Here is a 51,702-nt window from a genome sequence, read left to right as displayed (position 1 = left end):
GTTCTTGAAATTATTAAACCTACACTCATATATTATGCTAATTTTGGAGTTATTTTAATCAGAATTACTTTTTTCTGAACGTGCCGATTTGTGGTTATGAACTTGAAAACTCTCGTATCGCAACGCAAATTCTATTTGCCATTAAAAAAATTGCTACAAAATAATTTGCCACTTTTGAAAAAAAATCCTTCTAAATAGAAGGATTTTTTTTCTTTCCTTCTAATAAAAGGATAGAATTTTAGTTGTAAATACAACTAAAATTTCGATAATTTTCATTGGTGAGAAGGCACTAGTTCCCTTAAGCTTTATTTTGAATCATATTGCATCCTATTGAAATCATACTGCATCTGTCTCGTCGAAATATTCATAATTAACCATCTTTGATAAATTTCATTAAATATTCCATAATTTCCATATTTTTTCATTCAATTTTTTACGTAACTCGAACTTAATGACTTCTTCATTAAAATATTTTAAAACAATTTTATTAGTCATGTAACTTATCATTTTAGAAGCCTTTTCACTACATTATGCATTTGTCTAATTTTCTGTCATCACCCCAAAAATTCGTAGTTTTATTTGAAATGAAAGTGATTAAATTTCAATTAATACAAAAATACTGTTACTAACAGTTTAGAAATTAGTTGTTGAACACCAATTAAAGTGAGTATCTTGCAAATATTAAGTATATTTGTTTTAAATACGACATATTAATAATATAGATATTTTAAAAGGTTACAAAAAATGTTCTCTTGCATTTATTTTTATCGCAAATATGTTTTATACTAATTTCATTTCATATAGATATGTGCTGAAGATATTATAGTTTTCTAAGTTGAATTTTTTACTTAATTAAAAAAATTTGTTACTAAAATTATTAAACTTAATTTTTTAATTTTAGTTTTTACTAAAGTTATGGTATAAAAATTTAATAACCCGATGGCATAAATAAAGATTTTAAAAAAAATATTTTCGAATAAATTTTTCTGGCCACAACTTATTTGAAATGAGAAATATCGCCTGTTGCTCTAAAATTCATTCTTTTTCTCAAATTGTCCCATGTACAAAAGCTGTAGATTGAAGATATGTTTTTGTGCTTTCCAAAAAGAAATATTTTTATTCCATAATTAAAAAATGTTTTGAAATGCATGGTATTCAAATTTCTAAGTGCAATATGAGCAAATAGCATGCGCATCGTGCATTAATTGGGGGGAAAAACTCGTCAATTATTACTTTTACAGAAGGAAAGAAGACTCAAAACGAATATCCGAAAGAAGTATGTAACATTTCAAATATTTCTAAAACGAAATGTCTGATTATCGTAGAAAACTTTCCAATTCAGAATCAGTTGCAAAGTTTTTTAAATACATTTATAACAGTAAGAAATAATATTGTATAATAAACAAATATTTACAGATTATAAAAAGCTAAAAATCATCAGATTTTATTGAAGCATGTTGTTCGATGTAGAACAGTTTGTAGAACCGTTTGAAATCTATTTAATAGAATATAAATGTAAATACATTGTGAACTTCTATGGAACATCGATTTATCTATAAGCCGACAATGATAGATCTATTAATTAAAGAAAGGCTTTCGTATTCATCAGCCTGATCAGGTACTTCAATAAATAGATAGGATAGTAGAATAGAAATAGGATACTATAGTACATGGCTGCTTTTATATCGTGTTTAATTTTGTTAAAGACTTCATTTCCTAATGCAGAAATAATTTGCTCTTTTGACCTATGTGCTAAATGATGCACAATTCTTTTTGCAGTATTTATTATTTTGTTTATCTGATCCATTAGCACAGGATCATATTTACTTAATAATTCGATTAAACTTAAAAAATTTCCATCATTGGACTTACCTATTATTTCGTGGTTTCCTCGAAGTGGAAGATTATTACACGCTAAAAATAGAATCACATCTACAATTCTTCGAAATAGTAATTTGAGTCGTGCCGGTTCCTGACTTATATTAACTTGATTTATTTTATCAATAATTGAACATAAATTTAGTCGTTTTAATAATTCTTTCCAAGCAATAAACGAATTAATATGACAACTAGAGCGTTCATGATCTTGGATCACATTTGACAGCTTTCTCCAATTGTTATAGCCACCTATAAATCGTGTAGTTTGGTCATTTCCTCTTCTCTTGGGAAAACAGTAAACAATAAAAACAAAATACGAAGTCATGCGTCTTTCAATAAATTAACCAGCTGCGAAGTTGAGTTTCACCATTTGGCTATTTTTAAAGTAGAATGTAGTGGAAAATGATCTATCTTCAGCATTTTTAGCAAAAACTCCTTTGTGTTGCACAGGTCCGATTTTAACGCAAAACATTCTAAATTTATCAGTTATAATATTTGGCCATAAACCAGGATCATTTATACTCTCTTGATCATATTTGTTACTGTCATTTTCGTCATTATTTTCTGATTCAGTCACATTTGTATAAACACACGTTTCTTCAAAAAATTTCCCCGTTTCAACATTTTAATTGTAGGACTGTGTACTTTGCGCTGAACTTTCTTTTCCAGTTGAAGTTTGAATAGTAATTTCTGAAATTGAAGCAATTTCTTTGCCAGAATTACTTCGTAGCCAAAAAACAGATCTACTTGTGACTCTGTGGTGGTAACATTATAAGCCAGTTAACAACTTCCGGAGAAGAGTGTACACTTTTGTCTAGTGGCTTTGTTACTCGGCTACGAACCCTAACGTTGCGAGTTCGAACCTTAACCCGCACAACTCCTTGAAGTTTAGCTTTTCTTCTTTTTTCTTTTCTGATAATTTTCTTTTTTCACACCAGAGGGATATTTCCTTGGCATGGACATGGTCATATCTAACAGCATATTAATCAGTTTATAGAATGAATTATCAAATTATTATACGCTATACTATAAGCTATTACCTAGTAGATGAGGTAAGAGATTGTTAATCTATTTAGCTTATATTAATATTTGCACACTTACACAAGACTATAATATATACTATGAACTTCGTATATATCCAAATCCGCCGACAGCTACATTTAAGCTTCTTCCTTAATTCTTTTCATTCCGGTCAAGGCCGGTGAAGCAGTAATGCAATGTGCATTGCTAGGAGTAGATCGTTTAATTTATCTTCGTTTTACTTTTTGTTTGAGCAACTTAATATAAACAAACATAATAGCACGCATAAAAAATATTACATTAGATGTAAAAAAAAGTATATAGCTGATGATTTACAAGTCCATTTGAACCCAGCTTCAGCCCCGACTTCTGGCCGCCTCTAGCGCTCAAAAAATCGCTCCTCTCTGTCTTAACAAATCTGAAGAGGATTTCTTTATTCTTAAATCAATGGCCGGTTCTGCGTTCTGAAGAAAGATGTAAGTTCGGACATTTTAAAATAAGTTTTTCATTTTAAACATATATTAAACAGCTCCAAAATAATTCTAAAAATACATGAACACTCTTTGCATCTTTTTGAAATGTAAGGTTTTGAAATCCTTTTTTCTATCAATCTTATGATTGTTTATTCATCAAATATGTTATCATAAATAACATCTACTAAAAATTATTGCATTTCATGATTACACAATAATTTATTTGATAGTGAAAATTGAAGATTTTGAAAAAAATCCAAGAATTGCAGAACTTCAATAAAGCTACACATGCTACCAGAATATATACATTGCTATTGATAAATAAAACTGGTGGCTATAATAATATTTTAATGCTTACGAAGCTCATTTAAAAGTGTAGCTTTTATTCACAGGTGTTTCTATTATTTTGATAACCACTTGTATATATATATATATATATATATATAAGTGTATGTGTGTGTATAATGATATTTTAAAGTTTAATTTAATCCTAATTGATTTCCAAAATTTCATCTTAATTCAGCCCAATTAACTTCATTCTAAAATATTATCTTACTTCCTGATCCCATTCCACTTTTTTTTTATTTAATTAATTCAACAGAAGCTTTGTAAACATGCTTAAGTCACCGGTTTCCACACTCCGAGCGAAGAGATAAAAAATTATCGATCTAAGGCATTCTTTTAAAAGATCCCTATAATAACCCTTACCTAAATCGACACGTATAAAGAAATCCCTATCAAAATCTCACAGCATATAATCATGGGGTTAAAAGCGGAATAAAAGCGAAAGGATGAATAAAAGCGAAATTTGAAATTGTCTTCTCTCTCTTCGGCCTCTGTTAAAAAAATTTGTTTATATATATATATATATATATATATATATATATATATATATATATATATATATATATATATATATATAATTGGAAGAAAATAGCCATGGTAGCCATTAAAATTATAAAAAATGCAGGTTCAATATAATTCTGAAATATAAATTATTCAATGATTATTATAAGAAGCACAGAAGGAGAACCACTATAACCATAAATTATATTCTGTCTAAAAATGTTAAATCCTTGGGAAATAAATAAATTTGTTCATATATAACGATTTTTTAGCCATTAAAAGTCGCAAGCTATTCTAATGGTTGTTTTAATAATTGCATTTATTAAATAGTTAGATAGCACATGGTATATCACATAAATAAATAACCAATTAATAGGCATAGATGTCTTAACTCTTATAATAAAACAAATTACCATATGCTTATAAAACGCCCAGTAAAAAATATCTACAACCTTTAGAACTTATGAAAAATGTCCTGAATAATTCATATTTTCTTAATAAACATCACTTGGTAGATCTAAATTTAGATTACGCAGATCACACAGAAAGAGAAAAGAAAATTTAATGTTCTTAAGCAATAATGTCGCTAATAACTTTTTCACTCGTTTAAAGCAAACAAGAATTCTTAATTGAAAAGTTATTTAAAAGTTACTGATTATTTAAGGTAGAGAGATATTTTTTAACTTATTCAAAACGATAAAAATTTTAAGAAACAATGAAATAAATCTGACTAAAATTTCAGCAATGAAAACTACATAGGAATATTTTTAGATCAATTGAATTTATTAGATCGATCTAACTAAATGATTAATATGTTTTAATCTGCAGTTAGATCATAATAGTTCAAAAATATTTTATGTATTATTATTTATATTCCTCCTCAACGCCATAAAGTTATAGAAAAGGGAATATAAAGATTGCAATTAAAACAAAAGAGAGAGGGGGCTGTTTTGGCATTCGTTCTAATGCCATTTTATATAGACAATCTACATTACAAACAATCTAGCAATAAACCAACGATATTTCTAAGACTCTACACTGTCACATAGCAATCTTAGCTGACCACAACACAGTTATGGTTAAAAACTTTAATCTGTTGCTATTGGCGATAAGCGAGGATCGAACTCGCAACCTTTGGGTTCGTAGCCGAGTAACAAGACTACTAGACAAAAGAAATTTCTCATGTCTCGTAGCTGTTATCTGGCTTATAAAGCGTCACCACATTACTCCCCCTTCAGTGCGTCGGAGGTGAGACGAACGATTTTTTGTCCTGTTTTTTTGTTGTTATTAGTGGCGATATTGGCTGTTGCGCCGTATCCATTTTTTTTTTATTGGCTGATTATTTATCAGCTTCATTTTTTTTTTTATTTATTGGCTGATTATTTATCAGCTTCATTTTTTTATTATTTATTGGCTGATTATTTATCAGCTTTGATTTTATTTATTTCTGGTAGAGGGCGCTACAACAGTTGTATGCAGGTGTTTTTTTTTTTTTTTTTTTTTTTTTTTTTGCGTATCACGTCATCGGGTCACCAATGTTGTGTTCGTGCATCAACAAAAATAAAATGCAGACAACGTACTATAAAAACTAAATATTACATATAGATAATATTATCAAATTTACATTAACTTATTTCATTCAACATTCTAGCATCGTTTTTTAAACAACAAGTTCCAAAAGTATTTCTGTTGCCAATCTGAATTTTACAACTATTTACAAAATAAAATTTATAATTATTAAAATAATCGTTAGCTACTTTTAAATAAAATATTTACGATTTATGCCGCAACATATACTCCCCTACCAGTAACGAACGTTACGTTAGAAAGTAGGAAGTAAATATTTTAGTAGTAGCATAAAGGAGGAAAAAAAGTCAACATTTAAATTTTGAATCTCAATGGCGTCTTAATGATTCTACCAGTTCGAGATTGTCTTAAGGCTGGTTTAAGATCAGGTTGAGATACAGTTTCCTTGGTTTGAATCTTAGCTGTTTGGGACGCAGGTGTAATCTTCACACAAGTTGGAGTTGCAAGCTGCTCTTCAGGATTTTCTTGTGGTAGTAGATACGCTGGCTTTAATCTGTCTATAGTTACATTTACTTCTTTATTCTTTATCCTCAGAGTAAAATATTTTGGTGTACGGCTGATAACAAAATATGGACCTTCATAAGGGGGTTCGAGTGGCTTTCGTACTCTATCAATGTGAAGGAAAACGTGAGAAGTTGATTCTAAATCTTTGTGCACAAATATTTTTGGATGACTTTTTTGTTGAGTTTCTTTTGGTCTCATCAATTCCATAACATTTTGTAAATCATTTACAAATGTTCCTGGTGACATATGTGGTATATTTGCATCAAAGAATTCTCCAGGAAGTTTGATATTCTCTCCATACACCATTTCTGCTATTGTATAATTAGTATCGTCGTGGATCGCAGTTCGTAAACCCAAAAGTACTGTTGGTAACGTTTCACTCCAAGATATATTATTGTGGGCTTTTAAAGCAGCCTTTATCGATCTATGTAGTCTTTCTACCTTTCCGTTACACTGCGGGTGATAGGCTGTAGTATGTGAAAGCTTAATGCCGCAGATTCTTGACAGATTTTGAAATATCTCGGATGAAAATTGGGTTCCACGATCAGTAATAAGCTTCCAAGGTACTCCAAATCTTGCTATCCAGTTGTTATAAAAAGCTTTTGATATTGTTTCCGCAGAGATGTTTTCCAGCGGAATAGCTTCCATCCAATTCGTGTATCTATCTATACATGTTAGACAGTAGGTGTTACCATTTGAAGGTGGTAGTGGACCTACAATATCGATATGTATTTCTCGAAATCTTCCTGATGGTTTTTGAAATTCACCCAATACTGATTTTGTATGGCGGGTTATTTTAGACTTTTGGCATGGAATACACGACTTCGCCCACTGCTGGACATCTTTCTTAATATTTGGCCATATAAATTTTGAAGAAATTAATTTTACTGTTGATTTAATTCCCGGATGGGACAATCCGTGAAATTGATGAAATATCTTCATGCGAAAATGTTTTGGTATATAAGGTCTAATATGCTGTGTTGAAGTATCACACCATAAATATTTTCCAGATGGAAGGGGATATTTTTTAAATGACAAACTTGTAGATTTTTGACAGGTTCGAAATTCATCATCTTGTACTTGTTCCTTGGCAATTAGTTCATAATCTATTAAGGCAATTTCCTCAATTCTTGATAAAGTATCCGCTACCACGTTACTTTCTCCTGTAATGCATTTAATTTCTGTTGTGAATTCTGAAATATATTGAAGTTGTCTAATTTGGCGTGGAGATGCTTTATCGGATTTTTGCAAAAATGCGTAGATTAATGGCTTGTGGTCAGTATACACTGTAAATTTTCTTCCCTCTAGAATATGTTTGAAATATTTAATGGATAAATAAATTCCGAGAAGTTCCCGATCGTATGCACTGTAATTTTGTTGTGCGTGGTTAAGCTTCTTGGAAAAAAATCCAATTGGTTTCCATGTACCATTTTCAAGTTGTTGTAGAACTGCACCCACTGCTGTATTGGAAGCATCTGTGCACAATGAAAGAGGTAATTCAGGATTTGGGTGAGATAGCACAGCAACATTTGCCAAATCTTTTTTACATTTTTCAAACTGCTCAATGGCTTCCTTGTTCCAAGTTATTTTCCGATTATCTTTTTTCTTTGCTCCTTTTAAGTATTCGTGTAAAATGGCTTGAGTACTAGCGGCGTTCTTCAAAAAACGACGGTAGAAATTAACCATTCCAAGGAAAGTCCGTAGTTGATGAATAGTTTCTGGCAGTTTAATATTGAGAATTGCTTTAACTTTTTCAAGAAGAGGTTTTGATCCTTCACTTGTAATTAAAAATCCTAAAAATTCCAGTTCTTTAACTCCAAAAATAGATTTAGAAATATTAAGTCTCAATCCATATTTTTGCAATCTATCAAAAACTAATTTTAAGTGTTTTACGTGTTCTTCTTCTGTAGTCGACGCAATTAAAACATCGTCTAAATATGGGAAAACAAAATTTAGTCCTCTAAATACCTCATTGATAAATCTTTGAAAGGTGGAAGGAGCATTACGCAAACCAAAACTCATTACATTAAATTCATACAAGCCGAAGGGTGTTATAATAGCAGTTTTTTTCTTATCAGCTTCATTAATCGGAATTTGGAAATATGCTTTATGCAAATCAATTTTAGAAAATATTTGAGTATTCTTTAAAATGTGGTTGAAATCTTCTAATCGAGGTATAGGATAACGATCTGGTATGGTTTGAGCGTTCAAACGTCGATAATCCCCACATGGTCGGAAGGAACCATCTTTCTTAGGCACCATGTGAAGAGGGCTGGACCATTGCGATTTAGATGGTCGAATAATATCATTTTCTAACATGTATTGAAATTCCTGTTTTGCTATATGTAATCGCTTGGAATCCAGTTGTCTAGCTTTGGAATAAGTAGGTTGTCCTTTTGTTGTGATAAAATGCTCAACATCATGTTCAAATTTAGATACTGTTAAATTAGGTTTAGTTAAATTTGGATATTGTTGTAACAAATTAGCATATTTAGAAGTTTTATCCAAAGTACTAATAACATCATCAACAGATATTGTTGTTACGTGGTGTCGAACGGACAGATTAGTTATTCCATCAATAAGTTGTTTGTTATGAATATCTATTAAAAGCTTAAATTTATTCAAAAAGTCAGCTCCTATTATTGCTTTATCAACTTTAGCTAATATAAAAGGAAATTTAAATTCTCTTCTAAGTCCTAAATTTAAGTTCAAAATTTTAATTCCATAAGTAGGAATTTCTGTTCCATTCGCCGCATATAGTTTAAAATCATCTGTTGTTTTATTTCGATGAGTTGCAGGAATAAGACTAACATCAGCTCCTGAATCCACTAAGAACCGCAGTCCTGTGTTTTTGTCCTTTACAAATAAACGAAACTTGCGGCTTTCATTAATATCAGCAACAGCGGTAGCCGCTAATCCTGTTGCATCTTGGAGTTTCCCGCCTTTTCGCTCCAAGCACATGGCGAGTAACATTTTTCAGGTCGGCAACGATCGCCAAATTTAAAATGATAAAAACAATATTTACCTTTCTGGTTAAATCGCTTAGTTGAACGACTGCGGCTTCGAGATATATTCCGGCGATGATTTATAAATTTGGATCTAGAACGGTCATTTATTTGCAGTGAATCAATTTTTTGTTCTAAAGCAGCTATTCTTGCAAATAAAGCATCAGTATAGTTAACATTTGGCGAAACAGCACAAACTTCCTTTTCCGATTTCATCTCATGAATTTTATCAGCCATCGTAGCCAGTTTGTTTAAACCTTCTTCACTTACAAGAAGAATATTTCGAATAAAATCAGGCATTTTATCCAGCCATAAAGATTTCAACACTTTTTCTGAAAAATCATCCGCTCCTAAATTTTTCATCTTCTGCAAAAGCTGACTTGGCTTGTTATCGCCAAGGTCTATTCCAGTAACTATGCGCTGAATTCTCTTGTTTTCACTTTCTTTGAACATATTTAAAAGTCTTTCTTTCGCCAGGGCATATTTATTAGGCTTAGTGTCCTTAATAATATCCCATATATGCTCAACATATTTCGGTTCAAGCTGGGAAACCAAATAGTTGAATTTAGTTTCTTCAGTAGAAATTTTATTTATTTCAAACTGAGCTTCAACTTGATAAAACCAAATGTCTGGTTTTTCACACCAAAATGGTGGAATTTTTATGCTTACTTTATTTGCTTCGGCATCCATAACAGTAGTTGTTTCAGTCGTAGAATGTTCGCTATCTGTTGTCATCGTAAAACCAGGGTCACCAATTGTTGCTATTGGCGATAAGCGAGGATCGAACTCGCAACCTTTGGGTTCGTAGCCGAGTAACAAGACTACTAGACAAAAGAAATTTCTCATGTCTCGTAGCTGTTATCTGGCTTATAAAGCGTCACCACAAATCCATTATTGACTATTAAAATACTACAAAATTAAGTTATAGTTCTAGATTCTTGACTGAAAAATAAAAATTAATCCAATGAAAATTGTTTGCCGTTTTCCCACACACACACACACACAAAAAAAAAAAAAACTGTGTTACCAACTGTGTAAACCAACATTAGATTAAATCCAAATGTTTCGCTAACCGATTCCCTGGATCTCTGAATACAAATGTCTGAGTTATTACTTAAATTAACCTTTGGTTCCCAAATCTAAATGATTACTAATAAAATCTAAGCGGCCATTATGCGTCTAAGTCAATTTATGGCTCGAAAGAGCAAACTAGAAATCAAACCCAAGCATTTGTTTTTTATAAATCTATCTTTCAGTCAATCACTCTCTGTAGCCTTTTATTTGGGATTCAGTTGCACCAGATAAAGGAAATTCTAAGTGTTTCAAATCCAGCAATTAATGTGCATCCTAAATACGTCAATTTCATTAAGATTTTCTGCTTATTTTCGTATTATCTCAGGCTCCCAAAAATGATCCCTTGTTCTTTTTTGGAACATTTATTCAGTCATTCTTCATCGGTTATAAAAAGATGTGTGGATTAGAATTTATTAATAGCGATTAATTGGAAATTTAAATGACCTTTTTTAATTTTTCTAAATTATTTCCAACATATTCAAAACGCGCTGCGTTGTACGAGTCGCGATCATTTATATGAACCCCAAATTGTTATTAATTGTCCATCAATTTTTTTTCTCAAATAAAAGAACGCTTTATTTTTATCATTGTGAAAGCAACTTCACCTTTTTAATTTTTTTTATAAATTAAAATTGAAATTCTTTCATTTTCAACTTAAATAAAAATAAAAGCTTTATTTAAATTCATCTGAATGAAGTAGGTTCTCAGTGAATGACCGTTACATCATAATTTTGACTCCATTCAGTAGCGGACTTTGACAATATAAGGTTATGGCCGCTGAATAATTTTAAGCCACTTTTAAGCAAACTATTTTAATAGCAATGAAATTACAAAGTAAACTTTTTTGTGCTTTTAACTTTTACTCTTTTTTGCTTATTTTAAGGCAAGTCCTACACTATTATTTTATGCATGTTATTTCAATTCATTTGTACAGAGAAATATATCTTTGCTGCCCTTTATTTTTTATCTTTTATTAAAAAATATTTTTAATAATATAAAAAATTAATATGACAGTGATTTCATTTTGTCTCTGGGTCAATCTAAATCAGATGGATATAATGATGTTCAAGCAATCAAATTTTATAATAAACAATAAAAAAATTCTTAATGAATTTATTATTGTTGTTTTTCATTAAGTTAAGGAAGGAAACTTATACAATCAAATCAGTAGGAAGTGTCTCTTCGAAATCTCAAATAAATGTTCTTTACTCTCTTCCACTACAAATTTCTGACGCTCGGGCAATTCCATGATCAGAATTTTATTTTCAGATATCGGCTAATGAGAGTTCTGTGCTTGTACTATAGTAAAAAGCAATGCAGTATGGATGGGTTTTTTTTTCTTCTGAGCAACTGAAACCAAGCTTTTTTATAGAATTACAATTTTAGTATCAATATTAATGATATTAATATAAATAAATGAAATTTGGTATTATAATATACCAAATTTCATTTATTCCCCAAATTTCAAAAATCGCTGCAATTTTTTTTTATTTATAGCCTTTATATGCATGCGAAAATATAAGCCAAGTAGACAGTCAACCTGTCGATGAATCTGGCTTAAAATTCAATATGGTTCTATGTTTTAGATGGTAAATTTATATACCAAATTTTATCCACGTAGTTCTTTACATTTTGAAGGTATTGATTCACTTGTACTTTGACTGGGAGATTACTTTTGAATGTATTTCGTTCAAAATTTATTAGAAATCTGAAAATGTGCTGTAAAGGCCTCACGTTAAATGTTACCCATCTAGCTTAAAGCTTTTTCTGCCATCGTGTTCACAGACAGACAATTCTCAAACTGTGCTTCGGTAGGTACGAAATATTAAGATACGTCAAAATCTCGAGTTCGAATTTTTTGACAATTATATCATTTTCTCTTTGTATATTTCGAATATAAGAAAATAAAAATAGGCTTAAGTTCTTAAATCACTAGGTGTTTTTTCTTATGACCGATAGTAAATTTTATTAAAAGCGAAGAATTATTAAGATAAATTTTATATTCTTTCTAACTTACATGCGGAACTTTCTAACTTTCATGCGAATTCATTGCCAACTTTCTATAACTCAAGGGCTGAATGATTTATTCGCCATTCTGAACACTAACAAATAAATATTTTTAAAAGATGTTGATACTTTAATAGTAATTATGATGCTGGATAATAAAAAGGATGAAATTACATTTTAGAGCCAAGTATATAAGTACATATTAAGTAGTATTAAAAGCATACTATTGATATGGTAATAACAGAAATAAAAATGAGAATACAATTTTACAAATATAAAAACAAATATTGAAAGCTATTAAAATATCGCTTTTCTGACTTTTAATTAGGAGAATTTCTGTATAATTTTTTCGAGACATCATTTTTAATAAATGATAGAGACGGTTGGCTCATACTATTCCACAAATACGTCTTGACACATTTTAGAACAGAAAACTATCTTTCACCATTTTCATTATTAATTGGCATGAATTTCCTCCAGATTTCAGTTTGCAGGGGACAAAACGATACACGCTAAATAATTTTTATTTAAATATTTGTCATTTATTGTTAAAGAATTTTTGTTTAATTGATTGTATTCATAATTTTTCACTAGAATTTCTTTTAGGAACATAATACTTTTATATCATCTTAATTTTAATGATCTTACATAATTAAAAATGGAAGTGCGATTATAACATTTTTGATACATAATGAGCGATTATAACATTTTTGAAGAAAAAACATAATCCCTTCAATGCTGGCAATTTTGAAAAAAAAAAATCGCTTTAAACACCAGAAATCGACCAAATGATTGTACTCAAAATTCATCTCTTTCTTTGGATAAACAAAAGATCGATAACTATTCTTTTTAGGCTTTTAGTTTAAAAGATGTCCTTGAATTAATAATATCCGAGGTTCCTTTTTAGCTTTTAACGCTTTCATATCTTCGGAATTACCTGAATACCATGACTTTTAAATTCTTTTTTTATTGATCTGTTTTTTTTTTTTTTTTTTCTTTCACCCGTATTTCCGTTAATGCTCATTCCCACCGAGTTTTATTTAGTTCTTTTTATTCATTCATTTTCTTTCTTACTTTTTGTGAAAAACAGTAAAGTGAGCAAAACTGTGAATAATGCAAAATTATAGCTCTAAACATAGAACTGCGATATACGTCATAGATATTGAAGCCCCTCAGTCGCGGGACATGAGACGACTGCTCCAGAGCTTGCCCAGAAAATCGCCAGTCATTACGTTTTCTATTTAAAAATGACCTCTTTCTCACTCTATTTCAATTCAAAGTCAACCATTAACAAGTTTACTTTTCCATTAAGAATGTAACATACGTCGATATTTTCGACTACTAGGGCGGGGCAATGATCGAACTTCATCATCTCTATATATCGTCCAACGCATATCGATATTTTTCGATACATCGTGATATCATTATTTATTTACAGCTATTATAAATTATAAACAACATCTCTTAACATACTGAATAATCAAAAGGATTCCAAATAAAAGGAAATTTCCTTTTATATAATAAAAGTATCTGTGTTCTTTTCAATAAAAATAATTAGAAAATAATTATGCTAAAATCTCTTTATTAAAGTGTGTCAATACCAAAGCCAAATAAAGTGTGTCAATACCAAATGTCTGCATGTTACAATTTATCATATTGTGTTTTTTCAATGAATTAATAATTTTCAAAATTTTACATTTTTAAAGCTGATTTTAAAAAATCCTTCAGTTTCTTTTATTTTTCATTTAAAAAAAAGAGGAAAACGTCATAATAATGCCTTTAACAAGTCAAATTAAGTAGTTTCAGTAAAGCCTGAATTCGCCTTGGAAAAATCAATTTTGTATATGAATTACATAAAATGTTTGCTCTTATTTTAATAGCATTATTGTAATTTAATTTAAATATGCACCAGAATTTTAACAATATGTATATTAGATAATTAAAATTAATCATTCAATTTACTATTTTAAAATTAAAGAGACGTAAAATAGTAATTCTGAAATAAAAAAAAATTAATAAATACTATGGAGGGTTAATTTATTTACTAACGAATGATACAATAATTAAATTTTTTTGGGAAAGGTCTTAACCATGATCAAATAAACAAAAAATATCCATAATATATCATCATTAATATAAACTCAATGAGAAAAATAACCAACACTCAAGTACAACGCTATTTTTCTGAATATTAAAATTCTAGCCAATTATTTTACCGATATTTTGGCATATTATGAAATTAGGAAAGAAATAAAAAAAAATTGAAATTAAATTAAAATATAAAGAAAATTTAGATAAAGGGGAGAAATAGAAAAAAATTATATAAAAAACAGGTAAAAGAATGACAAATAGCTTCTAAAATATCTTTACATTAAAACGGAAAAATAATAATTTCACAAATGATTTCTTAAGTCAATTGAATACAGGAATTTTTTAAATTGTTAAAAAATACTGTGTATTTGAAAATTAAAAAAAGAACTTGAATAAAAAAGGAAAAGAAAATAAAACTTTTAAACTGTGTGAAAATTTGAAAAAAGCGCAAAAAATCCAATCACATGAAGTGAAATAAATCGAATTAATCAAATTTATCCATTACAAATAATCTTTACCTTAAATAAAATATAAAATATTGTAATAAGAAATATGAAATTGGGAAAAAGCATTTTTTAAAAATATAAAACAAGAAAAATTAGACACTTTTAGAAATATAAAAGCCCATATTAATGAAAAGCACGCGGGTTAAAAAGAAAAGAAAAGAACAACACATATTTCCCGCCGATAACAAAACAATGCCTTGAAATCCAAAAAAATATGTATATATTCTTAAAACATTGCCAAGACTGATTCACTTTAGTCTTGAAAATTCGGAATGTATCGAAAATTCGATATATATAAAAAAAAATTCGATAAGTGTTGGCAGTTCGATATCTATCGAAAATATACTAAGTATCGGAAGTTTGATCAATATCGATCGAGAACTCAAACACTTTTAAATGAGTTGGAATTTCTGAGTCCTAATGGTCATCGTTTTAGCTGTGTGTGTGTTTTCCTTGTCCATTCTTGTGCTCTTTGAGGTGAATGGGAAGGGATTCCCATTCAGAAAAGGGCATTTACACAAAATTTTATTTCACATGTGTTCAGAGGTGGCTGTAGAGATTTGCCGACGGGGGGACAAGACAAATCCGACAGGCCAATATTGACCGATATTGCCAATAAATATCCAATGGGGTCAATTCATGTGACGTAAAAGTCACATTCATGAGCTATTCGCGCATGGCATTTAAGTTTCATCCGCACCGCTTTCGTCTATTAGTCTGCCATTAACGTTCTCCGCCGAATATGAAGCGGAATTTTTTGTTTACATTTGAAGTTATAATTTTTGAGTCATTTTATTTCCTCTTATAATGTGCTAAAAGAGGAAATACTGGTATGCTGATGGATGCTTTAATGCGAAACACAAGAGTGACCGTCATGATAAAATGTTTTCTTATTTTCCTTTCAACAATCCTGACTTGGGTTGATAACATTGGTATAGATTTTTCCAAGCCTTCGAAGTCGGTGATATGCTCCGATCATTTTGAAGAATTCATTCCGTGTGTGTCCATTTATTAAATATAGCTATTCCAGTAATTTGTTAGAAAAACTCGTCGAAGAAAAAGAAATCGGTAAACGATTTGCCACCAAAAACAATCAAATAAAATGTGAGTGCATTTCTAATTTACTTTATTCACATTTGGTGAAATTTCTGATAATTTTGAATATGCTTAGAAGGTTTTAAAATGTTTACATGAGTATTACATTGCATTTTTTTCAAAATCTTATCTAAATTTAATTAATGTAAGTAAACAAACTCCTGTTGCAAAGATAACAACTGCTATAATGCTAAACTTAGGTGGAAGTGAACATTACTAGTTTTCTAATTACATTTGCAGATTTGTGATGGATTCAAAGTGAATTTATATAAAACAACTTTTCTATTGTTAAAAATGAAATGTCAATAGTTTATTGCATTTAAAATGAAATTGACTGCTATCATAATATCCTGTTATAACACTGTGCACCTAAGTGATTTCTGTTTTAATAAATAAAAGTCTTTTCATTGAAAATCAATTTCCATATCAGCATTTATTATATAATTTTTATTCCCAACTTCATTGCTACATGCATGCTTCACTTCCTTTTTTTTTTTTTTTCTATTTCTTTAATATATCAATTTTGAATTATAAAATTCTGTGAAAGCACAAAAGTGTTTCTTTCAACTCTTCTTTATATCCTATTTAACTTCTCTCTCTCTCTCTGTATATATATATATATATATATATATATATATATATATATCATGACCTTATTCTTGTTTATTAAATTTACTGTATTGTATGTTTTTGTTTTATTTTATGATATTCATTCAATGTAATTTTTATCAATGTAACTTTAGCATTTAAAAAAATTTCATAAATGTTCTGGTTTAAAAGTATATTGTTCAACATTATGTTTTTATTAGTGATAAAAAAAAACTGTTCTTTAGTATCTAGGATGTTTCTGTTGAATAAAATTGATTTCATCATTTACATTGACATTCTTGTCATACTGTGTTTATATTATTTCTAAGTGTCTAGAAAAATAAATGTTAATAAATAGTAAATAGTTTTTTTTTAGTTTTTTGAATTAGTGAGTACATTGAAACATACACTTCATCATATTTTTTCAAATAATTATCACATATATTTTATCTCTCTCTCTCTCTCTCTCTCTCTCTCTCTATATATATATATATATATATATATATATATATATATATATAATATATATATATATATATATATATATATATATATATATATAATATATATATATAAATGTGTTTGTAATGTGTAAATAAAAATTATGAAAGTGTGATTTTGTTTGTTTTCCTTTAATGATTTCTACAAAATAAAATGAAATTATTTATTCATAAGTTGCATAGATTTAAAAAAAAGTATCCATACCTTTTATATTTCATAATTTGAAATTGTAAACATAATTTATTCAATATATACTAATTTGAGTTTCATGTTCTTTCCTCTGAGCAAACTGAAGACATCAAAGTCTCAATATTTATAAAAGTAATTACATAAGAAAAAAATATATAATAATTTTATTAGTATGCTTTAAAATATTAACTTATCTAAGAGTAATAATTATTTTTAAAAAGAACTAACTGTGGGAACAATATTCATAAGATTCACGGTTCAATACTATTTAAATAATATGTAAAAAAGAACATATGTAATTTTTCATAAACACTGCCATAGTCATTTGTCAAAATGTACCCTTCGGATAAAAAAAAAGGGAGGGGATATGGGAAAGGAAAGAATAAAGAGGCACCAAACGAATTAAAAAGCAATGTTAATTAATTATGCAAACACAATAATTCCATTGAAAATACTAATTAAAATTTTAATATAAGAAATAAAATTATATAACTAAGAAAATTTGGAGAAAATAATTCAAGATAATATCTTTAAAAAAAAAGCAGAAGTTTTTAATAATTGATCGGCTAGCGTAATATTTACTAAACAATGGTTTCATCAACGTTATCGGCAGACATCCCGACATGCGCAGAACGGTTGAAAATTGAACAGAAGCGGTTTGTTTGGTACTTGACATGTGACCGTGAATTGACCCCATAGGCCGATATTGCCAAAAGTAGTGCAAGTTAAAAGCTTGATGAACGACATTTGAATCAAATGTCTGAAAATCTGTGGATATATTCTTCGACATACATCATATTTAGTTCATAGTGGGCAGCCCAAAAGTCATCGGCAGAATGCGGTATCTTATTCACTTGTCGGATATATTGCCAAATCTAATTCAAATTATCAGCTAAGTGAACGACATTTCAATCAAATGTCTGACAATCTGCAGATTTAACATCTTCGGCACTCACCACATTGAGTTTAGTCGAACGACCAAAAATTGCTAGAAAAATGAGAATATCACCTTGTCAATAAATATCTTATTCACTTGTTACCTTGTCGGTTATATTGCCAAAAGTAGTACAAATTATAAGCTTAATGAAAGACATTTGAATCAGATGTCTGAAAATCTGCGAACTTAACGTCTTTGACATCCATTGCATTCAGTTCTTTGTTTGGTCTACCAAAAATTGGCCGCAAAATATGGCATATTATTGACCTACCGCTCTATCGATTATTGACTTACCCTCCCCCCCTTGATTTTTCCAAATATAGGCATAACACTTTAACCATTACTTGGATATTTCTATTGTTTACAATATATTAACTTTAAGGTGGATTTTAAATAATCATATTCGATAATGCTGAACTCTCTACAACCATTATGAAATGGTGAACACTTTTGCCGACGAAACTCTGAATTTCTCACCGACGGGGTGGGTGGGCAAGAGGCTGCCGTCAGGGGGGCAATTGACCCCCTGCTACCGCCGCTTCTGCATGTGTTGTTACTATTTATGCAAAAATCCTGTATTAGGACAAATACATAATATATGCTAGATGTGTAGGAAAAATTTTTTGGCAGTTGCTTAAGCTTCAGCATAGTAATTTTGTCTTGCATTAAAATCATTGATACTATTCTGTCTTAAATGTATTATTGTTGGGAGATCTAAAAGACTTCAAAGACTGATGCATTTTTTTGCTCCAGATTGTTTGAGATTATATATAGCTTCATATTTATTACAGAAGTTTTAACTTCAATGCACAACTGAAAATTTCAATTTCGCGCTACTTTTATATTTGTTTATACATGCCTGAAACATAGAATTTGAAAATTATCTGCTATACTAATTTAGAGCAAAGTTTTTTTTTCTCATGGAACAATCATTCTACATATATATACATTCTACAATAATATTTATTTGTTAATAATATATTATCTTACAATAAGATATAGTATTTGCATTCATTGTTGAAAGAAATTGCTTTTTAAATTCAAATTTATTTAATAAGAATATTTATGTATTAAATTGCTATGTATTAAGTGCTGCCTAAAACAACAATACAATGATTTAAAAAATTCCAATTTCGGCACTAAAAATGTTTTTTTTTAAATTATTATAATAAATTAAAATCAGAGATTTTAAAAATCATTAGAATAATTTTTTTTTTTAAAAAAAAGGCAACTTTTATTTAAATAGAATTTATTAAAACTTCAGTTTTTTAGCTTTACAATGTTTATACGTAAATAAATTTTTGTAATGCATTACAAAATTTAGACTTATAAAAATTTATATAGAAAGAGTGAAACAAAAAAATGCTTGAGAAATGATGGCAATGATAGAATTAAATATATTTGCTTTACACTTCAAATTTAATGTATTTTAATGAAATAATAATTAATATCTTATTTAATGTTTTAATTGGACCGTAATTTCTTAACTGGATAAATGCTATAAGTGTTTTTTAGTTAAATAATTTTTGGCATCTGTTTCTGAAAGATACATTTGGAGTTCAATAAATCTTAGGATTGGATAATCTTAGTATGAGTTTCAATTTAATTCATAAAGCTATTGAAAACTATTGCAGAACTGCTTTACCATTATTTCTGGAAGGTATTTCGCATGTTTAAAATGAATAAAGCATAATAAAATTTACTTGAATTGTAAATATAAATTAAAATTAAAGATACATAATTCTTTTATTATAATTAAATATAAATTTGGTGATTGTACAGTTCGGTTTGGAAATAGAAAATAGTTTATTCCTAAATTAAATGCTTAAATCAAGTAATTTTATATATTAAAATATGATAATATTTACAGAAATATTAACAAAAATTAAGTATGACGAGAAAAAATCAATGAAAAGCAACAAAATAAACGCTAATCGGAAATCAAAATGAAATCGAAAAATGCAAATTAATTGTGAATATCGATTTATTGTATGGCGACGATTTTTTTTTTTTTTTTCGATAAATCGAAAATTGGCACAGCCCTACGCCGCAGTATATATATACATACTATTAGTTCCATAAGTATATATGTAAGTACGTATATTTCTAAATGCTACATACATTTTTACATGAATATACGACATATACATATTCAACACCCATATATCTAAGAATGTTATATTCATTCCATTATTTTCAGCTTTCAAAAACTAACGAACCCCAGCTAATTTCCATTGAAACTTTTTTTAATCAAACATGCTCCTGTTAAAACTCTTCAATCCTTATTGTAACTACGGTGGTTAATCTTTAATTATAATTAGAATGAATATGCACGTGTGTGTGTGTGTTGGCTTTCTTCTGGTAAAACCATTTGACTTAAAATAACCAAATTTAATACCTATATACATAATTTGGAGGGTGGAAATGTGCACCTTGGGGTGTTTTTTTTTAATTTTAATTAAAAATGGCGTTTTTCCGAGATAGCTTACAAAAATATTAAAGTACAAAAATTATTTTTACATCATCTAAAGTTTAAAAAATTATCTTTTGAATTATATAAATATTTTGCTTTGCAATTTTTTTCCTACGTTTAAGCAGTTTTTCAAAAAATATTTTAAGCATTTCTCCAACAAGAATACAAAGATGTATAAGAATTTCGGATGAATATGAAACGTATCAACAAATAATAATAATAAGTGAAAAAAAAAAAAAAAAAAAAAAAAAAAAACAGGAATTCTGGAAAACAAGTATATTGATAAGAATCAGTATTAAAATTGAAAATATATTTTCATTTTTATTTTACAATCCGAATTACTGTCGATATTAATGCAAAAAGTAAATGAGCAAAATAGTGAAATAAAATTTATGTTTGTAATACAAATAATTATTGGAAAAGCATATTTTAGGAAAGTGAGCGATATTTTACTTAATTCTGAGAAGAATCTGTAAAAGAATTAAATTTATATTTAAAATACTAATAACATGAAGGAAAAATGCTAACTATTACATTTCTTAAGGTTAGAAATTACATTCTTAAAAAGCTAGAAATATACCCCCTTTCCTTTTTTTTTTTTTTTTTTTTTTTTTTTTACGAATTTTAGGGAGGAGAACAATAAGTAAAATTTACAGAATGGCGCGAATTAAAAGTATTCTGTTTTATGAATACTGAAGCTTTAAAATATTTTGCTGAAGAAGCGATTAAGACTAAATTACATAAAACGCTTAATTAAAAATTTTAGCGGTCATTAAACGATCCGTCGGACAAGCTGGTTGCCAAAGGCGGCTGGAATTTGCAATATTACCAAATTTGAAAAACAGCAAGTGAATGCTTTCCTAGTAAATTATTAAATATTTTTTCATATTAAAGCAGGCATGGTCAAGGATATTAAGTAAATACAAACAAGAATATTAAAAGAGCCATAAGAATTCTAAACAAATATTAAATGCATTGCAGGAAGGAACTTTAAAAAAGGCATAAAGAATCTGAAACTACATGAAAATTGTTAAATATCACTTAAGTCGTGAAGATTTCTTTCTTTCATTTCATACTTTCTCGTATTTGAAAGTATATAAAGAAAAAGTATTGTAATCCTCAAAAAATTCGAACTTGAGATTCCACCCCAATCTTTACTTTTCAGACCTTCCTGAGTCCGAAAAAACACATGTTTGAGCTTATGTATGCCTGTCTGTGAAGTCTATCTACACAAATAACAAATCTAGGCAAATGAAATGTGGTATTTGGCATTTACAAAATTTGTAAATTCCTAACAAATTTTGAACGAAATTTATTCAGAAGTCTATTTGTCTGATGCAGGTGAACTCGATGACTGCAAAACAAAAAGAGCATGAATTTTGGTATACAGCGTTAGCGTTTTAAGCGAAGATATGTATCAAATTTCAAAAATCCGAAATGATCATGTTTTGTCAATTTCTGTACCCTCGTATGCAAGTAAGCACGATCGTTCGATGATGTAACACTTTAGCTAAATAAAATTTCTCATGTGATTTTAATATCAAAATGGAAGTACTGTTTCAAATTTTGATGTCAATCGATCGTTATCCTATTAGCATGAAATGTCCAGCAACATTGTTACATAATCTCGATTTTGTCTAGCAATCAGAATATTGAAGAACATCGTGGAGATATCGGACAATATTTCCATTCATAGTGTAAAAATGTGGCCAGAATGCATATTCAATTTTCTTTGCTATATTATGGAGTAAAAAGATTTAATGTGTAAGAATTTGAAAATAAAAATCTGTGCGTTCTTGTTCAGTTCACGGCCTTGTTTAAGGTCCCCAATGTTATGCAGGAGGAGAAAGTATATGTCTTTAATACAGAGTAGGTTAGAAAGTTTTAGAAAGATCACATCCGCTGTTTTTTTTTAATTCTAGAATACTCTTAATATTAATATAATAATGAGGGAATTAAAATTCTATCCTTATAGTTACATACAAAGATTACTGATTCTATGATAATAGGTACAAGTCTTATGCAAACATGTGGTTGCTACACACATTCACACACACACACACACACACACACACACACATATATATATATATATATATATATATATATATATATATATATACAATGGCATATATTCATGAATGTGTGTAGCAATCTAAATGCATGCATATCGTTGCATGTACATAGAGGGGTGGGTTTTTCATGACTCCACCCTTCCCATTTATACGCTTACAAAAATTTCTTAGACCACATTTTGTAGTCTGGAAGAAATGAGTGATACACAGAAAAAGATGGTTTGATAATAATATATGATAAAAATATAGATAACATGATAAATTTTTTTTTGATAGAAACTGGTTAGATGAAAGAATTAAATAAATTGGCTTCTTTTTACAATCCATCTTTTTGCTATTTTAAATACCCAATCTTCTTTAAAAAATATTTTTAAAAAGTCATTGATGAAATCAATTCATTGTCAATTAAACTGTTGTGTATGTAACGCTGTAAATATAGTATTGTATGGATGTGTGTAATGTACGAAGTATGTGATATATATATGCGCTTGCTCACAAGGTGCGCACATATATTTTTAATATACTAGATATTCGCATACATATACAAATTTGTACTTCTACGTTATAAAATACAAGCAAACATACAGAGAAATAGGTTAAGGTACATATGTGCATCCATATATATATTTGCCATCTACATCATGAATTTGAATATATTTGAATACAATATTATCGGTATGATGATGATATGGACATTATTCTCGACACCGATGGCATTGATCGATTGAAAACTATGAATAGTTTTGAAAATATCAACTAGAAGAGCGCCTATTCATAGTATTGTAAAAGCGAAAACTATTGATATTATCGATAAAACCACATTTCTCAATATTATCGATAATTTGGAAGAATTATCAATGCACTATAGTTCAGTTATCCATGTTCAATGAACATTGGTGGAATGGTACATATACAATAATAGGTCAAAATAATAATTACAGTTATTAAAACCAGAGCCTGACTAAGGCAGGGGCATACGGGCAGTTGTCCCGGGTCCCCATATCAGAGGGGGCCCCCAAATCGAATAGAAAGTTTAATTTACGTTTCTTTCTTTAATGAACTTTTTTTAAACAAAATATCAGTACAGTGTAAAATCCGTCAGATTTATGTTAGCTTCTTCAAAATTTATTGTATGAACACAAAAAAACCTATATTTCGTAAATCTATGGTTTTCTAGGGCGGAATTCAGCGATGAACAAATTTGGCCAATCAAAAGCCTGTCTTTTTACATATCGCATGGGGGAGGGGACTTATAGCTATTTTAGGTTCTAGTCAATTTTCTTGTTATATATCTGTTATGAGGTTAAAAATTTAAATACTCCGTAAAGTTCGGTTCTTCATTACTGAATTAGTGAAGCAGAGGGGAGGGGGCAAAGAAGTTTTTGCTTCGGGCCGCAATAAAGCTAAGTCGGGCCCTGATTGCAACTGCGATTTTATAAAACTAATTCTTCAAATTTTGTTGAAAGTTCAAATAAACGTTAATTGTTCGCAGCAGTATTCATTTTTAATCAGGAAAATTCTCATTAATTTTGTTTTTAAACAATTATCATTTCATTAGAAGGTAAATTTATAAATTCATTCAACTTAAAAAATTTGACCAAATATCAATTTTTTAAAAGAAAATTTTAAAATAACTAATTCGTCATCTTTACATCAATCTCAAAAATTCAGCCTTCGAAATTTTTTCTGAATCTCGAAGAAATTGTTCTTCGCTTGTTCGAATTCAGCCAACTTGTATGATCATTTGCCATTAGATTCTCCCTGAATTAGTGATTGATTGCTTGAATTGGGATATTTTGGCACACTTGGAGGTTTTGGCAACACTGAATTAGTGAAACATCAAAACATAACTATATTACCTTTGTTTGTCAATAAGACCAAAATTCATTTATGCTCTCAGATTCAGGTTGTAATCGATGCACGCAAAATAAAATTTTCAGTTTATCTTTAATGTATGTGTATGGCAATACCATCCAGCATTTTATCGGCAAAAATAAAATAAATTGGGGAAGTGATTATTAGAGTATTGCGCAAGCGCATTTTCAGTTGAGTCATCGTTAATCTATTGAGATTTATATTTTGTTGAATTTATTTGAATTCTTACTCAATAGAAAATATATTACAGAATCAAAAGTTACACTTAATTGCATCAATAAAATGTTAAAAGAAAAATAAATGATTGAATATCAAGTAAAAGAAAAATTGATTAGATTACGCATGCGCAGACGTCCAATACTGACTTTTCAAAAGTGTTGGTACATGTATTTGTAATCCCTATTGTAAATTGTGATTCGGTCTACGCCATTTTGTCCTTTAGTTGTCTATTTCTTTGTAATATTATTATGGCTGATGTTGAACAGAACATTTCTAAGAAAAAAATTGGTGATTTACGTGTTATAGATTTGAGATCTGAGCTTGAGAAAAGAGGATTGGATAAGAATGGAGTCAAAACTGCGCTAGTTGAAAGACTCACAAAAGTAAGTGATTATTTCTAAAACATACGTATATAAATACTGAATATTGTGACACATGAATATGATTTATATTATGCATTTCAGCTGATATTCTTTTATAGGATTATTATCATCTTAAATGTTATGTTAAATTTTATAATTTTTTATGCTAATCTAAATTTGTAATCCAATGAAAAAAAAAGCATTGCTTAGCATTGCAATTTATTCTGTTTCAATGTATATTATAAAATGATATTCAGTTGCAACTTATATAAATGTTGTGTTATTCTTTGCAGTTTATATGCTGAAAATACCCCCGAATCTTTTACACTTGCATTTTGATGTCTGTATTGGTTAATTTGTTTGTATGAAGTTTACTCCGTTGTATTCACTAGTTTTGATTTTTATACTAGGCAATACAAGACGAAGGTTTGGATCCTGGGGAATATTTATTTGATGTAGCTGCTGAAAAAACACCTACTAAACCAGTGAAGCGCTCAAGCAGTAAGCATATTTTTACAATATGGATTTTTATGATTTCGTTTTACTTAAGAAATAATTAGTTCCCTAATTGGGACTTCTCTGGGTAAAATCGAAATTTGTTTTTTAAATAATTTGAATCGCAAGGGTTGTATATGAATGAAATTTTTATTTGTATTTTTATTCTTTTGTTTTAATAAGCATATGAAGATAAATTAACCTTATCTAAGATTGACCAAACAAGCGCGTTTCTAAACAATGAGTTAACTGTTGATGTACTGCAGTATTTTTAATAAATTTTTTTCATTTAAAATAAGCAATTAAAAATTTCTTATATAATTGCTTATTGCTAACTAATGTTACTTTTAAAATTAATGACATTGGAGGAATTGCCTCATTTTCCTTAAATATGCTGTATAGTTTTTTTAGATATTTCATGCATAAACTAGATTGCACATCATTTTTAATTCTTTTTGTGGTACTTCTATTAAATTGATTTTTCAGTCAAGGATTTTTTGGATGTAGTATATAGTTATATAGCTTATATCCTCATTTTTTTAAAAAGTTTCTTTTTTGCCTTTTCACCTTATTTAAATATTATTTTAGCTTAAATTCTAAATTTTATTAGATGAACTTTAATGTTATAAATTCTTAACTGTTGAAACATTCTGTATGATTCATTGATTATGTTACTAATAACTATGTAGTGTCAGAGCAATAACAGAACATTGGAAGACTGTAAACCCCTCTTATAGTAATAATTTTTCTACATGTGTTTTTTAAAATAACCTTCCTTAATGTGTATTTTTTGTAAATTTTTAGGAAATAATGTTTATTTTTTTATGTGTTAAATGTTTTTTTTTTCCACCTATAGATAAAAGCAGTGTAATAAACATGAATGTTTAAGACAATCTGTTTATGATGTTTATTATTCTGTTTAAATGAAAGGAATTTGTCACCGTATAAAGTATTAATATATTTTCATGATTCTATCATTTTTCATTACTTTAATTTTTATTAGTTGACATTAAAGATAATAAATGAATTTTTTAGGTAAAACTGTGAATATGAATTGTATTCATATTCAATTTTATGTATTTTTCCATCTTTTATGAAAATGCTTTTTCAAGTGGTGCGAGTAGTTTTGATTTTACTTCTTAATTTCTTATTTAAGTGATCTTTCCATTAACTCTTTCCAAAGTTCTTAGTAAAGCTTTTTGTTAAGAGTGACAAGATTTAAATCTAATTAATTTAATGTTTTAGGAAAAACCAAGGAAAGTGATTCAGAAGTTGTAGATGAAGAAGATGATGATGATAAGCAGGTAGGATTTTAATAAACCGAGTTCATTTTACTACTATATATTTATATAGAGTGTATTGGAAGGTCATTTACAAGTTTAACAATATTTGTGGTATACAAAAGCTGATTACTTTTGTTATAGAATGTGAAGTTGAACACACAAAGAGTATTTTTGTAAAGGGCTTATTGTTTAATCCTTCAGCACATGTACATTGTCATTTTGACTGCAAATTGTCAAGCACCTTCTTTTACTGGACTTCTTTTACTTTACACCTTCTTTTACTGGATAATTGTGTAAAATATGGTCTGAGTATATGAATATATTTTATGTAGGTATGTTCTATTTATGAAATAGAAATGATTTTTAATCAGGAAAAATAAAATTGAACTTGGCCCCTTTTTTTCCTTACCTTTTCTGGATTCATTTCTTTTCCTTTCTTTCCATTAATATAAAACTTATTATTTTTAAAGTAATGTAGGGTTTTTTTGAAGGGGGTGGGTGGGTATTAAAATATTGAAAGAATAAGAAAAAGTATTTTACATAAAGTTTGCTTTTGAATTAAGTAGAGTATACTTTTTTTGTGTGTATTTGTCAAATTGATATTTTTATTTTATTGGTAGTGTTTTTGTTCTGAAAAGGACTGTTATACCATTCTGGTTTTGATAATTGGAAAACTGTAGGGTTCCAACTCATAGCCAATATTACTGTGCTGCTTACAAAATATGTAAATGCATGCATACATCCATTCACAAATAATGCTAGTTGTTGTGTATGATTTTCTCAAATTAAATATGTGAATGCAGTATGCATGTGCATTCCAAAAGTCAATTGTTTTTTTTTTATCTTACTTTGCAGTGCTGCACATAATTTTTAGTGATGTTGCAATGGTTTTAGAACATGTAACTATGTGTTTGAAATGAAATATTTATCTTCATGTAATTTTAGTTTTATTTTATCAATGAATATTTGATTTTTTAAAAACTCTGTATTGCTGTGCAAAATAACCATCATAAATAAAGTGTTTTTTGGCACAGAATTAAATTCTGATATAGTGTTCTATGAAGTCAGTAGGGAAATTGGAGGAAGAAACAACTAAGTTGAACATGATCTTATCAATCTGAACTTTGAAGACAAAATTGACATGGACATTGCTGATGTACTTCATGTTGAATCCAGTGTGGGTGAAAATTCAGTTGATGGGATACAGTAAATACTAGATGAAGGTAAAGATAGAGGAGGCTGCTAGATTATTGCAATTTTCAAAGACGCATCAGGCCCAACTGCATACGCTAAGAGAAATATTATTCTCCCTTATCTAAGAAATGCAATTCAGCTTATAATTCATGTAAGCATGGTAAATACTATTAGAAGTTGTACTGAAATAGTGACACATAATTTTTGTTAAAAGTGGACCAAGCCAGCCATAATTGCAGTCTATCAATTCTTAGGCCTGGGAAGAATGTGGTAAAATGATTGGAGGAATGAGGTTTCAGCTTTTTCACGAAATTTATAGGAATCTTTCCGTTTGTATGATTTTGCAAAAGAAATGTGGAAAATCAGCATTTGGAGATGAACAAACATGTTCTGTCATCTAAAATATGAAATAAATTTATTGAAATGAATTAATGAAATGTTTCTCAAATGTGGTATCAAAACTAGAAATGAGTTTCTTCTGTGCTCTTATGTTTTTTTTTAAGTAAGGGAGGAATTTTTTTAAAGCTGATTTAACTAAAAAAAAAAAAAACTGCAATTTACCTCTATTGGAATTTTTTTCCCATGGTGAGATAGTAGAAGTTCTTTTTTGCTTGTTGGTAGCTGCAAAACTACAACATTATTGTCACTTTTTCAAGATGGCAAGGGTTTTCCTCTGGCAAAATTTCAACAGTTGTTAGGGTTAACTTGCCCATTGAGGCAAAAGTTAGCAAAATCCTCTGCAAATAAAATGTAAAAGTTTTACAAAGCTCCTTAGTCCTTGCCCTGCAATAGGTGCACAAGTTTCATTGCATTTGGATTAAATTGCAAAATCCTTTAAAGTTTTTCATGCAGTGGGACATGAAAATAGTTGGCATATTCATGCTACCATGCAATGACTGATTGCTAGTTTTAGTGACTGCAATAGTAACATTTCTAGTGCTAGCAAACAGGATCTGCTTTCTCTCTACCTAGAAGAAAGTTTCTACCTAATTGTTTCAAATTTCTGTAACATGGGTAAAGCATGTGGATACATTGGACCATTTTGTGTCTGCTACATATGATGGAATTCTTTTACAGCTGCAATGCCTTTCTGCTTGTCCTTGTGGAACTATTTTAGCAATAGTAATTTTTCTTGTAGCATTTTCATTATGTGCATGCACTAATTATTAGTTATTTCTCTACCTAATATTTGTGCAGAATCTGCCTTTTTATAATAGTTACATAGGCATGCGCTGTTATATAAATGTTTCGCATTTTTAATTTATGCAGATAAATATCAATTATGTTATAGCATTATCGGTTGGTGAATAAGTGTCTTTTAGAAAATCATATGCTGTTGATTTCTTTTTTATATAAAAATTTGGAATATAAAATCCAATTGAGCTGTAATGTTTTAACAATTTTTTGCTGCACACTGACTGTTTAGTTTTCTTTTATTTTTCTTTTCTTTTTTTTCTTTTTTTTTTGCATGTTTTTCCTTCACTTGTTGTTTCATTTTGATTTCCGCATTTTTGATTAGTTACATCTTTGCTGAAACAAATATCTCATAACGTTTTTCCATATTCATATAAAGATGTCTGATTGTCAAATATATCTGGTCGATTTCGTCTTCTCACACTTACGAGTCCATATTTAGACGGCAGAAGAAATGTAACTAGTGGCTTTTTTTTACAAGCTCTCCACTTGCGATATAAACAACTGTAATTGGTGCTGTACATGCAAACAAGAGACACTACTTGAGAAAATCATGTACTCACAATTTACAAGCTCAAACAAAAGAAGATACTATTATTCTATTCAGAATATAAATTAATAGAAATTGGGGGAAAAAAAAGACATCTGTTTTGTGTACTAATAATAAAGATGAATGTGTGTGTGTGTGTGGTGGTGCTTGACAGGCCAGAATGTTTAAAATACAATATGGAATTCTGCAAGTTTATACCTTAGTGATAGTGGGAATGTGCAAGTGCACTTTAGTTTTATATATATATATTAATAAAAATTAAGCTAAATCTTGACATTTTTTCATGATGACTTCCAAAAATATTATGCAAAAATTAATTTTACACCATTTAAAAATTTTTTTAAACCTCAAACTTATAAAACATTGTCTTTTTAATGATAATTTCTAACAATAGATTACATCGTTACCCAGAAATTCAATCTGTTTTCATTGTTTCTCAAATATTTAATAGTCTTAATTTTCTTCCATTATTGAAAGTCCAAGAAGTATTCTGTGTAGTTTATTAGAAAGATAAAACAGTGAAGTTGCTAGTTTACAAATATTTGAAGACGGATTAATTAGATATTTACATTTTTTTATAAGGCTTTCATGTCACAAAACTGATCTCCAATAGAAATGTTTATGTGCACAATAAACAGAACTTGGGTAATGCATTTAAAACAACACTATTTTAATGTCAAATATTTTGGTAGAATCATGGTCATGAAGTTGTAATTGAATGATGTATTTGAAATCAAATGCTCCAATATTTTCCATGAACCACCTGTTTGACAAAGGTGACTAATTTATAATAATAATAAAACCAAACATGGAATGGGTATTATTGACCACACAAAATGAAAGTATAGTAAATGATAGGAAAGCTAATTCTCATAGATAGCCTTAAGATATTGCATTTATTTGCTGTTAGTGAGTGTATATTGTATAAAAAAACTTTTAAAATAATTATATAACAAGAATATTTTTTTTTAACTTGGCTATAAAATGAGGAAATGGTAATGAAAGATATACCTAAAGTTATTCCAATCCACAATTAGACAAAAAAAAAAAAAAAAAAAAAAAACTGCCAAAATTGTATTTATGGGAAAGGGATAAAATAATATTTCTATCAACAAATGTTTGTGGAAAATGACGTGTATATAAAAATTGTGATGAATAAATCTTGTTTAATAATAATTCCTTTAATTAATGTGCCCTATTCTTCAAATGAGCTACTCTTTAAAAATGAGCTCTATCCTTTTGTATTGTAGTGTTTCTAGATTTGATTGGATGACATCAAAAATATGATTTTTTGTATTAAAAGCAAAAACATACATAGATAATGCAACATTATTCTAATGTGTTTTATTTTGTTTTAGGAGGAAGAGGATGAGAAAAAAGGTGAGTTTTTTTCAGTTGTAAATATTTTGTATTTCAAAAAATGTACTCTTAGCTCAACATACATTTAAAAAATTCTAAGTTAATACCTAAATTCATTCTTTCTTTCTTTTTACATAAAATTTCTTAGCTAATTCATGTGGTTTGTCCTTCCAATTTCGATATTTTTTTCCATGGGATGTTGTTGTCGGTAATTAATGACTCTCTATTTAATAACCCTACCATTGAATTTTAAAACTAGAAATAAACAAGGAAGACTCCAAAGATGTTGAAAAGGCAGAAGAGAAAACTACGACCGATTCAGAAGAACAGAAAAGTGTTCAGTTGAATGGAAGCGATTGCAAAGAAGATAGCAGTAAATGTGCATCAATTAACTCTCGTCTATCACCACCAAAGCCTGAAACTGCACCTGTTGTAGTTCCTCTTACTGTAGAAGATGTTATCAAATTAGATACTTCAATTAAGATAAAAGCAAGTGACAATGATTCATTGATTGTAAATCCTGATGATACTCAAAGTGACATGGATTCTTCAGTGAATGAGAGAGATTCCATCAATGAGGACCCAACTGCTGATGAGGGAGCTGAGAATTCCGAACATGCAGGATCTGAATCTGCAGAAAAGAATGATGTGTCTCAAGAAAATGATATTGAAATGAAGGATGCAGCTATAAAGGACTCAAATTCAACAGTTGACATTTCAAAAGACAATAATAAACCTTCTGGAAATGATAAACCAACCTTAGAACAAAGTGATGACGCTTCTTCAACCGTCACAACAAAGAGGTTCGTTTTTTAATTCAGAATACATTTTTACTTAAGTTTCAAGCTTCACATATAATGTTTAATTTCTGTAGCATCAATATTCAAGCAATTTTTTTCCATATTATAATCAAATGTCTTAGTTAAAGGATGTTTGGGAGAAGAGGTAACTCTTAAGCTGTAAAGATTGATCAGTGCAAGTAAAAGTTTAATACATGCTTTCGTGCTAGTTTTAATTTTATCATATTTCTAGTTTGTCGTTATCAGTATTTGAAATGGGGGTCAGCATTCAACAAATTTTATCTTCTGAGAATTTTATTGCCATAAGTAGGGAATAAAGCATAAAATTTAAATTAATATAATTTGTTGTTATTAGCTTTCATCTAAAAAAATTTTGGATAGTATATTTTGAATTTGCCTGTCTTTTTTCTTTGGTTCAGATTCTGCATTTCTTGATGAGGTTTTCAGTGGTTGAATTGCATAAATATTTTGGACTTGTTATATATATTATTGGAATTGGCCTGGAAAATTTTCAGAAATTATTTTCTGATGGTAGTTCTATTGATAAAATTGTAATTATATGTTGTAACTTTATGATGCTAACTCATAATTTACTTTAAATATGTGATAATTCTGTTGAAATGGTCGGAAGTAGAAAAGATTCTTTGTTCCTGTCTGTATTTGCTCCATAACTGTCTATACACTATTGTTGAAAAGAAAACAGCTTATATGACTATTTGTTCAAGTTGTATTTTAAAATACGTTGCTTTTTTTTTTTGGTTGCTTAATGTTCTGTTGTTTTTTAGTGCTATAACTGAAGAAAATTTGGTGTATTGTCAAATCATCTGTTATAAGCAATGTTTTATTCAATAAAGTGCATAAAAAGTGTGCATAATTTTAATTCGGGAATTCTATAAGCCTGGTTATAAGAGGGTATAGGCTTTTATATCAATTTTTTTTTAATTATCCAGTTTTAACTAGGTTTCTAATTCTTTTTTTAATTGCTTTTGCTTCTGTTATATTTCTTATGCATCGTTGGTGACAAAATCGCACTTTAATATTTAAAAAATTGTCATTTAGAATTTTTTTTCTAGATTTCCCAATACATAAGCTTTTTTTTTTAATTGAGAAAAGAATATATATTATTGACAGGAGTTTGAATTTAAAGGTCTTATATACATGAATTTAAGTTTGCAAGATTTGTTATTTTAACTTCGTAAAATTCCCCTGTGTTATATTACAAAAATTGTGAATAAATTACATACCAACACATCTTCAAATAGTATCACTTTTTTTTTTCTGCGACTGAAGTATTCTAAAAATTAATAATTGCTTTTATTTCAGATTATTGTTTTGTACTGTTATTAATTTAGAATACTGAATATTTTTAGTGCTAATTTTATTTTATTTATTTTTTCTCTTCACAGTTCTGAAAAAAGAACAAAATCAACTTCTGATAAAGGTTTGTATAAGTTATTTGTATAAAAATAACATAAGATAATCCTAAACATAATTTGCACTTTGCATATAATATATTTGAGTTAATCTCATAATAAATATAATTTAGAAATTTTTAATTTTAAGAAAGAAAGTCGTATTGATTTGATAGATACAGTTAAGTTTAATTCTTCGATTATGTTTTACATTCATATATAATATAATATAAATTTGAAAAGTTGACTGTACGAATTCAATGTCAAATACATAAAAAAATTCAACTAATTTATTCTATAAAAATTTTATAGATGAACATATTAAAAGAGTTACTGCAAGTAGTAAAAATTTATGGGTGAGTGGATTAGCTGAGAAGACTAGAGCCAAAGATCTAAAAGCTTTGTTTAGCAAATTTGGAAAGGTAAATTTTCTTTAAAACTTTTTTTTATGAATTTCTTTTAATAAATTATTTTTGCATGATGAGTTTTCATAGAATATTTTATATTCAACAAAATGTTTTTAGATTTCTATTTCATTAAAAAAAATTTTCGTCCTCTGAATTTTTAGGTATCAGGAGCAAAAATTGTCACAAATGCCAGGACTCCAGGATCACGATGTTATGGATTTATTACTATGGCTAGTAGTGAAGAAGCTCTCATTTGTGTTGACAAATTGAATCATACAGAATTACATGGCAAGATTATTACTGTTGAAAAAGTTAGTATTTAAAAAAAAATTAAAGTATTCAGGCTTTTTAAAATTATTATATTTTCATCATTATTATTATTATTAAACTTAAAAGCTGATAGCTTCATGCTCCTGCTTTCTTTTCAAATCTTGGGGTTTTCTTTAAATACTATCTAAGGAACAAGAACATTGAATTGTGATTATTTTATTTTAAAAAAAAATTAAATGCTTTTGAGTAAACTAATTATTTTCTGAATGAATATATGAACTGATTAAAGCAAAAGATTATATTTATAAAATGACCATAAAATTTGTTTGCTTTCTTTGAAACTTTAGACTCTTGCAATCATAGATTAGGCTTCCATTTTACAGATTCTTCTTAGTGCACAAAGATTTTCATTAAAATTGTTTGATATACTTCTATTCAAATCATAAATATTATTTTAGTATTAACTTGCAATTAATAAAACTTTCCCGATTTCGTAATTTTTATATGTATTATAGTATTTCTCTTTCTTAGTAGCATGCAAATTTTAAGTTACTCTGTGTATTGTAAAAGATTTTGTCTGCACTTAGAAAAAATGAAGGATTTAAAGACGACCAGGTTCTTAAAATGAATGCTAGATCTTTTGGAGATTATTTTTAATCCTTCTTTCCATAAGGAATTTGAGCTAGGAGCAGAAATTGATTGTAAAAAAAAAAATTATTACAGTTAATGAGTTTGAGTGGTTTATCCACTTTCATTTTGCATATTGGTGTAAATAATTAGATTACATGTTGTCATTTGTACAATCTTATTTAGACAACTCGAGAGCCTTCTGGAACAATTAAAAGAGCTGACTTTAAGGCAATTAAAACCAAAGGTAGTCAAAAGAAACCTACCGATTCTACTAATACTGAAAGTTCAAGTGGTAAGTAAATATATATATTGATACAAACTAACAAAACTGTAAAATTAGCTAACAATTTTTCATCCCTTCCAAGAAACTTAATAGATGCTTTTGGGGTTATGCACAAATGTTATGGCATTGGACCCAAATTCAAATTATATTAAGGTATTGATAATGACTTAATAAAGTCATTATAGCTATCTATGTATGTATTTTCTACATCTATTAAACCCTTGGATAGAATTCAGTTAAACACTCGCTAATAATTTTGTATAAGAAAGAATATTGCCAAATTTTCAAAATTGAAAAGTTAATTAAATATTCATTTAACTAGCAGTTTTGCCATTTTTCTGTAGTAGCTGTAAGGGAAATTATCGATAAGAAAATGTAATATTGTCTTAAAATGTAAGGTTTTATCTTTTGAATGATATCAATTTAGTTTCCATGCAATTTTTTCAATTTTTATTATTTGTTAAATTTAATCAATAATTCAATAGATGCTCACAAATTTAAAATAATAGAAATTTATAAACTTTTGCTTGGCACTGGTGAAATTTTGAACTGCACTTTTATTTGTTGATATTTCTATTTTATTTTTTAAATGTTTTTTAACTGCATTACATATTGATTTAAAAAGACTTCTTATTGATTGAAATAAAATTATAGATTATAGAAAGACTTTTTATACTGTATTTATATATACAGACAAATCTAATTGAATGACTGCTCTGCATAAAAATTACGAGTGATATTTTGCAGTACAAGTGGCGAGAAGACACTACAACATCACATGCTGGGTTGGCTTCTATGAGTGTGTTGAGCACGTGTTTCAAGTTTATTTGTAGTCCCTTATACTTACATACAAAAACATTATCAAATGCGACTCTGAAAGGGGTTTTAACAAGTTTTTAAAGGGCCTTTTGAGGAGATTTTGTCTGGTTAAGGTTTTGGGGCTAGAGCTTGACAGCAAAGATATTAATGAGCTGGTATGAGAACACAGCCAGAATGGATCTATTTTCTGTGTTACAGCGAATAATATACTGTGTAGAGCATTTTTTCCAAGGAGATTTGATCAGGAGAAAAGAAAATTCTAAATTCAACAGAGCAACAGCCTTCCAGTGAAATAAGAAAGATACTGAAATATGGAAAATTATTGCATTTTATGCTGAGAAGCAATGACACTGATAAGGTAGTAGTTACGTGTGCTGTAGATTTATTTAATGATTGATAATGCTGTGTCTCTTTCTCCCTAGATTTTGAAGCAAAAACACAGGTTTTTTTTGGACAATTTTCTTGTAAAAAAGGCATGCATTATGAAATTATTATAAATTTGTTTGAGCTTGATTATTAGGAAATGTTTTTAACAATTCTAACTTTTTCACATATAAATTATTGGGGAAAAAAGCATTTATTAATGGATTTATTTGGGTTTTGTTGAGTTCTGGTATTTAATAGCTTCTTACTTTCTCACATATGATGCATAATTGCAGTTTTGCTTGCCAATATTGTAATATAAATTGAATTATTATGAAATTTTTTGTAGCAATTTCAGTTAACAGTTATTTAAAAAAAAACAAGAAAATTGCATCTTGAGCAATACTGGGTATTTCAACTAGTTCTCAAATTATATTTGAAGTGTGCAATGTTTTAATTAATAAGCAACATTTTTACATTATATATATATACACAAAAGTAATAAAATCAAGTTAATAGGAAAATCAAATAAACCAAATAAAAAAAAAGAATCCGGCCGGTTTTCAAAATATTTCTTACTTTAGATTTTAGATATATATATATATATATAAAGATTATTTGCTTTGGATCTTCTGAAATATAAATTTGGAAAAAAAATATTATTGCAGTAGAATGTTTTATAAGCTTTATTCAAATAAAAAAAATGAGTAATTTTTAAATTGTTTAAATTATTCTATACTTCTGGTATATATTATCGATTCTGTTTTATTCCAAGTTTATTTAACTGTAGTATACATTAATGATAATATTTTTTTATGATAACATTTCTTAATGCTGAAGTTAGAAGAAAATTTTTAAGCTAGCATTACAGCTTGAAATTTGGCATTAAGTTATAGGTTCTTAAAAATGGAAGAACTTATTGTAATTTTATTTATTAGTTTGTTTTTTTAGACAATAATGCGCACTCACAAATGAAGATTTTTTTGTAATAATTCTTTTATTAATAACATTGATCATTGAAAAACATTTATTTAGTTGATGGATGCTTTTATCTCTCCTATTAATTTTCATTCCTTTTCTGTTAAAAAAAAATGGTATCCTTATATATATTTAAAATGTTTGTAATAATTTTTTGTGATTATTTGAAGCTATATTAATGGTGTAAGAAGTAACAATATTTATTTAGAGCTGGTATATCAATATTTATTTCTTTAGGCAATAAATAGTGATATTATGTTAAAATATTGTTCTCTGTGTGTTTTTAACTGCCTATTATTTTAAAGACAAAACTGATTTAATTGGAAAAACTGATGAAAAAGAAGAATCTAAATCTGGTGATCGATCAAAATTTGAAAAGTCAAAATCTTCAGACAAAGCGAAATCTTCAGATAAAAATAAATCAACTGAAAAAACTTCTGATAGAGAAAGTGAAAGTGAAAAGACTAAAGATGGTGATGGTAAGTATTTTATATTTCTACTTAAAAAAAATACTAATTGCAAAAATATATTTGATTATAAATAAAAAATTAAGATTTGTAATGGGTAAATGGCAGAATAGATACGAGAACGAATTTCTTCTGTTGTATCTTGTTGTTTCTTATGGCACTTGCCATGGACAAGTCTGCTGTTCGAAGACAGCCGATTTAAGCTTGAGGGGGAGCGCCTCTTGTTTCTACAGTAGCGCCATCTAGGGCCAAGAGGACGACTTAGCTACACACACGTCACAACCCTTTTTACGGGGCGGACTTCATTCACGCATTTCATTCACTCATCCACAGATCGTAATTTAGACCTGAATCAGAGAACGATCATCCCTGATCCAGTACCCCCAGTGGTATTACTCTCGACATGGAGGGCTTTGTGACCACGACAGATTTAACTCGCGTCGGCCACCAAGCACGCGGGGAATCTTCGGCCGGCAGGGTTTGAACACGCAACCTAAGGGACACGAATCCGACGCTCTACCAACCTGGCTATCCCGGCCTCTGTTGTATCTAAACTTCACAAATAATGTGCCTTATTTTCAAATGGGAGCAATTTGGAAATTCATTATATTATTCCTTTAAATCCAATTCCTATTTCTTCTATTTGCAGAAATACAAATGACCCTATCTCTGCCAAGAGAATAGGCTCATTCCTTGCATATTTTAAATTTTGTCTGTTATTGAGAAATATTTGGTCGCTAATAAAAGAAGCAATTAATATAATGGAATTAATTTGCCAGCATAACCTTTTCCTATGCATGCTATATGGCTTATGTTATTTCAAGCTTTATTATGGTATCACTTCAGGATCCCTTCCCTACATTAAGATTACATGTTCTAAAATTGGGCTGTCGTGCTTCTTGTGCATCTCGCTATATCATGAGTTATTATCATTTCCCATCCCTACTCCACATATATTCAAGTTCCTGTTCTCCATTTAACATAATAGCAATTAAGCTGTTTGCCAAAACTATCCAGATGCTTTTTTAATTCTGAAACTAATTATTCTACTATGAAACTATAAACACTTGTCACTGTAGAAATATGTAGTATGTAATTTTAAGAATGTAAAGCATCATTATATTCATATTCACATCTAATAAAACTCAATTTTTTTCAAATGACAATGCTGAAGACAAAAACATATTCAAAATTTCTAATGTAACTTGAATACAAATAACATTTTGTGAAGAGCTAAAAAAAATTTATTTTTTACTTTCAAGATTCAATAAACTTTTGACAATAGTTCTTATCTTAAAACAAGGAATAAAAAAAGACAAATTGCCTTTTTAAAAACGTAATTCTTTATTTCAGTTTTATTTTTTAAATTAAAAAAAAATGTATGCCAAAGTAGCTCACCTAAAACATTGCTATTTCAAATTTTATCTGCTTCTACCAAATAATTTTTTTAATATGCAGCAATATTCTTTCAAAACAGTACAGTTTTGGCTTTCAACAATTTTGCAATTTTTGGACATCTCAACTCAACTTTGCAAATAAGTACTTGGGAATTAAAAAAAATGTTGAAATAGAATGGGAAGTTAAGAAATGTATTTCTTTTTAAAAGAAATATAAGGGTAGGTATGGGAAATTGATATATGCAACGCATATTGAAACGTATGTAAACCGATTACAGTTGTAGAAATGATTTTTCAAGTTTTGATTAATTAAAAAGAAAATCGGAGGTGAAATTTTATGCAATGTGAATTTATATAATTTTTAATGTATACATATGATGGATAAAATCAACTTTTGATGAGATAATGAAGTATCACTAGATTTTTGACTAATTTCTAAATTATTTTTCATATATTAATAATAAATGTCTGTTAATTTATTTTGAATAGCAAAAATATTTATTTTAATTAATATTCTTTGGAAATATATATATCCTTCAATAATTTGTTGATTCTATTTTATATGTAATATATTGGTAAGAAGTGCTACTGATGTGTGGGTAACCAATGCAGATGGTTAATAATAATGAATATATTTAAACTAATTAAATTTTTCAAAGATTACAGGAAGAAAAGTGTTTTAATCTGTTTAATTTTTTTGAAATAGTTTTTTTAAACTCTTATTTAGAGAATGCTTTTGATATCTTACGTTTGTTTTTTCTCTAACTTTTGGTTTTGATACTTTATGTTTCATTACATAGTTTTTGTAAGCTAACTAAAGTTTAAGTGAATGATCAATTATATCTGAAGACAAATTAAAAAAGATTTTGCCTCCTTGGATTTAAAGTGAATTACATTTCCTTGAACTTAGATTTTTTTTTTATATATATATTATTACTTGTCATTCTGTAACATTTATTGAACTTTTTTTAAAATTAGTTTTATAGTACATTAGTCACTATTTTTTTCACTGAATTATTCATTTAATGTAAACTCACTGTTTCAGGGAGTGAAGAGAAAAAGGATAAAAAACGAACAAAAGATGATGATAGGCACAGTCGTGATAAATCTCGAGACAGGAAAAGGTCACGAGATAGAAGATCTAGTAGAACTCGAAGCAGGAGTCGTGGAAGAATTGGTTTCAGAGGTGGTTTCTTTAGAAGAGGTTATACCCGAGGGTTTGGTGCAAGAAGACCATACATATCTGGAAGAAGTTTTGTGAGTATACTTTAGAGAAACTTAACATGATGATGAGGGGGAAAATCCAATTTTCAACTATATTTTTATCGCAAAATGTATTCTAACATTTTTTATTTAAATTTTTTAATTATTTATTGGATTATTTATGAATATATTAAAACCAGTATCTTAAGTAGAACTTGTAGTAGTGAACTTAATGTTTTTGTAGTTCTTGTGCATCTGACTGACTTTATTATTTATTTTTTACATATGAGCTAACTTCTTGGGTATACTCTGTTTCACCCTAACTTGGCAGTAGTGTATATTCTAGGCTAGCCGAATCGCAGTCGTCGTCAGGGGAACTGGGTTACTTTAAAGTACAAAGTTACTAGAAATGCAGATCGTTGGCGAAACTTTATCTCGCAAATTTTTCACCAAATAGAAAATATTTATTTACTTTATTATATTATCACTTTTTTCGGAGAATTAATTGTTTCCTTATTTTCATTATTTTTTCAATATTATTGATACATTATTTTAATAAATCATTAATGTTATTTCATTTCGTTTCATCGTTTCTAAAAAGAAAACCCTAAATCTTTCAATATTCTGTAAAGCGTAGTTCGGCTAATGTTTTTCGAAAAGATATCTGTATCATCGTTCACATCTTTTAAAACTTTATCTAATGTTGGGATCTCATTTCTACGAAAAAATGCATGGATTTTTCGTCAAATATGGGATAATGTAAAATCATCATATTTTACAAGACCTGAATGTTTACCTACTAAGCCAAGTCGCTTCTTTCCAGGGGCACTTCAAGGACTGGATGCCTTTATTTTTTTTTTTTCAAAAAGAAAACTGCTCATTGCGAAACAACTGTAAGGTGCGAAACTTTATCGGCGATTTGATTGATGGAATCTTGAGGGTTTTCTCGGAGCCGAGAATAAACATTTTAATATGTTTCTGCATGCTTCACTTTTTGTTGGTTTCACTCGTCTTGAAGGTGTGCACAGCTTAGTCGGTGATAACACTTTCTATTTTTCAGATATTTTAGAAGTGAATAAAAATGACGAATCGAATAAATATTCAACAATCAAAACTAATAACTACTAATGTGATTAATAGTATCAAAAATATCAGCTGGTAAAAAAGCGAGAATAAAGAAGTACGAAAGATGATAACGGTTGCGAACTGAATGAAGCTGAGTTGGCGGAGACGTAAAAGAAAAGCGCGCCAAATATTTGACCTTGAAGACCGGTTCCAGCCAAAGTGGAATTCATTATGTCAATCTTTTAGTTTCATTCGTTCGCTTTATTTACAAAATACTTAACAGCTAAGCACTTCTAACTTGAGAATAATTTTAAATACATACTGATCAAAAAAGGATTTCAGTAATTTATATTATTTGATAAATTTCCGCGCATTTTAACTATTTTAAAGTCGGAATTCGTGGGGAACTCTTTCCCAACGCGGAGCGTCACATTTTCTACCTTTTACAATACTGCCAAGTTAGGGTGAAACAGAGTATAATAATGTTGATATAGTAGATCAAAATTCACTTTGAATTTTTTTTTCTTTACATAAATTTAATTTATATAAACATTTCAACTATGATCCATGCTCAATTTTCAAATAAAAGTTTCTGGTTGTGTATGTACTTCTAAGTGACATTTGATGCAATTCTTTTTTGTTTTTCCATTTTAATATATCAGGCAATCCTACCCAATTGGCAGATAGTAATTTTTTTAATTAAGTATAAATGAAGAATTATTAAACAAATTTTTGAATTGAAATATTTTATTTTAATTAATTTTTTAATATATAATTTTATTTCTAATTTGATTTAATACCTTATTGATTAACAGGTTTCCCTGTATTATCTCTCCCAATGTAATTGCAACTGATATTCTTGAAGTATGATTTTTTGATATTTAGTTATCTAATATCAGATAAGTTCATTTGTAGATTTGCTCTATAAATTGTGACTTAAATTTAAAAATTCTGTTATAAATTTTATAGATACAGTGAAATCTAAATAACTTTCTGTTTGTTAAAATTAAAAAAAAAAAAAATCTGCAGTGATTGACACTGAATTAGCCTGATTTTTTTATGTGTGTTATCTTTGAAATAAAAGATTTTTTAAACTATGGGGGGGGGAGAGAAAATCCTTTACTGCGCTATTTTTTTCTCCCCTTAAATTAATCACTAATTAAACTTAAGAAATAATATAGGCATATACAACCAAACCTCAAAAGATGTTGGTCAAATTTCAATGCTTTCAATTAATTATGAATAAAGTTATGTGTTACGATCAAATTATTTGAAATTTGCATTGCTAATGATATATAATTGTTTAGATTGATCGATTTCGAGAACATGATAGGCACAGAGATCGTGATTTGGATCGAAGGAGGTTTTCAGAGCTTGAAAGGCAAAGAGAAATTGAAAGAAAAAATAGAGAAGAGTCTATTCGGCTTGAAAGAGAAAGGGAAAGACTAAGGTAAGATTGCGGTGGCTTTTTCAAACAATTATCTACTTTTTGTTCAAAATAATTTTCTGATTTTTGTTAATGAGCATTAAATTTTTTTATTGATTTTAATAGGATTGAAAGAGAAAAACTTGAAAGAGAAAGAGCTGAAGTCTTAAGATTAGAAAGAGAAAAGCAAAGATTTGAACGAGAAAGGTTAGAAAGAGAAAAGGCAGAACTAAGAAAAAGAACACAAATGACGTAAGCTTTTAATTATTGATTTGATCATTTAAAGGCATAATTTTAAATAAAAGCTGTAAAATATAGATTGGGACGTTTCATATTTTCTCATTTATCTGCATTTCTGTAAGACATTTCTTATGCATAATAAAAGATAGCATCAAATATTTTTAAATTGTAAAAAAGCTCATTGCAAAAAAGTTTGTTTCATAAAAACAGGGGTGTTTGTGCTCCGGGGAAACCCCGGAATTCCGGGGATTTTGAACTTTGATACCCGGAAATTCCGGAGATCGTCGTTCAAAAGGAAGTAGGAATAATAATGAATTATTTATTTTGTTCTGGGTAATTTTGTTTGCTTTGAAAGCAGAAAACGCAAGGTCAGTGTGTGTGGTGAAAACTTTTCCTTTCTTTCTGCAAAGGCAGTGATAATGCGTGAAAAGGGGAAAAAAACTTCTTTTTTGTTCTTTCCTTATTGCGAGTTATGACTCATTCCTCCGGTTCTTGGACATTCTCTTCTGGATTCTTTTCGGCAAGTAGGCGCGGCAGAAAAAAAAGGGAGAGACTTTGTTTGACCAGATGTGCGATCACGTGACTCTGGGTTCAAAGGTCTTATCTCTCCTGGCGTGGGGCCAATAAGTAGAGAAAGGGGATTTTTCGCCGTATTAGCTATTTGTCATTGATCGCTTCGCAACTTTTTTTTCTCCGCTGTGTAAAATTTTCGTTTCATTTATTGATGCACGTTTAAATTTTTCATTTCGTTTATTGAAATATTTTTTTATTTATGTACGCAAGAGAATTTCACTATGAAATTTCTCGATAAAAATTAGTGATATTATACAATTAGAAGAAGGTGTCCGAAATGCAAATGGTGCAAGAAAATAAATGTTGCTGGACAAGCATATTGTGTTTTTTGTAACTCACTGCTGAAGTATGGTGGGGGAAGGATTCAAGTCTTTCACAAATCATTCTAAAACTGTGACGCACATAAAATATTCAAAGTGCATTAGACATTCAATGACTTTAAGTAATTATGCTAATTCAAAAAATACTGATGACTTACTGGAGACTGATGCTCGGCCATTGGATATAGTGACAAGAAAAGCACGCCAAGAGGTATTAATAACTTTGTTTATCGCCAAGAATTCTCTCTTTCAATGTAGCTCCCAATTTAATTGAACTCTGCAAACAGTTGAGCCGTGATCAGACGGCACTAAACTCGTTGGAAATGTCCAGGACTACTGCATGTTATAAGATGAAATATGGGCTCGCAAAAACTATTAAAGAAAATATCATTAAAACTTTAAAGGAGACTCCATTTTCTCTAAATTTGGATGAAAGTACTAGCAATGCTCAAGAAAGTATACTGGCAATATTGGTGCAGTTTTATGATAACAATCAAAATGAAGTTGTAGTTCATCATTTTGCATCTCTAAAGATGGAATCTTGCAATTCAGAAGCTGTTTTTAAAGCAGTTGTTAATACTATTGAAGATAATAATATTCCATGGGCAAACTTAATTAGTGTATTAATGGACTCATGTAACACCATGCGTGGAAAAAAAAGGGTGTTGAAACCAGACTACAATCAAACAAAGCACCCCACTTATTAGATATTGATGGTCACACATGTCACACAGCTAATAACTGTGCAAAAAAATTTGCTTCATGTTTTGATAGATACTTAGAAGATTTGTTTGATGACATCTATTTTGATATGAAAAGCTGCAGTAAAAGAGAAAATTTTTTCAAAATCTGTGAATCCCTTGCCATTAAAAAACTTAAGCCCTTGAAGAGACCAGACCATAGGTGGGTGTACATTTTATGTGTTTTAGAAAGAATCAAAGATCTGTGGGATGCTCTTATTGCATTTTATTTTCACTACTTGGATAAAACTGATAAAGGGGATTATTTTTCTTATGTTGAAACTGTATACAATAAAAGAAATATTTCTGCAGCTGAGAAAAAAATTGTTGAAGGGGTGTATTCTTGCTTGCATTCCCAACAACTCGCAAAGGATACTTTAGCTCGGAAAAAAAGAATACTAAATGGGTTATTTGTTATGCAGAACAAAACTTTATTGCATATGGCATTATATTCAGCAGTATTACCAGAGTTCAACACATATATTAAATTATTTGAAACAAAAAAACCAATGCTTCATTTAATACATTTCAGTATTTATAAATTGATGGCAAAATTTTTCTCTTTTTTTTATGAAGCCAGAAAATATAGAGTGCACATCTTATAATGATTTATTAAAGGTTGATGTCACAAATCCAGAATTCCATCTACCTAGCAAAGTAATATTTACTGGTGCAGAAGCTTCCACTCGCCTGAAGAAATTATCAAAAAATCATCCAATAGCAAAAGAATTCCAAATTTCTCTGATGAAAGTTTATACTAATACAGCACAGCATATGAAACAGAAATTACCCTTTAAAAATCCATATCTAATTAGTTTTACAGCATTAGATCCAGAGCTAAGAGGTAAAACCAGTACAATATTAGTTTTTGAAAAATTATCATCTTTCATGTCCATATTTTTAGTGATAATGAAAAGTCAAAAGTAGAAGCTGAAATAAGGTTATACCAGAGTGATATTGATATCACCAAAGAAATGCTCTACATGTCTGATGAAAGTGGAAATCAAGTCAAGTGTACAATTGATAAATATTGGTCTAAAGTTTTTAATTTAAAAGATGATTTCACAAATGATTGTAAGTATCCTACATTGGCTAAATTGGTCAAAGCCTGCCTTAGCTGCTTCCATGGCCCATTAGTGGAAAGTGCATTCAACTTAATGCATACACTTGTCACTGACTATAGAACCTCTCTTAAGATTGATTCCCTAGATGCAGTGCAGACTATTAAATATGATTTAATGGCTTCTAAAGAAACCTCATGTGAAAAATATGGCTCAAAAAATCCAATGACTGATCCAATTCACAAAGATCTCTTACTGAATATGAACAGAAGTTGGAAAACATATCAAGAGGACTTAAAAACATGTATTTCAGATGAGTCACCTATAAAAGTCTCTGAAAAACCTTCTACATTAGCAGAAAAGCAAACTGCTTCTACCTCTGCATGTGCAGTTCTCGAGGAAATTTCTTCAACTGTAAATGAGGAAAATAAAAGTCAACCTTCCTGCAATTATGAAGTTCACCACAAAAGAAAGACAAGCCCACAAACATCAGAAAATAAAAAAAAGCAGCAGAAATTAGATAATTTTTTTTAAAGAATTAATTCAGGTAATTTAAAATATTTACATAAAATGTAGTAGTTTATATGTTTGAAAATTTATGGTTATTAATTTTGCAAAAAAAGTAATTCATTGAACTTTTATAATTAGGTCATTCAATACTTCATAATTGTAATTTTTCATTCCCCCCCCCCCTCTCGAAACTCCAAAATGTCGGTAGTAAGTCCGTAAAAGTTTCAGGGGATTTTTTGGGGTCCCACAAACACCCCTGTAAAAATTATGGACTAGGTGCAACTCTTTGTCATTACATTAATCTTTTTTACATATTATTTAAATTGTACTCAATGTAAAGTTCTGTTTCCATCAGATTGCTAGAATTGAATCAATACCTTAAATCACTTCCTATCAGGCCTGAAAAATGTGTTTTTTTTTAAATATATATTTTCTTAGAATTGATGAACTATTTGTTTTACTACATTGTCTTATTCTCATAAAATATAATTCTTCATCTCTCGCATAGTGTTTTTTTTTTCCCCGAAAGGTTTTTAATTTTGTTTTTCCAGTTACCAACTTTATTTTCTGGTCAAATTCTTGCAATTTAATACAGCAAACCATTGATTTTCTGCCGTGAAGTTAGTATACATGATATATCGTGCTTTTGTAGGCGTTTATTTTTTCATTCATTTCGAAATTAGATCTGATAGCCGAATTTTTTTAATTCCTTTCCCTCTCAGACTGATCTGATGTTTATAATTCTCAGAAAATGTATGGCACCATCGACCATAATTCAAGGGATTTATTTTTAAATACAGTTTATTCTGTCTTGTGTCTCCTTTTTTATTAAATAACAACATTAGCATTAAACTTTCTGAAACATTATATTTTGTAGAATGTGTGATGAAATAAAAAAAATGAAGATCAAATTATTAATTAACCTGTTATCAGAAGTATCAGTAAGTATAAGTAATTTTGAATATTTTAGAATTCCTTATTCATGTGGAAAATACATTTGTGTTATTTCTGAATTATTTTTTTAATTAGAGATGTGCGATTTAATATCTTTTTGTTTTCTGTGTTAAAAATTATGAAGTAGTTTTCCTATATTATGTTTATATAATTATTATATTCGTTTAGGTATTTTAAATTTAGGGAATATGGTTGAAACAATAGGATGTTGTTTTATCTCTTTGAACATGATTGAATTTTTAAAATATATTGCAAGAGCATAGAGATATATTACTCAACATTTTATACTTTTTATATTTCAATAGGCTTGAAGAAAGAAGAGGTATCAAAAGAGGTTTTGAAGGCCCTCGCAAAGAAGAACCATTTTGGGATGACAGAAAACGCCATGCAGGTCCACGCAGAGAATCATCCCTGGAACCACATCCGAGGTAAAAAGCATATAATTAGTGTGATTTGTTATGAATCACTATCTTAAACAATTTTCATGTTAAAACTGGCATGTATAATGCATGTTTAGTTATTTTTGTTGGAACTCTAAAATCCATTTACTTTCTTATATAGGAATTTTAATGCCCCCAATACACTTTTTTTTAATGTGATATGATGTGCATTATTCATTTACTTCCTACAATTCATAAATTCACACCACATCTAAGCATGTAATCTGTTTTAATTAAAACTAGGTAATGCAAGATTCTTAAGATTCAAATAGCCCCAGTATGTATAATAAATAATAATTAACAATTAGATGATACCAATAAAAGATAATGATAAAAGATAAAGATTTTTAAATAAAGATGATGATACCAATATGCATTTAAATCTATACTTCAAGTATCAAAACAAAATGTAAATAAAAATGACAGAAATCTTGAATATGTAAAATGAGTTTGAATGTTATTTTGATATAAAAACACATTACTGCCCATTGATGTGGAATATATTTATGAATATATAGTTGAATCTTAGCATCTTTGTACAAGACTGTTGATAAATTCAATCATTTTAAATCGTAAACGTAGTATCAATTTGACATGAAATATTTTCTTTTCGTTATTTTACCTTGTCGTGTGCTTTTTGTCTTCTCTGGAGGGACTTCACTGTATGGTGGTTAAGTCTCAACTTTAAAACTAATTTATGTAATCTGATTTTATTAAAAATTCAATGTGTATGTTCTTCTGGCATGCAGTACTTTTCATCTGGTCACATGTCAAAATCATGAGATCATTATTCCAAAATAGACCTTGCATTGCTTCTGAATGAAGTGTTGATATAACTAAACTAACACATCTTTTGAAAAAGTTTTCTTATATCTGAAGTTAAAAACTACTGTAGAATTAGACATTAAAGTTTTACATATTTATATGGAAAATTCTCTTCTGATTTGTGAATCACAATAAATAGATTTTTTTAAAAAAATGTTGGGGGGTGGAGGTAATCATAATCTTTCATCTTCTGGCTTAAAAATAATTTTTGAATAAATTTGTCTTATTGAGTACTTATTTTCTTCAGTTGCGTAGAAAATGAAGGGAAAAATATTTAGTAGTCAGAGGTTTAATAAAAAAAAAATTTTAATTACTCCCATTTTTTTTCTTCTAAAGTTTATTTGTGCCAAATTTTGTAGCTCTAGATCAAGCAATGTGTCCAACATATACAAGTACACATATTCTTTTATTATTAGTTTTATTTTCATTTGATAATTTATTAAAGTTTAAGAAGTTATCTTTTAGTGTGATATTTTAAAATTGATTACTATAAGAGCTCATTGAATGCATGGAACTCCCAACTTTTTTTTTTTTCGATGGGGGGGGGTTGGATCTTCTTAATTTTATAAATCATTACTGGGAACAGATGGTATAATGTTTCAGAGTAAATTAAAATGTGATAAATTTATCTTTTTGTAGAAATTAATAGTTAATAAATTGTACATTTACTATAAAATGGCATATTACATAAAACTGGCTTTTATTATTATTTGATGATCAAGTCTTTTGTGATCTCCCTTCTCACTTTGCATCTGTTGTTAAATGTGTAGCTGATTGGTAATGTTATTTATTTATCTCAAATATGGCTCCTCAATTAAATTGTTTAATCAGATTTTATTTCAGGAGACATTTAAATCATCTAAATTAATATTTTCTTTCAAGAAATCTTATTTTTTTAACGATTCTTCTTAAATTATTTGGGTATTTGAAAGAATTGCTCATCAGTATTGCATAATTGAGATTTTCTTTCAGGTAATTGTTGTCTTGTGTTTCATAATGATTTTTGTTTTTGAGTGTAGAATACGAATTAAATATTTTAATAATTTATATCTAATGTATATAAAAGTGTAAACATGTATGTTTCTTATGAATATCTTGATTCAGAATCTCTTGCTTAAATTTGCTAACGTTGTTTACATTTCTTTCATAGTTTTGTTGATTTTGGAAGAGATCGTGGTAGTTTTCCTGACAGGCGTGCTGAGAGGTTTGAACGATCTAAAGGTGGTGATATCTCTCCTACTTTTAACTCATCAGTTCGAAGAGATGTAAGGCATGAACCTGATGAACGACTTCCTTTTCATAGAGGTAGGAGTGGGCGTGAAATTCCTGAAAGAGGTCGTGAAGAGTGGAAAGGAAAGCCAAATCGAGATCGTAGTTTTGAACGATCTGCTCGTAACACTTTTAATGATAGGGGTCGAAATTTTGATAGGCCTCATCCTTGGGGAGAGGGAGCTCCTGAACGTGATCAAAATAAATTTGGCAATGGAGCAGAGATGGGCAATTCACAATGGGCTCCTGTAAATAAAACCCCTGAAAACTGGGGCCGAATGGATCAACCACAAGAGAGATGGGCTACTATGGAACACTCCCGTGGCCAACCTAATATGAATATTAATCATCCACCTAATATGGGACATCCTCCTAATCAAATGGGCATGTTTGGTGGTGGACCTGGAAATGAAATGATTAATCCAATTCCTGGACATTTTCCTGTTGATCGTTTCAATGCAAATTTGATGCGTCGATTTTGAAGCATTAAAATTAGCAGTATAAAAACTTGATGGACCTATTGAACTATTAAACAATTCATTGTTTTCATTTAAAATATGTACAGTGTGTATAGTTTTGATGTATCAGAACATATGGATGTATCATTTTGCTATTCAATCAATAATTGGTATCTCTTACTTAGTATATGTTACTTTTTAAATGTTGTCGTCTTTGTTTTGTGTCAAGAAAATTCATAAATGATTTTAATTTCATTGTTATTTTTTTGACAATAGTCATTTCACTATTTTGGAGATACATTTGTTATTTCATACTTTAACTGTTTTGTATTGCTTACTCAGCCATATCAATTTCATTCGATTTTGAAGCATTTGTTCTTACATTAATGTACACAATTAACAATAAAGATATTAACTTGATATTTGGGTGTGTTTTTCTTTTTTATTCTAATTACATATATAGTAACTGCTATTTAATATGATCACTTCTGTATTGAATATTTTGATAATGTTAACCAATTAATAACTATAACTGAATTGGGTAAAATCATCTATTGTATTTTATCACACTGCGGGAAAAGAATAAAAACATTTACGGCTATCTGTAATTTATTTCAAAAATTATGATTATCCATCAGTTTTTGTATATACAGTAGACTCCCGATTATCCGCGCCTGCCGCACTAAGTTTTTATTTTGCTTCCAAGCAAAGAGAAAATGCTTCCAAAGCAAGAAGCAAACATAAATGACTGATTTCTTCAAAAAGGTGTAGTTTTACAGTTATACTTTTGTAATTACATAATACATTACAGTATCAAAACAGTACATATGTATTAATTTTTCTGTGTATCCTGGTCGCCTCTCGTAAGTACAAAGCACTTTTCTGTTTTCATTAACAAAATGCATTTTAGGTTAGTTTTGAGTGATATACTAAAATATTAAGCGTTAGTTAAACATTTCCTGCTGTTTATTTTACGTTTTATTGTACATAAAACGATTTTTCAAAGTTGGAATGACTGTTTTCTCTTTTGCTATACCCGTTTTTAGCTTTTTTCGGATTATCCGCGATTTTTGTTATACGTGGTGACCGCGCCACCCAATTCCGCGGATAATCGGGAGTGTACTGTATTCCCATATGTATTTTTTCTATTATTATTTATTTATTGCTCATGAAGTTTCAAAATATAAAAAGCTTGATTTATTTTGATGTTCATTGAGAAATTTTCTTCAATACATTCCTGTCTGTTGACATTGTAATCATTCATTGCTTGTTCATAAAAAGTTAAAATTTAAAAAGAAGAGGCTAAAATTTTCACCTCTACCACAGTGTTGTACACATTCACATTTCCTATTTTACGCATTATCTAAATTGACTTTTTATTAATAATATAAAGAATTTTATATTTTTTGATA

At 28.8% G+C, this 51,702-nt stretch overlaps 1 protein-coding gene across 1 annotated transcript; it reads left to right on the top strand.

Moving 5' to 3' along the window:
- The first annotated feature begins 25,095 nt into the window (after nt 1–25,095).
- Nucleotides 25,096–50,680, top strand: LOC129967004 (SAFB-like transcription modulator). Its single transcript, XM_056081672.1, has 15 exons — nt 25,096–25,326; nt 25,716–25,806; nt 27,046–27,104; nt 31,380–31,401; nt 31,640–32,183; nt 33,587–33,621; nt 33,905–34,014; nt 34,161–34,310; nt 35,083–35,191; nt 37,648–37,821; nt 40,252–40,463; nt 42,782–42,924; nt 43,027–43,152; nt 47,604–47,726; nt 49,714–50,680. Exons 1-15 carry the CDS (start codon nt 25,192–25,194, stop codon nt 50,312–50,314), a joined length of 2,634 nt encoding a protein of 877 aa, XP_055937647.1. The 5' UTR covers nt 25,096–25,191; the 3' UTR covers nt 50,315–50,680.
- The last annotated feature ends 1,022 nt before the right edge of the window (nt 50,681–51,702 follow it).

The sequence above is a fragment of the Argiope bruennichi genome, chromosome 1, assembly GCF_947563725.1.
Source record: "Argiope bruennichi chromosome 1, qqArgBrue1.1, whole genome shotgun sequence".
In the NCBI taxonomy this organism is placed as follows: domain Eukaryota; kingdom Metazoa; phylum Arthropoda; class Arachnida; order Araneae; family Araneidae; genus Argiope; species Argiope bruennichi.
Note: the sequence above shows the minus strand (reverse complement) of the source record. Positions and strands in the feature narration are given on the sequence as shown.

Excerpts from the sequence above, each read along its gene's own strand:
- LOC129967004 (XM_056081672.1), top strand. The coding sequence starts at position 25,192 with ATGGCTGATGTTGAACAGAACATTTCTAAGAAAAAAATTGGTGATTTA. Across the intron at positions 43,153-47,603 it reads AGAAAAAGAACACAAATGAC|GCTTGAAGAAAGAAGAGGTA; the intron begins GTAAGCTTTTAA and ends ATATTTCAATAG. Across the intron at positions 47,727-49,713 it reads TCCCTGGAACCACATCCGAG|TTTTGTTGATTTTGGAAGAG; the intron begins GTAAAAAGCATA and ends TTTCTTTCATAG.